We start from the raw sequence: 72,089 nt of genomic DNA on the forward strand, positions 1-72,089 counted from the left end.
TACCGTAGTTAATTACATGAAAATTATACTAGTTAACTAGATATAGAGATATAATTATTTATGTTGGATTTCTTTTATCAATTTAAATTTTTTAGAAACCTAGGTTCATAACAAAATATCAAAACTTTTTGTTCAAAAGATCTAAAATTTGATGATTGGTGAATTTTAAAAAAAGAAAAAATAACATAAGACAAATAATAAAAAAAACTATACAAAAATTTAGATAAACCCAAAACCAAATTCTCTTGTTCGAAAAGTCTAAAGTGGCTCTTGTTTGATAAAGAGTATTAAAATACAAAAATATTATTCGTACATCAAAATTAGTTATTAAAATCAGCTATTAATATATTTGTGTATAAATACATATGTTTAATTTATTTTTAACGTGTATTTATATTTTAATATATATTTTATACTAGTGACTAATTTTGATAATTAATTTTGATATATACGTAACATGGTCGATAAAAATATAATCATTTATATTTCTCTCCCCTATATAATGTGCAAATAATATTTTTAAATATTTTTTTATGCAAAAATCAGGAATGAATATCCAACATAAAAAATGTTATGTGGTCATAAAAAATAGTTATTAAATTAGTTATTATATATTTTTATATAAATACAAGAAAAAAATCTATTTCTTTTTCTTGTGAGATGCTAAAATGATACTCATTTTTTTATTTTATAAATGTACATTTTTTTCTTCTAACTTTTAAAAAACTTTCTCTTTAATCCATTTTAAATTTTTTGTATTAACTAATATTAATTTTATCTATTTTTTAAAAAAAATAAATTATTTTTTGAAAAAATATTTATTAGCAAAAAATTTATTTTTTATCATTAAATTTTACTTACCAAAATATCTTTTTAATAAATTATTTTTTATTAATTAAATTATATTTTTATTAAAATACTTTTAAAAAAATAATAATTATTTTCTAAGATACCTATTCTTCAATAATTTTTTAATTATTAAATTATAATTTTATCAAAATTTTTGTTAACAATTATTTTTATATTTTACTATTAATTTTTTGATATCAATATATATTATTTTAACATTAAATAAAAAAATCTTACCACTGTTAATATATATAACAAATAATATATATTGATATTGAAAAATAATCTTACTAAATTTTTTATTTAATATTAAAATAATATATATAGATATCAAAAAATTAATAGTAAAATATAAAAAAATTGTTAACAAAAATTTTGATAAAATTATAATTTAATAATTAAAAAATTATTGAAAGGTATTTTAGAAAAAATATATATAATTATTAATTTTTTAAAAAAATACAATTTAATTAATAAAAAAATAATTTATTAAAGAATATTTTGGTAAGTAAAATTTAATAATAAAAAATAAAATTTTTATTAATAGATATTTTTTAAAAATAATTTATTTTTTTTTAAAAAATGGATAAAGTTAACATTAGTTAACACAAAGTTTAAAATAGATTAAAAAAGAGGTCTTTTAAAAGTTAGAAGGAAGGGAAATGTAAATTTATAAAATAGAGGGGAGAGCAGTGTCATTTTAATATCTCGCAAGAAAGGGGAGTGTAATTTTTTCTAAATATAATTATTATTTAATTTATTTTTAATATATATTTTATATTTTAATATATTTTTTATATAGATAATTAATTTAATGATTTTTTTATACACCTATCGTTCATAACATGCATGCATGGTTGAAAAATATTAATTAAAGTTTTGAGCCTGTCGTTCCACCAATTGAAATATCTATAAATAAAGCCAACGAAGAAAAAATAGTTATCATATATACTCTGATAAATACGAAAAAAACCCGTTACTATTCCTCATCAATCTAGGGGGTCTTTTTGAGCCACCTTTGGTTAACTTTATAACCCTTTTATTAAGTTTTCTTCTCTTGCTATTATTATGCTTATATCATTAGCAATATATATCTCGGTAAACAGCATACAAAACATACAAACTTTTATATAGAATCGTTTAATCATAGTGAGAAATTAGGTCTATTTAAAGTCAACACACATTTTTTTACTTTTTATTAAAAAAAACTCTCATACTGTCATACACAAATAGTTTTGGATAGATCAGAAAAGAAGACCAATATATCAGTTTTAGTTTTGGAGTAGATATTTTTAAAGGGTCAAAATCTCCACATAACATAAAAAAAATTAAAACAAAATATGTTGTTATAAAAAAATTAATAAGATATTTAATAAAAATAATGTTTAAGTACTTTGTTTTAAAACTAATGATAATTATATTAGAGTAAAAATGATCATGTGAATATTTTCATGTGAAATTAATAGTTAGACATCATTAGATGATTAGATAGGTTTAATTAAATTGTTATCTAATAGTTCTTAATTATCAAATTCACATAAATACAATAGAAGTGAATCTTTTTATTTATTTTTTTCAATTGTTTGATAAAGTATGATATTTTACTATTCAATCATTTCTCTCACATTTTTTTTGTCTCACTTTTTTTTTTCAAAGTCATAATTTCATCATTCACGAAATGAAAGAAATATATAGATGTCTGTATATAAGACAAGTAAAAGAAATGGGGGACTAGCAAAGCGCTACTATAGAGGTAACATCATATAATAATCTAATAAGAGAAATAAAAGAAAGTGAAGTGCTCATCAATTAGGAATTAAGGATTTGTTGAAACTTCTTCTACAGCTTTAAACTCGACGTCATTATCTCTTCCACACTAGTTGATATATTATCAAAGATGAACCTGTTCCTAGCCTTCCATAAGGACCAGCTCAAAATCACCATCATCATCCTTTGAGAGGAGCTATTGGGTTGGGTACGCAAGACCCCATTCTCAAGTTCCACTCAACATAGAAATCAGAGTCTTCAGTGCCCCTTCTAGTAGCTGGTAAGCCTATTTTTGATCAAGATTTTTTAATTTCTCACAATGAAAAATGCAATGATTGATTATTTTTATAAATTGTAGGCATTTTTAGCAGGTGGGTTCAATCGATGGAATGCGATCATGAAGCTTGTGTAGCACTCGAAGCTTTTCATGGAAGCCCCTCCAAAGAAAAATCTTAATTTTCGCTGGGATTTTCATCTTTCACAATTCTCGTCACAAATTTCGTTGTCTTATAATCTCTCGGCAAAATTCAATCGAATGATGCGAGAATCCATAAGCTACACGGTACTCAGTACTCACTTCATACAAATCACTTTTATTAAGGGCCCAATAAATTTTATCTTCTCCACCCCCAATTATTGTTGCTAGCACACGCGACTAGTGCTCTCAGAAAAAAAATACTTCTAATTAAAGTCTGATTTCACTGCCCCATTAGAAAGTATTAAATCTTTGATCATCAATAGCGGTTAATTTTGCAGATTGAAAACTTCAGATGAAGGAACAACACAAGGATGTGGAGGAGCAAGCCAAGAATCGCTGAAGATTCGGATAATGGACCCATCACCAACTCGTCAAACCAGCCCCTTTTCAACAACTTTACGCCCTTCCAATATGCTACGCCACCCCCATGAAGGTACCGTTCCGATCTCTGCATTCATTATATACCTGTATCAAAAATATTTATCTTTGAGGAGTCTGGATAGGAGTGATTGTGAATGAGAGACAACTTTCCAACATTGTTTTGCTAGTAGCGCCAAATTCTGAGCCCATAGGTCCTTAAAACCTAGTCCACCTTCTAATTTCGATCTTGTCATAGTATTCCAACTAACCCATGCCATTTTTTGCTCTGTACTTTTTTGACCCCACCAAAATTGGGAGTATGTTGTGAATCTCCCTAATTAAAGTATCAGGAAGGCGAAAACATGATAATGAATAAATTGGAATAGCCTCCCCAATAGTTTTGATTAGAACATGTTTGTCTGCAGAGGAGAGAAGTTTTCTTTTTCACCATTGAACTTGCCTCCTCACCTTGTCTTTGATTTCTTCGAAGGAGGCATTTATTTTTTTTGGACTGTAGATGGAATACCTAAATATTTATCCTGTGCACCAATATAAACAATTTTCAATTTATGAGCCAGTAGTGATCGAGCAGCGGGAGGAGTATTATCACTAAAGAATATAGCTGATTTATCCAAATTAACTTTGTGGCCACTGAACCCCTCGTATGACTGAAGAATACTGAGAATATTTTCACGACTGTTTTATGACGCTTTGCAAAAAAGAATTGAGTGATTCGCAAACAATAAGTGATTAACAGTATGACATCTTCAGTTGATTTGAATACCTTCAATGAGACTTTTGTTCTGCTTTGTTTAGCAAAACGAATAATCCTTCTGTACAGAAAAAAAAGTAGGGAGATAGAGGCTCTATCTCCTTGATGGATACTTATTTTTGGTTTTGAAAAACCAAAAGGTTGACCTTCAACAACGATAGAGTAAGAAACTGTAGTCACCACCTCCTGTATCCAACTAATCTAACTAGATTCAAATCCCAATTTCTTCAAAATGAACCAACAAAAACGCCACTCAACACGATCATAGGCTTTACTCATATCCAATTTAACAGCCATTTCACTCACTAGGCCTCTCTTCTTTATCTTTAAATAGTGCATACATTCATGAGCGATTAGGACATTTTCTAAAATCAATCTACCCTTAATAAAGGTGCTCTGATTAGAGCTTATCAGTGAAGTTACAAATTTCTGTAGCCGATAGACTAGTACTTTAGAAATAATCTTATACACAACTGAGGAAAGGCTGATGGGTCTAACCTGTGTCATATCCTTTGCATCAGGAATCTTAGAAATGAGACAGATTTGTGTATGGTTGAAGCTCTTTACTAGTCTACAACTGACAAAGAAACTGCGAACATACAACCTTAAAAACATCCTCCCCTACTAAACTTTAGTAGAATTGAAAGAATTTAGCCGTAAATCTATCATCACCAGGGGTGCTCTAGGGTGAACATTTCGCCCGTTTTACCTCATCAAAACTGACCGATCTAGTTAATTTTCTGTTCATGGTTGTTGAAGCTTTGGTTTCAAAATTTTTGAATCCATGTGCCGGATTAGCTTGGTTAATCGATGTGAAGATATCCTTGAAGTATGTTTCATCTACTCATGCAATTTTCTCACGGGTGGTAGCATACGTACCATCATTCTTTTCCAGTTTCTAAATTTTATTTCTCCGGATCCTAGATTGGAATGATTGGTAAAAAAAACTTGTATTTCTGTCCCCTTCTTTAAGCCACTTTATGCAAGATTTCTCCCTCTAATAGCTTTTCTTCCTAAAGTAAGCATCCTCAACTTTATTTTCCAAGGCTTCAACCTGTTTTTCTCCTGTAATACCATCCTCTCTGAGAATTTCAAACTGGGATGTGAGTTCACCAATGTCCTTCTTCGAATTAGATTTGTTCTGTTGTTGCTGTCATTGAACAATACAGTGCCTACAATGTTTCAATTTTTGAGACAAAACAAACATATTTTACCAAAACAAAAAAAAATTCACCAATATTTTTTATCTCACTTAATCCGTGTAAGATAAGAAATCATATTTTAGCAAAGGAAAAGTATAGGTAGACAATGAAAATACTAAACAATGTGAACAATAGATATATTGAATGTTTCACTAGGTGTACGAATGATTATTTTAATATTAAGATTTAGATGGTTAATTTGGAGGTATAATGTGTTTTTATTTGATTGGTGGTTGTTCATATTGTTCAAAATTATCATTGTTTACCTAGCACTCCCCTTTAACAAATAACTGAAAAAAATAGAGAATTCATTCTTAAATACAATTATATTTGAATTTTCACTTTATATTAAATTGAAAAGGCACTCTAATGTGGCAAATAAATACATAATAAAGTTTTTTGATTTTCCACAATAACATCTAATTTGACAGGTCAATAATTAATTTATTGCTGATCGAAATTTTATTTAAAAGTTTATTTTTGACTAATGAATTACAACATATATAAAACAAAATTCAAATTTCTAATATTAAACTAATTATTCGACCAACCTAAATTGGTTATATAGTAAAGCTAATTATATGGAGAAAAGAAATCCGTTATGTAGTCCAAAATCCAGGGAAAAAAAAAGAAGAGATAAGAAAATGCTATTTGATTAAGTCGTTATCGCTAATGAGTTAATCTTTTTGGTGTTTCCAAGAGATGTCTCAATACTGAATTTGCAATGCCCAAATCTACTTTGTGTGTGTGTGTGTGTTTTTTTTTTTTAATTGGTTCACCGTAATCTTTTACTATGATCATGATTATGGGATCGTCCTTGATATGCATATCGGGGATAAGATTAATATTTCATGCAGAATCTAACCAGTAGTGACATAAAATGGCTACATTGAAATAATCTCTCAAAGCGATTTTAAGGCGTGTACATAAATCTGAATCTTGGGCAGATTTACATGATGAAGATCCTCAATTCATGAGCATGTAATTTAATATCGAAAATGAAAAATGATGACATATATATGTACCTCTCCTTTCTAAGGCAACAAACGTGCAAGAAACTCTGTTTTGACAACGAGCCTCTTGGAAGGTACGTAGATGTTTCATATTATAGCCTAAGAGTTGAATGTTAGAGGAAACTTGACTCTCTGATATTATTATTTCAGATACAAATAAAATAAAATCATAGATGAGCCTTTCAACATAGCTTTGTAGACTTGAAGTTGATGACATCTTGAATACAAGCATTCCTGAACAAAGTGACATCCAAATTCACCCGAACCAAGCGATAGCCACGGTCCCTAAACGCTTCAGGTGAATCCAGGGCAGTTCCAAACCTCCCTAAAAAGGGACCACCACCTTCTTTCCTTGGTGCACCCAACACCTTCTTCTCCACGCGATCCACCATCTCCATCACCCTCTCATCCTTTGGGTTCCTTAGGCACCCTATGCCGGCGCTAAGGTCCAGCGGTCCAACCATTATCATGTCAACCCCCTCCACCGCCGCAATCTCTTCCGCACACTCCACTGCCTCCGGAGACTCCACCTGTAGGTATCAATAATACAAAAATTTGAGAATATGTTATCCACTTCCGCCCACACCATAAAAAAACAAGTTAGTGGGGCTTTGATTTTCTGTGAACTTGAAATATTTATTGAATGGTGTGCCATACCCATCATGTATGTTTGGATAATTTGTGCCAAAAATAATTTCGCTTCATTATTTGAGTTTCTAAACGTAAAAGCTATGCAACTACAATTTTTAGTCTCTTTATTAAAATGGTCTCTTTTTTGTTTTCGCCATAACAAATAATAAACGAAAAATTCTAAGGAATCAATTAAAAGTCTAACTAGTTAAAAAACTACGTCTATTACAAAAAATAAAAAATTTTACCATCTTAATTTTTCAAATTTTAAAATTAAAAATAAAAAATATTGGCTTATATTATTATTGGATCCTAAAATTATAATTTTTAATATTAAAAATTTTAAAAACTTATATTTTTAATATTTTATTTTTTAACCTATTTAATAAATATCTCTACCCAAACTCATTTTTTTATTATAAATCCAATGATATCCAATCCCTTATAAATTATTTTGTACATAAAACTTTTCAAAATAAATCACACACACTGATCTATATGGCTACGTTTAGTTCTAAGAAGAGAAATAAAACGAGACACTTAAGCTGCGTTTGTTTCCAGAGATAGAACACTGAAATAGAGATACAGAAATATAAAATTATGTTTAACAGAAAAGATATGAACAGAGATAATATGTCCAGAGATATTAAATTAGTTTATTTTGTGTCTATCGTGACAGGAATGACACAGAGAAACTAACAAGAGACACAACTTATTTTTTATTTTTTCTTTCATTATTTTTGTTAATTTTTCATAATTATATTTTTTATTATTATATTTTTCATCTCAAATTTTTTGAATGAAAAAAATGAGAATAAATTGAATTTTCATAATTTGTTCTAGTTTATTACCAAATAAAATATAAGAACACAAAATTTTGTGTCTCTGTCCATCAGTATTTTATCCTGTTCTCAGTGTTTTGTCTTGTCCTATTCTAAAAACAAACACAGCCTTAAAGAACAAGTAGATACAAAGAACGTAGAAATAAAAATTAATATTTTTGTATTTTATTTAGTGATAAATTAAACACACACAAAAATTATTAAAATTTAATTTATTTTTATTTTTTTCCTACAAAAAAATAAAAACTAAAAATATAATAATAAAAATATAACTATAAAAAATTAAATAACTTAAAAAAATAAATTGTTTTTTATTAATTCCTTATCCTTCTTATGAGAAAGAATATAAAATAGTAAAAATTTAGGTGCAGATAATTTTATGTGAATTTTTTAATTAAAAATCGTTAAATAATTTAATAGATTTGACTAAATTATCATCCAACAACTCTTAACTATCAATTTCACATAAAATTAACTATACATAAATTTTTATCTATATACTAATTAAATATAATTTTATCTATTAAATATAATTTTGTATCTTTCTATATCCAAAAGCTTATAAATTCGACTTTATTATGTTTTTTTTTTTAGTTAGAATAGTTGGAATTGTATAATCATTAATTAATTATGACATTGATAATTCGCCAAAAGCAAATTTGATTATAACTCAATTCATGATTATTATAGACTGAAAATTCATACTCTTCAGTGATAAACAATTTGTTAGAAAACACTCAACATAGTTATCACAAAATATACAAATATCAAAATTCGTTTCTTTTGGATATCTGTTTTCAGTTTCGAATCAACAATAGACAAATCTATGTTTTTAACGACTTAAATAAGCTAAAAAAAGAGTCAGATAAATCTAAAGTGAATATGCAATTCGGCTTTTAATAATTTATTTAAAGGACTACGAGGTCTTAAAATTTTTTTTTAATCTTTGATATTTAACTTCGTGAGACTAATTAGTTTATGTGTGAATGATCTCTCTTTAAAATATACTTACGTAACACATTAATTACTAATATATTATTTATTTAATTTTTATAAATAATTTAAAAATTATTAATATTTCTTAGTTTTATTTAACTAATGTATTTAAAAAAATAATAAAAAATAAAAATAAAACTAAACAACCTTAATAATTATCATTAAAAAGTAACAAAACTTCCAACAAAAAAAATTGTTAATCCCAATTGGTTTTTAATAGATAAATCAACCATTTAATATGTCATAAGTTTATTTCGTTAATACTAATAAAAAATAAAAAATAGTAACTGAGAGATCAATTATCACATAAAAATAAAAATAAAAAAGCAAAAAAAATATTTTTCTGTAAAAAACTTCCTTGCCTTTTAAAATAATTGTGTATAAATTTTTCTCATAAATCTATATGACATACACGAACACAACTTCACAAGCAATGCATTTATAAAAAAAAATTAACTAACTAACTAATTTAATACAGAAAACTAACTCTTAACTTATCCTTAAGCAACTAATTCAAGTGAGTAACAGTAAACATACAACATATTGGTACCGACCTGGCATATGATGAGCAGGTCCTTCTGACAGTGGCCGTCGAGTCCAAAGCGGGATGCCCTCGCGGCGGGGCTCACAGGAGAACGGCAAAACGACACCGCTTTGGCGGCAGATTGAGGGTCTTGGATCATAGGGAACACAATTCCCTGGGCGCCGAGGTCGATGGCCTTGCGGGCCCAGAAAGAGGAGCTGCTGTCGGGGACGCGGATGACGGCTGGGGTTTTGGCGGCGGCGAGTGCGTGGAGGCAGGGGAGGGCTTCTGGGAGGCCGCCGTGGCCGTGCTCCATGTCGATGAGGACGAAGTCAAAGTCGGCGAGTGCGGCTATCTCTGCGACGGTTGGGGAGAAGGTGAGGAGGGACATGCCGTAGACGACGTCGCCGTTTTGGATTCGGGACTTGAGAGTCGCCGAGGTGTTTTTTTTGGCGGTGTCCATGGTGTCACGGGTGAGTGAATGTGAGTGAGCCTGCTACTAAATAGATGAATCAAACAGTAAGCATATGTGAGAGTTTATGTGTATATTTTTTTATATTATCAACAAAAATGAAATAAAATATATTGATTTATGCTACGTAAATATTAAAATTAATTATTAATATAAAATATATATTAAAATATAAATATATATTAAAAATAAATTAAATTATATATATATTTATACACAAATATATTAATAATTAATTTTAGTGTGATTTTAATGTATAAATAAATATATATAAAAAAGTAATTTATTGTGGTATTAAGCTCTATTTAATTCGAACCTCCAACTTTTATTTAAACGAATTAGTGGTTTAATTATCAGACCAACCCAACTTGATTTGTTTCTATCATTTTTATCGAGTTAAATAAACAAATTTCATGTAATTCGTATCCTAGTGAGTACGATTGGGCTTTTTGAATTATGATTCATGAGGGCTGATCATATTATTTAAGGATTTCATGCTAAGTTCGTAGCCAATGGCCCAAGCTATCAGCTATTTAGGTCCATGAGACAAGATGCTTTTATGTTTCTGTCTATGAATCAATATTTGTATTTGTTTTGTACACCAAAAAAATATTTGTATTTGTTTTTTCCTATATTTTTAATCAAACCTTTTATTTAATGGGAGTTTGCTAAGCTGAAATCGACCCAGTAGTGTTGGGAACAAGAGTAGGTAATCAAATATTAAAAATTTCTGTTAAGGATGAGATATAAGTGTTTATCATAAGCAAGTAACTAGTATTTAGACTTACCTGTTGATGAATACGTCAATAAAATAAGTTAATTCTTTTAAAATTAATTTTATATAATTGCAGCTCTACATACACTTTTATATCTATTTAACAAAATACTAAGGCTGTGTTTGTTTATAGAGATAGGACACTGAGACAGGAATACAGAAATACAGAATCGTATTTGACAGAGGAGACATAAACAGAGACAATGTGTCTAGAGACACTGAATTAGTATATTTTGTTTTCATCCTGACAGAAAAAATACGAAAATACTAATAAGGGACACAATTTTTTTTTATTTTTTCTTTCATTATTCTTGTTAATTTTTCATAATTATATTTTTTATTATTATATTTTTCATCTCAATTTTTTTGAATGAAAAAAAATAAGAATAAATTAAATTTTTATAATTTGTTCTAATTTATTACCAAATAAAATACAAAAATACAAAAATTTATGTCTTTGTCTTTTAGTATCTTATCTTATCCTATTTTTTATATCTTATACTGTTCTATTTGTACTGTCTTATTTTCGAAAACAAACAAGTCTAAGTGTATGTCAAAATCAATTACTAATACTAAATATATAATAGAATATAAAATATTTATAAAAAAACAAATTAAACAATACATATATATTGTAAATAATTTTAATATTTTTGGTCTATTTGGCCATTTTTCTATTATCGTTAAGTCACGTTAATTTTTTTTTAAATAAAAAGTAAAAGTAACATAAACTAAATGAGTTGCGTTTTGTTAAATTTTTTTATTTTAGATTTTTTATCTTTTTTTTTTAAATGTAAAAAGAGGTACAATTGCATCCTTAAGCATTTATGCTTGGCAAAGTACATGCCTAATAAATAAACTTAATTATCTACCCGTATTCGGGGAAGGATCATTTTCCAATAATTCAGATGACATAAAAGGAGTACATGCAATAAATGCAATTTTGTTAGGTAAACAACAAAAATATAAATAATGTGAATAATGAATTATACTTTAGAATCACTAAACATAACAAATTTAATTATTTATCTTTAGAGGTAAATATCAAATTGGTAATCGAAAGATTCTAATGTTGATAAAATAGTATCTGATTTTTGTTATTGACAAAATAGTTCCTAAAAAATTTTAAAATTTGACAAGCGTCTCTCCGAGCTCGCTGGAGTAAATCTTCGGCAAACACAATGCTGACATGTCCACCGTATTTTGATGACATGGCAAACCACCCCCAAACCCCAAGCCCTCCCTTCCCGACGCAAACTCCTCCTCCATCTCCCTCTCCATCGCAGCCCTCCCCTACCCAACGCAGCTCCCTCTCCTCCCCCTCCATGCGTCCCATCGCAGCCCCCCAACGCACACTCCCCCCTTCCCTTTCTCTCCCATCGCAACTCCCTTCCCTTTCCCTCTCCATCGCAGCCCCTTTCTCTCTCCCTTCCATCGCAGATCATGTAAAGCACTCTTATCAATCCCTTGGTGATGGTAACTCTTGCAAACATAGTAAAAAAATGTTTTGCACCAAATTCACAATGACCAACACACTCACAATAACCGTAAAAAACTGCAGAAACGAGTTATGTGTCTCAATTGCTATGATAAGAAAAATAAAAAAAATCACGAAGATAAAGTTACAGATGAACATAAAAAACGTGACCCAGAGGTAAGTGATGAACAAATGCTGGAAGATTTTGGAGATTGCAGAGATGGTGGAGGAAAAGGAGACAACTTTGTTGGTGTAGAGGGAAGCGACGATAAAGACAGTGGCGGCGGCGGTGGAGAGGAGAGAGAAGGCGAAGAGGAAGAAAAGGTAACAGATTTTTGGGATGTTCAGAAATTGTAGCTCCTCTGGTGCTAGATCCATTATTCCTTCTTCTTCTTCTTCTTCTCAGATTCTCGTTCTGTTTTTTTCTGATCTGAGAGAGAGAATAGAAAGTTTTGGTTTGTAGTTGTTTTGAAATGATGGAATTTTGATATATTAGATTGTTGTTCTTTTTTATTGCAGAGATGAGATGAGATGAGATGATATGAGAGGGAGGGAGAGAGAAGGGGGCTGCGATGGGGAGGAAAACGGAAAAGAAAAGGGGGCTACGATGGGGAGGGAGGGGGAGGAATTAGGGTTTGGGAGGTGGTTTGTCAGGTCACTATGGCCATGTCAGCATTGTGTTTGCAGGAAATTTTTTTCGGCGAGCTCGGAGAGATGCTTATCAAATTTTAAAATCTTTTAGGGACTATTTTGTTAATAACAAAAGTCAGGTACCATTTTGTCAGCGCCAAAATCTTTCGGGTACTGATTTGGTATTTATCTCTTTATCTTTATCTGCTCCAGGTACACAACTTTTTTATTATTCTATTTTCACCATAGTCACTCTATTCTCGCTCTGCTGTCTCGCTGTTAATATCGCCGACAACGCTAGACTTCAGCACTGCAATAAAAAAGAATATTCATGTACAATAAAAAAATATTTATCAAATTTAAAAGAAACGTTTACAAAAATTTATACTGAAAAATATTCATATACAATAAAAAGAAACATCCACCAAAACAAAATAACATTAAAAAAAGTGAAAATTATTCGTAGAGAAAGAACCATTTATTTAAAAAAAATCCAAATCACAACGAAAAATATCCAAATCACAAGAAGAAAAAGAGAACTATAAAAGAAAAAGATCTGCGCGGTGTCTGACTTGTATGCAGTGGTGGTCCATAAGGCTATGTGACATTATTGATGGAGGGTGGATGGTGTACCGTGTTGCGGAAAGAGGTGCCTTTGCGCCGCGATGGATGCAGCACCGGTGGTCCGTGAGGCTGCACGACGCAAATGATGGGGTAGGGTGGATGCCACTGCGCGTCATGGAAGGAGGTGTCTCTGTTCTCGGAGCCACAACGCGATGGAGGATGGAGCGTCAATGATCGGCGTTGTGGTACGTGGCGGTGCCCTCGGGGATCGGGAGACAGCAGCGGCACGGAGATTGTGAGACAGTGGAAGTGGCGTCACGCGAGAATGGACGCGCACCTCACGTTACAATTCCCTCCGGCAGCAACGACAGTCTGAATAGCGGATGGTTGACGCGATGAGAGAAAATGGGACGTGGTACGAGGATGCGATGAGAGGAAACAGAATGTGGTATGAGGATATATTTAGAAAAGGTTACGTTGGTAATCATAATTATTCAAATTTAAAAATCTGATTATTCTTAATTAATTAAAATTTTGTTTTTTAAAATTAATTTAATATTTTTTAATTTATTATTTATGTTATTCAAAATGAATGTTATTGTTCTATTTGAGTTATGCTACGTATATACTAAAATTAGTTATTAAAGTTAGTTATCGGTATAAAATATAGAGAAAAGGATAAATAGGTCCCTGACCTTTTGTCCCGCGAACATTTTTGTCCCTGACTATTGAAAAATATTTTTAAGTCTCTGACCTTCACAAAACTTGGACGGATCAGTTCCTCTGTCTAAATACCTCCGTCATGGACTGATCCGTCCAAATGCCTCTTTCAGGACCGATCCGTCCAAGTTTTGTGAAGGTTAGGAACTTAAAAGTATTTTTTAATGGTTAGGGACAAAAATGTCTGCAGGGCAAAAGGTCAGTAACCTATTTATTTTTTTCTCTAAAATATATACTGAAATATAAATATATATTAAAAATAAATTAAATTACACAAATATATTAGTGATTAATTTTAATGACTAATTTTAATGTATAAATAATATTTTTGGCTATATTTTCTCTAATGCATATCAAAAGAACAATCAAGGTGCAACGCGTCCAGTGTGTTTTATACTAATTATTATTTCTTCTTTTACAATTCCTAATCTGCATATATACCGTTGTTAAAGAATTAAGTTCTCAATGATTAATAGATATAAATGTATTAATTTTCAAATACATGGCTGCTCTTTGCTAATAATGCAGGGATCTAAATTGTGCACATAAACGTGAACCATTTCCACGTGTGATGATTGATGAAGTTGTTTAGCTAAATCAACAAGTTAATGAGTCACGTAAGCAATAACCATATGCTTGGCTGTTTTTAATGACTAAATTATTTAACTCTGGCCGATTCAACATTTTCAAAGTATTAAGAGACTTAGGGGGTGTGTGGTTGGAGGAATATTAGAGCATTTTCAGAAATGTTTAGATGGGAATATCTTATTTCCATGCTTGTTTCAAAATTTTAAAATATATTTTCAGACAAGTTTTATTTTTTGGAATCAAAATCCCACTGATTTAATTTCCATCTCCCCCCTGGTTATCTTTGATTCCAATGAGAAGAGAATGTGTATAACAAAGTAAAAAGACCAAAATACCATTGTTAATTTCACTCCAACCCTTCTTTTCAGATTTTTTCCAATTCATTTCAAACAAAATGAAACCCTAGCAGAGAGCCCCTCCTCCATGAAAACCAATCCCTAACGAGGCTTTTCTTCAAATTCACGGAGGTTCCACCGGCGTCGGCGCCGCCTCGCCGCCGATTTGGATTTGCATGGCCACCACGCTTCTTATTCTAGAAGGAAATCGTTCTCGTTCGTGTTCGTCATCACAGCTCATCTCGGTTCACCGCCACTGCGTTTTCGCCGCCATCATCGCGACTCTGTTCAGATCCTCTGTGTTGTGTGGTTGTGCATGGCCTCTCTCCTCCGTCTGAACTCAGTTGCTCGCGCGTCTCTCGCCTCTGCATCTGCTCGAGTTGTGCTTCGTGTTCGTGTTGTCTCTCTCGCCTCTCTCCCTCCTCGCATCTTTCTGTTCCTGTTCATCTTTTTCAAGAACAGGTTTGTTCTAGGTTTGAAATATTATTAACTTAATTTGTTTGGAATTGGAATGTGATTTCAGTTTCAGTTCTGAGCTCATTGATTATAGTATTTAATAGTGATTAATATCTTGCTTTGATTAGGGCTAATACTTCTTTCTGTCTACTCATTCCTGTTTTTATGATAATGATTCATGTTTGAAAGAATTTTTAGAAAAAAAAACATCAATTCAATTTGTGAATAAGTTATATGATTCTGCTGGCTGTGATATTTTGTTATGTGAAACAAGTTTTTTTTTATAAATATTAGTTATGTTTTTGTCAGGAGTATGTGCATTGAGTTGCATGATGGAGATTTTCTCCAATGTTGTGTTTGAGAGTTTGCTACTATGGTTGTTATTTTTTTGGACCATGCTTGATTGAGTGATTTCTTTGGACTTGTGTTATATGCATTTGATTCCCAGTTGTGAAGCAAAAGAAGATTTTTTACCAGGCAAAAGAATTATTAATCCTACTCTTCATATCATGCTAGCTTCAACAAGTAAACATAATTATGAGTGAAATGAAATGATGAATCATCAATGTAATATAACTATCTCATTAAATTTTGACTTGACTGTCCAATTTGCAATTTGTATCTCTAATAAGTACTCTTTCTTAATTTGAGTCAGAATTTGTATTTTAGTTTAGTTGGTTCCAAGTCATTGTTATTGCATCATCATATAAATGACTCACTACTCAAGTCAAGCCATAGATTTAATATAAACCATAATTCGCACCAATACCATCTTTCACTTCTTTTATTTCGTATTAACATTTCTTTCCTATGAACAGAAGTTTTTTTGTTTTCACAATTCGCACCGATACCATCTTTCAACAAGAAATTATAGCTGTTGCTGCTTCTAATTGAGCATTTTTTCTTTTTGGTATGTTGATGTTTCCTTCTCTTTCTCTCTTTTCAGTTTTGCTTTGATGATTTGATATGTGAGAATTTTAGATTGGTTGGAGTTTTATGTCAAGCTTTTTCTTTCTCTTTTTTAAAGTGAACCAAAGAACAAACAGATTCATAGTTTAAATATGAGGTTCCACTTAAAAGGAAAAGTTCCATTTCAACGGAGAGATTGGTAATAAAATCATTGATTGAATTAGTTTAGATTTTTTTTTTGTTTGGGTTTTGGTTCATAGTTATGTTATAATTTTGAAAAAAATGTTTGTTGGATCAAAATGGTAATGGACATGAATGCTGGTTAAGCAGGGTAAAGCATATTTAATTAAAGATTAATTGTTTTTTTCTTACTTCTTCAATTTATTTCTTCTATTTTACTTATTTGTTGATATATTTTAGACTGTTTTAGGCCAATTCCCATGTATCCAGTGCCTCTCTTCTTTTTACTAAGAAAACTCTAACCTAATTTTACTAATCATATATTTCCTGTGGGGTGTGACAACTAAGAACTGCATACATATCTGTGAAGATGCTCTGTAACATTTGGAAGAAATCAAAGCAGCTTTAAATTTTGATGCTAAACACGTATTTATTTTTTTTCTTGTTACAGAGACTTGATTGCTAATTACCGAAATTCTGTCGAGGAGCTTGTTAAGTCTGAGCCATAGGAGCCTGTCAATTTTCAGGTTGGCTAAAAATCACAACTATTGTATTATTTATCAATCCACTGAAAAATATTTATGTGAAAATATAGGATAAAACTTGTTATTACTAATTTTATGACTAGTTTTTACTATTTACGATGGTTTATAATTACTGTTCTTTTCATATTTGTGTGATTCCTTGCTTCAAGATGATGAAAATGGGATTGTAGTGATTGTGTGATTGGCCTTTAGTTACTGTTCTTTTCATACTTGTGTGATTCCTTGCTTCAAGATGATGAAAAATTGTCTCGTGTTATTTTCTGCTTCTATAGAAAATGGAAGAGAATACTCGACCTAATTCAAAGCAAACTAAGCATCAATGGACGCCACACGAAGATGCAAAATTAGTTGAATGTTTGGTAGAGCTTGCAACTACTTATTGGAAGTGTGACAATGGCACGTTTAAATCCGGTTATGGAAAACATTTGGAAAAAATGCTGCATGAAAAGATCCCTGGATGTGATCTTAAGGTACAGTTTTTTTTACATAATACTTGTTTTCTTTGTTTATAATTTTATATTTGTGTTATAATTGTATAATTTACAAAATATTTATGCTTTTATATTGAGATGCTTTACTACTGTACTCTCATTTATTTTTAAGATGATGATGGGATAGAAATGAAAGAACCAGAAAGAATTTAGTTTGAATAAAGAAATTTTATATTCAACTTACATATAAACTTTACCTTATTTATAATAAGTTGGTTATTCAAAAACTGAATAATTATTACTGCTCCATACATTCACTATATTTAGTTATGCTTGGATGAATTGTGGTGTCATATACAGAGTAGTGATAATTCTAAATTGTTTTGCTATGTTTAGACTAATCCACACATTGAATCAAGGGTGAAATTACTAAAAAGACAATATTTTGCAATATTTGAGATGATGGGCACGACTGAGAGTGGATTTAGTTGGAATGACAAAGATAAAATGATTGTGGTGGAGCGACAAATTTTCGATGAATGGAAGAGTGTAAATTCTAAATAACTTTCTTAATACAAGTTTATTTATCTTAGCTTTTTAATATTAATTGATTATTTATTTTCTTTTAATTTCAGTCCCATCCTAATGCTAATGGCCTCTATAATAAACCAATTCCACATTTTGAAGAGTTGGGAATAGTATTTGGTAGAGATAGGACTCAAGGAGGCAATGCAGAAAATGTAACTCAAGCAGTTGCGACAATGGAGGCTGAGCGCGAAACAACCTTGAGTGATCGACAAGTGAATGAAAACACCCAAATAAATTTGGAAGAGACCGAAATGGAATATGAAGCTGATTCTCAAGTACGTAAGCAATTGACTCTAATTCATGTACATAAATTCACTAATTGTTGATCCTGCTGCTGTGTATTTTCTTGGATTTTGGAATGATTCTTCATTAGTTCATTTACTTGTGCCTGTGACTAGCCTTAACTATTCCCATCATGTTGAGCATTTAGATAGAGGATTTTGGAGTGATTCTTCATTAGTTTATTTACTTGTGCCTGTGACTAGCCTTAACTATTCCCATCATGTTGAGCATTTAGATAGAAATACTGATCTTCATTTCTGTGGAGTATAATAACAAAGAAAAAAAATATATGAATGTAATTATGCAAACAGAATTTGAATAAGGGTAGTTAATATTCTATTAGGTTCTGTTTAGTTAGTTAATGTTGTTAGTCTTGTTGGCCAAGGCAGAGATAATGCTTGTATATACAAGTGTAGAGCATGTATAATCAGTTAGGCTATTTGTTCTTCATTTCTATCAATATTGAATAATCTTCTGGTGTTCCTGCTGGTGTTGCTTTCAATTTTTTAGGAGCCTCCAATTCCTGGTGTTCCTGCTGCTCCCGGTGCTTCTGCTGTTCCTAGTTCTTCTGCTGCTCCTAGTGCTTCATATATAGAAAGGAATAAAAGAAAAAGAGGGAGCAAAAGTGAGGAAGTGATTGACATAGTAGTAGAATCAATGAGAGATATGAAAGGTGCTCATCATGAACATACAGCCGTTTTAGTTGATATAGTTTCTTGTTTTAAGCATGAGAAAGAAGGAGCTGAGTGCAGAATGAAGCTAATGGCACTGTTGAGAGATGTTCCTGGTTTGAGCGGTGATGATAGAATAAAGGCTGGCCTTAGCATTTTAAGGGACAATAGTTTGATCGACATGGTGTTTCAACTTCAACCGGAGGAACTTTTGCCATTTTTGAAGAAATTACTTTAAATATTGCTATTTTAGAATTTTTATTGAATATTATAGTGACTTGATAGGAAGACATTTGTGCCAATTGTTGCTGTTGTTTTGTGAGGAATATAAGCAGCTAAAACCCTAGTTCCTGGTGTCATTATATCAGGTTTTAAGATCCATGAAAACTAGTTAAAGTTCTTCTTGAATTATAATGTGCAGCAACTGGTGATTGCTTGATTCCAAAAAATGTTTGTTGAAAATTGATGGTGGCTTTTGAATTTTTGTTGTTTTGTGCATAATTGATCACGAATTTTAAATTTAGAGTTAATAATAATTTAACTAAAGATATTTGTTATTAGGGATATTTTAGTAAATTTAAAAAAATTTAGAGTCAATAATAATTTTAACTAAATATATATATTTGTTATTAGAGATATTTTAGTAAAAAAAATTAGAGTCAATAATAATTTAACTAAACATATTTGTTATTAGGGATATTTTAGTAAATTTTAAAAAATTAGAATTAATAATAATTTTAACTAAAGATATTTGTTATTAAGGGTATTTTAGTAAATTTAAAAAAATTTAGAGTCAATAATAATTTAACTTGACATATTTGTTATTAGGGGTATTTTAATAAATTTAAAAAAATTAGAATCAATAATAATTTTAACTAAAAATATTTATTATTAGAGGTATTTTAGTAAATTTAAAAAATATTTAACTTTTAATCATTAATATTTTAATTTAAATGATTAAGAGTAATTTTGACATATTACATAATATGACCAAGATATTTAAACTCAACCAAACAAAAATTTAGTTATTCCTAAGATTATTACATAATATTCCAATGTATTAAATTTTACAACCAAATATAAGAATCATATATTTTAAATAATCTTATTCCTAAGAATATAATATCTAAAAATAAAATTACTTGGTAATAAAGTTTAATCTTTGAACCACACACCCCTTTAAAACATTTGGATTAGTCAGCGTATGTATGCTGATTGTAATTATGGATTCACATGACACATGCAAATAGAAAAGAGAGAAAGAACATGCACATATTTTAACACCTAAGTCTTTCTGACATGTACACTTGTACAGTTAAGTTAACACATTCCGGTCCTCTTCGAGTACGAGCACATCTACATTTATTACCATGCACCCTCAATCAAAACTCACCATATCAGACAATTCTAAGTATCTTAACGTGGACCCCACAGGAAGCTTCCCTGATCCACACGATTAGCTGGCCAGCAGTAACGACAGCATTTGTACTGTACACTATAGTGTAAGCACATGAACACATACCATGTGCCTTCTTTCTTAAGCTTTTCGAGTTCATCCGGCTTTTGTTTCTTTGCCTGTTTTCTTGCACAAACATACTTAGTATTACTAAGTACTGATAATAAAGAAACGTCCCACGTTTATTTTGCTAAAGTATTGTCTTACCTGAGCGATCAGCTAAATGACTATTATCATGTTTGTCTAGACCTAATCAATAATAATTTACATTTACATTTATAAATTAATATAATTTACACTCATATTTTTCAAAATTCATATATATTAATTAATAAAATTTATTTGTTAAAAATAATTTAATATCTTAACTGAATAAATAATAATAATAAATACTAAAAATTATTAATCTATTTTTTTATAAATGACTATTATCCAAAGATAATATTCGAAACTTTAGATGGAAATTAAATTAAATATATTAAATTATTCAATAAAATTTATTTATTATTTTCATATAAAAATTAAATAACTTTACATATGAGTGACACCTAAAAACAAAGTACTAAGTAGAAATTAGTTTTATGGAGCGAGAAAAATAAATTATATAGTGCTAAAACATATTTAGAAGATATTAATCAATGTCATTGTGTAATTCAGTAAAAACTGAAAAAATTGTGATAGTAAAGATATATATTGTAAAGAAAAATATCAAAATCATTATTAGGTGAAGTTTTTCGGAATATAAATAAGATTTTGAATTAATTAATGCTTTATCCGTAACATTTCTTTAAATATATAACTTCTAATTATATCCAGAGAACAAAAAGTTACATGTTGTCTGACACTTTTTCGTAATACATTTTAATATTTTAATATTTATTATTAAACAACTTCAGAATCAATTGTTATTTTCTATGATGATACAAATAATATATTATCAAATTGACTTGTACACCGTGTCACAAAACAAAAGCATTTTAAAAGATTACTTAATAGTGCACATATTTATAGAAAATTTATAACTAAAAAAAGTTCTTTATTAAAGCATTAAGTTTTGATATATTATATATAAAATCCATCTAAATCAAACCCAAAAAATATGCCTTCTGTCTCTTAAATTTCTAATTTTTTAAAAAAATATTTTTAATATTTAATTTATTTTAATTTTATTTTTAATTCCTTAAATGATACTTTTTACCTCTTTATTTAAAACATACAAATGTAAAATAACATAGTCTTTCTAATTTAAAAGAATGAAATAATAATTATATATATATATGTATTGTATTATTTTGATTAAATAGATTCAAAAAAAAAAGTTATTGAGCTTTTGATTCACGAATATTTAACTTTTAAAAAATTTGAAAATGTATTTAAATTTCTGACTTTTTTAAAATTTGAATATATCAACCTCTTATATTCACTTGGGTTTGTCCGATTTAACAAAAAAATTCTTTGTTGTACTAACTTAGTTGATATGCATACACATATGATAAAATTTTTAAAATTAGACAAAATAGACTCAAGGATCGATGTGTTTAGATTTTGAAAAGATCAAAAACTTAAACGTATTTTTAAATCATTAAAAACTTCTACAAACCAAAAGATCATAGATCAATTTAACCTTTTCTCATTCAAAAATATGTTATTTTAATCCTTTGAAAAAAATGCATGTATATTACTAGAGAATGCATTTTTTAAAATTTTTTTCAATTATTTTTATTAAGCGTAATCTCTCATAGTATATTTTTTAAGTGAGATAAAAAAAATAAATAAAAAGTATTAAATAATAAAAAAATCATATTTAATAAAACAATTGGGTAAATAAAAAAATTATTTTTTTTTCAACACCATCATGACATCATGGCCTCCAGACGGTACCACACAAACACAAGAATACAAGATTAATTAAGGGCGTATATAAAGTGGGTAGCGACCGCCCGGAAGCATGCAGTTAGCACCGAAGCCACCTTTATATTGTGAGTTATAATGATGATGCCTCCTCTTATCAATATCCTTTCTATTTCTTAGTTTTCACACACTTGCATGAGAGGGTTAAAACGGGTTACATGCATGCATGGTTCTTCTATTCTAACCTTTCTTATTTGCAAACCGACGAGTAATTAGTTAATTACTTTATATTAGCACTTATTTATCAAATGATTTGGAACTGCTGAAATCACAACATTATCAATAAGCTTGTCAGAACCCAGAAGTTCTGGTCCTTCATTTTTGGCCAAGTATGTATGCATGCATGACAAATGCTTTTAGAAAGGACATGAATCTTTTTTCTCTTGGATTATTAGTCAAGATCCACCAGCACTCTTTAATTGTTTTTTCTTAAAAACTAGTTATATATTTTGCTAATTTCAGTTATGATTTTTTTTAACGTGAAAATTAATAATTTAGTTATTCTGAAACTAATTGTTAAATAACGAGTGGTGGTGCAAAATGCTAAATGCTAATAATAAATACATATCCTAATGATTAAAAAGACAGTTTAAATTATCAATAATAAATTAGAAAAAACTAGATATGGAGCTACGAATATAAAATTTTGTTTAAAACTAAAAATTAGAGTAAAAACTAATATTTAAAAAATGAAAAAAAAAATTGCAAATCAAGTGTGATTCTAGGATTTGCACCAAAATCGACCAAATTAAAAATTGAATCAGGCCAAGCGGCCTAGCTTGATTGAAAATTTTAAAGCTTATAACAAATGTTATAACTTTTTAATGTTAAGATGTAAGGATCTGTTAGGCTTGTGAACCTTATTATTAAGGTGTAGTTTATGGTGGCCATAAGTTTTGGTGTTTATAGTGGCTATGGATTTTATAAAATAATATTTTTAACTAAACAAAATAAAAAATTAAAGTACAATTCAGTTCTATTAATAAATAATGACATGTTTATGAGTGTAAATAAAAGAAAAAAAATTAGATTATTTATCATATTTTTTGACAGAAAATAATTTATCATTTTCTCTCGTCCTTGAAAATGGAGTTGTTACCAATGCCCAAAATTTAAAAAATAATAGTATCTAAAAATACTTACATTGCATTAATTTTTTTCTCACGTTAATAAATAATTATTTATATCTTTTATTTTTAATTAAAATAATTATTTTATTCTGCAATAAAAAATTTGAAGTCTAAAGTTACTGTTATTAATTAAATTTTAATATTAGTCAAGTAAAATTTAAAATTATTAATTATAAAAAAGAAAGTATAAGTAGACAATGAAAATATTAAATAATGTGAATAATAGATATATCGGATGTTCAATTTACTAGGTGTGGAGATAATTATTCTAATATTAAAATTTAAGTAGATCATTTTTTTGTCAAGAAATATGATAAATGGTCTAATTTTTTTCTTTTATTTACACTCATAAACATGTCATTATTTATTAATAGAACTGAAACGTGCTTTAATTTTTCATTTTGTTTGGTTGAAATATCATTTTGTAAAGTCCATAGCCACCATAGACACCAAAACTTGTGGCCACCATAGACTACACCTATTATCAAACCGGTCTAGACTTGTTTAAAATTAGCATGCAAGATATATACATATATATACTAAGTTTTGTATAATAATTTTTAAATAAATTTTTTTATAAAATTACTCATCTCAAAAATTTAAATTAATAAAAAAAATAAAATTAATCTTAAACAAGAGCCTATTTTAAAGTTGTTTGAGCATTTCCTTCTTATTTATTTATATCATGCCTTATACTATTTTTTACTTTTGGTGTTAATTCAATTCCCAACGAATAAAATAGGGTGTAGGTAAAATTCTCGTGCGGGCCGGATAAGATATGGGTTTGAGTCTCAACTCTATCCGATCAACTCGTACGTTATATATGTATATGTAGTGGATGTTGAATCAAAGACTTCTCACTAAATACAAAAGATTCTTAGCCACTAAAAAAAATCATTAATTGATAATTTAATACTTTTTTTTTTACATCAAAGTCAGTTATATTTTAAATTATCGTCAAGGTATATAATAATGTTAAATCTTTTTTGTAACCCGCAAGTATGGTTGGATACCCGCGAGTTAAGAACGGGCGAATAGGATTAGTGTTGGAATATTATTAACCAACTGATAGGATAGAGTTAAGTTTATATACAAATTTTAACTAGTAGATAAAGTTAAGGTTGGATCTAAATCCTATTATACCCTAATAATATTGCCACCCTTAAATAAAATCACTCATTCAAAAACTAAAGCTCACAAGTAAAGACAAAACTAAACTAATTATTTAAGAAGACTGTGTCTAATAATTTACTAAAAATATTTTATATTATTATTTTTAATAATAAAATAAAAAAAAACCAAATATATAATCTCAATCAAATATTCATACTAGTAAAAGATATATAATGAATAAAAGATATACTAGTAACTTTAACTTTATTGACATGTATATGTAATATTCAATTATTATACAATTTTTTCTTGCAAAATAATAAAATAATTTTATAAATAAATAATAATACATATCATGAATAAAATAAAATAATAATATATAAAAATTATCATTTACAATTTATTTAGTTAAGCAAGACTAACAAAAAATAAAATTAATTTATTTAAATAAAAAAATAAAACATGATTTATTTATTCTATTATTTATTTATATATAATATTTAAAAATAACAAAGATCTAAGAATTTACTTATTCTATTATTTGAACTCTTTTTTTTTCTTTGAAAACATTATGCACACATCCTTATCCAATCCATTATTCCATTTTGAATTTACCAAATCTTTTCAATAAATATGTAAAAAAATTATGGTGACCACTCGCTTATTTCATCTTTTTTTTTTAAGATGTTTTTATATTGTGTTTTAATTAATTTTTGTGTAATTTATTCGGTATTTTTCATCACATATTATTAAATTTCTCAAAAATTTTTTTTTTCAAAAACAATAAAAAACATTTAATTTGGATTAAAACAAAAAAATAATAGATTAACTATTAAATTTTTTTAAAATTATTTATATAAAAAAATATATCACATTCATCAATATATATATATATATATATATATATATATATATATATATATATCTTAAAATTTTTACAAATAAAAAAATAATTAATTTATATTCGTATATTATATAAAATAATTACTATATTATTATTATATTATAGATTAAAATTTACTAATTTAAATTTTGTTTTCATTTTTTATATAAGCATTAGAAATAAATCATTTTTTTATAATAAGATATAGTGTAATAAAATATATATAATATTAATTAATTTTTAAAATATTCTAAAAAATGGTTTTTATAATAAAGTGTTATTAAAAAATTAACATTATAAAAGGTAATTTCAACCAGTATAATATAATAGGTTATCAAATATAGTTAATACAAAACACATTGAATATAAATTCTTATTTAGTTCAAATTTTAAATCATTTTTATTGAATTTTAAATATTTTTATTTTAAAGAGTTAGAATATTTTAACATTATCTTTTTTGTATCTTTTTAATTGAATTTTTTATTTTTTAAATTATAAACCTTATTTATAATTAAGAGTAATATTTTAACACCACTAATTAGTCACACATATAAAAATATCAGAACAATTCTATTATCATAATTATAATCTAACTTTATAAGCAATATAATATAATGAAACTATATATAAGTAATATAACCAAATTTTATCTACATCTATAGTCACATTTCATAAATAATATAATCAAATTATATTTATGTTTATAATTAAAATATGAATAAAAATACAAAAATTTATCATGATGGTTAATTTTTTTCGTTCATAATTCTTTTATTATTTTTGTTGTGAAAATTTTAATTATTTTTATAATTAATTATTTTTTAGAAAAGATAATTCAATAACACAAAAAAGTCTTATTAAGAGTAATTTATTTATATATAATTAAAAAATAATTGAATAATTATATGCGGTAAAAAATTAATATTATTAAAAAAATAAAATTAAAATTTATTTAAAATTAAAAATAAATTTATTTAAAAATAAAATTAAAAATCATGCTTTTTTTTCTTTTTTCTAAAATTTATCTATGAGTAATTCTATAAATATTTTATGATAAATAAAAATATTAAACTCGTACTAAAATTTATTCTAATAAAATTTATTTTTATTTTACTAAACGTTAAATAAACTATTAAAAAGAATTTTGTTTTCTCTATTAGAAAAGAACACTTCCATACTTTTATTATGTTATGGCAATAATTTGGTCTATTATTTTTTAATAATAATAATAATAATAATAATAATAATAATAATAATAATAATAATAATAATAATAATAATAATAAAAGAGTGTGGATCCGATTTTTTTAAACATATTTACTTCTATCTGATTAGAGTGTGGATCCGATTCGATCCAATCCGATCATCTTACAAATCAAATTATATCCACAAATTACAGATCAGATACGGATAAATACTGTGGATTTATGAATATTATTTAATCTATAAACACCCCTAACTACTACTATAGATTCATTGTTGCAAAAGACTGCTTTTTTATTATAAATCATTATTAGATCTTAATTACCATTAAAATAACTTAATTGTCAACAAAGAGATAATACTTATTGGTCTCTAAAATTATGTTCGTATTTCTATCTAATTTCAAAAATTTCGATTTACTCAATTTATTCTCCCAACTTAATAGTTATGACTCACGTTGGTTCCTGATATTATTTTTGTCACAGTCTCACAAAATCGTTAACAACATGCTGAGATGGACCAACGAAGGCTACATTATACGTTCTAGCGACTATTTGATTTGACAATTGAATTTTTTTTACCTTAATTTTTTTTCAACTAAACACTTAAAACCCTAATATGAGTCACGGATACTTAAGTTAAAAAATCAAACTAAGTAAATTGAAACTTTAAAAACCAGATTAAAGCTCGAATATAACTTCAAAACAGAACTTTAACTTATGTAGTGATTAATTTAAATGAGAATAAAATAAATTAAAATTCAACATAATTTTTATCAATGTTTTCAAATTCAAAATTTCTATACCAAAATTAACTAGAATTTCTCTTTAAATTAAGAATTTAATGAAATAGTGACTTTAATTATCTTAACTAATATCCTAATTAATTACTTTTATGTTTTAAAAAAATTGTATATGAGAAAAAAATAATTAATTTGTCTACTTTAATAAATAATTATTTTACTAAACTGAAAGAAACTTTTTTTTATAATTTTTTAAGAATTAATTAATATTATATATATTTTGTTCACTACATTTAGTTATGAAAATTTTATTTATTTCTAATTTTTATATTAAAAACGAAAAAAAATTAAATTAGTGAATTTTAATCTATAATATAATAATAATATAGTAATTGTTTTATATATTTACAAATATAAATTAATTATTTTTTTATTTATAAAAATTTTAAAAGGCTTGAACTTGTTTTTATATATATATTTTGATGAATGTGATATATTTTTTTTATATAAATAATTAAAAAAATTTAATAGTTAATTTATTATCTTTTTTATTTTAGTCTAACTTAAATGTTTTTTTATTATTATTGAAGAATTTAATAATATATAATGAGAAACACTGAATAAATTATATAAAAACTAATTAAAACACAACATAAAAATATCTTTAGCAAAAAATAAAATAAACGTCTTTATCTAAGTAGTCACCAAAAAGTATTTATTAGTTTTTAAACCCACTTAAAATTTTAACTCAACGTAAAATTTTTATTTACTAATATAGTCGTTAACAAGTTTAGGGTCAAAGTAGACTTTCTAACGGTCCATCCTTGCCAAACCTCATGCCTAATATGTAATAACTACAAATATACAATACAAGATTGATATATTAATAATAAGTAACTTGTTAAAATTGTCTTTCAAAAATTATTTGTTCCTTAAATTGGTTTTAAAAAGATATTTCTAATTCATTTTTTTTTAATTGTAAGTTAGTCATATTTATTTTTTTATTACTTTTATTATTAATAATAATAAAATTTGTTGATCCAACACATTAAATATTAATTGTTAACATAATAAATTTATGTATTTAAATTAAATTAACTCCAAATTAAAAGAGTTTTTAAGACATTAAAATTTTTTAATTTAATATTAATTTAATTTAAATTTATAAATTTATTAATCAATTAAAACGGTTAAATGTTTGTTAAGTATATACTGTAACATCATCTAACATATCATATTAATAAATTTTTATACCATTAACAATAAAAATAACAAAAAAATTAATATAATTAACTTATTAAAAAAAAAAAGAAATTAATTTAAATTTTTTTCAAAAATCAATTTAAAAAATGGGTGATATTTTAGGACAATTTTGACTATTCATTCCGATAACATCAAGTCATCAAGCATGAAGTGGCTTGTTTCTATTTCTACCGATCTATGATGTACGGATACTGATACATATACACAGAATACGACACGATATGGAATACGATATGATACGAAACATGTCGATACACAAATTTTAAAATTTTACGAGGACACGTATAAATATAAAATATAAAGTATTTTTTAGATAAATCGTAATGATATTTTGATATTTTATTGATATTAAAATATAAATTAAATTTTGTAATTATTTTTAATGTCTTATTTTAATTATATCAAGTATTTAAAATATTTTTTATTTTAATAAATAATAATATATACTATATCTAAATTTATTTTAAGAATATATATTAAGAATAAGACTGGACATGTTGATACGTGATAGTATTTAGGTGTGTCTAGAAAAGAATTTTTTATTTTTTATTAAGACACGGTGGAACACAATAGACACGCATGTCGAACGAGTATCGGTAAGTGTCGTATCCAAAATGTGTCGGACACACAGAAACAATCAACACCATGGAAGAAATAGTTTACAAAAAAAGAAGACAGTAATACTAGAGTTAATTCAGCAACTCCAATCCTTAACCATATTCCTACTGATTACCCTTGTCTCAATCTATCAACCTTTTGATCCGCCTGACTAACACCTGCAAAATAATCATAATTTGCTTCAAACTACAATTCTCGGAAAATCGATCCTAACTTACTCATATATTATTTGGACAACCCAGTACACTTACTGATATAACTGTACAGAATATAGAGACTCGTGCACCAAATTTTTAACAGCAAAATATCCGTAATTCATAGCTACCAATCCTTCCAATTTTCCCCAATAGAAAACGGAAAATAAATAAATAAATATATAGAAATAAAAAAATATTCAGTGAAGCTTTGTGAGCACGCATATTAACTACAGTGTCTTCGGGGGAAAAAAAATGTTGGTTGAGCAGAGTATAAATTAGTATGCCAAAGAACAAAACCAATGCGTGGACTCAACGGTCTCTTACTCCTTAAAAAACCGAAACCGTTTTCTCTCTCTGCAATGTAGGTCGCCGAACAATGGCAAACTGTCACCGGAACAACGTCGGATCCCTCGTTCTCGGCCACCACCCTACAAAGTCCTCCGCCGCTACCGTTAGCGGCAACGTCCGCCTGTGGAACTCCCTATCCGCCGCCTCCTTCCGCCGCATTATCTTCGACGCCCTCAGCTGCGGTGGCGCCGCTTACCGCCGGAATAATCACACCGACTCAGCCTCCTCCACCGACGGATCCGATTCCGACTCCGAATGCCCGAAACCTAACCCTAACCCGAAGCGCAATGTGAGGTCCGAGAAGCTCTCGGATCTCCTGAGCATGGCGGATTCGGAGGTGGACGCGGAAACCGAGACGAAGAAGAAGGAGGAGGCTCTTGACGACCTGAAGCGCCTCGTGTCGGAGCTTCAGGCGGAGGATTCGCCTCCGGTAAAGCGAGTAGCCGCAGCTTCCGCCGTGAGGAGGCTGGCGAGGGAGGACGCTGAGGTTAGAGTGACGTTCGCAATGCTCGGAGCGATTCCGCCGCTTGCAGCCATGCTCGATTTAGAAGACCTCGATTCTCAGGTAGCTTCGCTCTACGCGTTGCTTAACCTTGGAATCGGAAACGATGCGTGAGCTGCTGCTTCTTCTTCTTCTTTTAATTGTTTGAATTTATTTTTCTTTTTCTGTGTATCACTGTATTGATTGAGTTGTTATGTGTCATTTTCAATGTCAACGTTCTCTCTCTCTCTCTTTTCTTTTTTCTTGATCAGACATGTTGTGTTGTTCAACGCGATTAACCTATTTTAATTTCGTTATTCTCATCTTTCTTTCATTATTCAGTTTTCATTCTGCGGTCATTTGCGCGCATTGATTGATTCTTCTTCTTTGGCCAGTTAATTGTTCTTGAAATGAGAATCCTATGCTTTTTTGTTTGTTGTGTGTGGTTCTATTAATGCATTCAAACTGAGTAGGGAAGGGAAAATCGTAGCTTTGTGTTTTTTTCTGTTGTTTTATTTTCCAATTACACTTTGCAAGAGCACCTTTTTCTCCCTTCATGTTAGCATGCTTAATCATAAAATTTGATCATTTCCCCCTTTTCTTATTATTTGGCCATTTTTCTCTGTCTTTTTTGCGCATTCATTCATTTAATTTGTGGTGATTAGCTAGTTGGACTGACGAGCCTGTGATTTTTAATATTTTTTATACATTTTTCGTGATTCTCTGCTGCTCTGTTTTCACATTCCACTTTTGCATATACTAATTTTCATGAAAATTTTCGTGGTTAATTTCCAAATTCTGTGATTTATTTAATAAAAAATTTATTTTATTTTTCTTTGCAGAAATAAAGCTGCTATTGTGAAAGTTGGGTCTGTACACAAGATGTTGAAGCTAATTGAATCTCCAGATTCTGTGGAAACATCAGTTTCAGAAGCAATAGTTGCAAACTTTCTCGGATTGAGTGCTTTGGATTCGAACAAACCAATAATTGGATCCTCTGCAGCAGTACCATTCCTAGTTAGAACCCTCCAGAATTTAGATAATAAAACAAGCTCCCAAGCCAAACAAGATGCTCTCAGAGCAATGTACAATCTTTCAATCTTCCCAGGCAATGTTTCATTCATTTTGGAAACCAACTTGGTCCCATTTCTGATAAACTCCGTAGGAGATATGGAAGTAACCAACCGAGCCCTCGCAATCCTAAGCAACTTGGTGTCAACAAGAGAGGGTAGGAAGGCCACTAGTGCCGTCCCGGATGCTTTCCCTATCCTTGTAGATGTGTTGAATTGGACCGACTCACCGGAATGCCAAGAAAAGGCATCTTATGTTTTGATGATAATGGCGCACAAATCTTATGGCGATAGGCAGGCCATGATTGAGGCTGGGATTGCGTCGTCACTCCTTGAGTTGTCCCTTCTTGGTACCACATTGGCACAGAAAAGGGCCTCAAGGATATTGGAATGTTTGAGGGTAGACAAAGGGAAGCAGGTTTCAGGGAGCTTTGGAGGGAATTTAGGCGCAACGGTATCGGCCCCAATCTGCGGATCGTCATCGTCTTGTGCAAAGATGGATGGAGGGGGAAAGGATGGTTCGGACGAGGAGGAGGAGATGATGAGTGAGGAGAAGAAAGCAGTGAAGCAGTTAGTCCAGCAGAGTCTGCAAAACAATATGAGGAAGATTGCTAAAAGGGCCAATTTGCCTCAAGATACTGTTCCTTCAGATCATTTTAAATCACTCACTGCAAGTTCAACTTCGAAGAGCCTGCCATTTTGAAGAGTTAGTCTTCAATTCATAATTGTTTTGATCTTTCATTTTATGTCTATAGCTCGTTATAAGCCTTTGTCAAAATCATATTAGATAGTTGTTAAATTATTTTTAGTTTTAGTTTTTTTCTCTGGTAGCATCCATTCTTTCTGGGTTGCTGTTGTCTGTTGGGTGTGTTTTAAAGGCAGATCCTGTTTCTATGACATGAGCATGAATACGAACCATCCAACACAAAAAACTCACTGTTTAAAATTGAGACCCTTTAAACTATAGAAATGGACAATAACCTGTATGAGTTTTTCCCTTTGTCATTTGTAAACACACTGCAATGATAGTGGGGGTTCCTGCCAATAAGGGGTATGCATGAAAATTGAACAAATCTTAGGGCTTTTTCAGTCAAACAATTGATGTTAGTGTCCCTACATTCCAGGAGTCACTTTCAAACCATAGTACAGTCTTGTCTCCTTAATGGCCCTACTATGTGTTTTATTATATTTAATCTAATTGGAGCCAATTAGGAAAAGGTTGTAGGTCATTATCATCACTCTATATAAACAGAGACTGTTCAATGCAGTTTCTCTATTTGAGAATCTTTCCCCCTGTTGGTTTGTCAATTCCTCGTGGTTTTGTGCTTCGGGAATCTTGGATAATGAGTTGATTGTAGTTTATTATGCTTAATTGCTTATGCATTTTCAATCAGATTAATAAGCCATTAAGTTAAAACCCTTGATATTTATGAGTAATGATATATATATTCTTAAATATTAAAAAGGTTTAACTAATATGTATTCTTAAGACACATAATAAAAGATTTTAATTTTTTTCTTTCAATAAATGTAATTTTAACATATAGTCTTAGGGCATAAGATAGCAAAATTCAATATAAAATATATAAATGTGTTGAAATCTTGGAAAAAAGAGTAATGATATAGCCATCTAGTAATTATTCAAATAGTTTAATGCCATATGAATAAGTTTACTGAAGTGTAGTGTATAATATATATTTCTTTTTCAACTATTCGCAGATCCATATGTGATGGAAGAAAGGGTTACAACTTAGATCTGGTATGAGTGCATGGCTGAGCTGTTGTTGCAAATAAGTATGTATGGCATTTTGTCCCCACTATGTAAATGTTAGGTGATGGTCCTTGTGGGGTTCTCATTTTGTAATGCTATCTTCTCATATTTGCTTTTAATTTTGTTGACTTTTTTATGTAAATATTCTTATGTTAATGTAGTTATTGGTTTCATAAAATTAATTTAATTAGGCCACTCTTCCCATCATGTGCTACACTACACTGCCTCTTGAGGGTTGATTTTCTTTAATTTTTCCGCTATTGCGGTTTCAAAGGTTTGTCTTTTTATATTAGCAATATTTGCATGTTTTTAAAGTATATTTAAAACATTTTTTTTAGCATGCACAATATAACACCTTTTTTCTCCATATTTGTCTCAAACAGTTCAAAAATGATTTAATGTTATTCCATTTTAACTCAATTGAAAATTACTAATAAAGATATTGCCATAAATATTGTATGTGATAAATTCTTATAATATTTTTAACTTTTTACCATGAATAAATTAAAAAATAGCTAAAAATAATAAATTTAAAATAGAAAAATAAAAAAAATTAATTCATGACAGATTTAGCATATCATGATCATGTTTTCCATTCCACGTCATTATTTCAAATTCTTATATCTTTCTATAAGATCCTTTTTTCCCTACTAAATTGAAGAAAATAATTAGTTTAAAAAAATTTACATACATATTCATTAGTACCTTGATAGAATTAAAAGTGAGAATAATATTTAGACTTTTTAAAAACGTTTGAAATACAAATAAAATTAAAAAATATTAACAAGATTGATATTTATTATAATATTTGAGAAAAATATTTTTATATTTCTTTTTAAAAAATACCATCTCTGTCCAATAGCATTTATGCGAGATATTTTTTAATTTTTATATGAAAATATATAGGTATCTTTAATCTAATCAATTGTTTAAGAATGGCTTTTAAGTTTTTTTAAATTGATAAATTAATTTTAGCAGTTTCTTAACCACACACATCTTAAAAGTAATATTGATCCTTTATAATTTTACAGGGTGCCATAGTAATTTCATAAACATATAATGTATGTAAATTCTGGAAAAGCAGGCGTCAATTAGTGGTTGGCACTATAGTCAATTTCCTGATTCGGTGGCAACAAATTTGAGAATTTGCGTTGAAACTTGAGAGAAAATGATGTGAAGATTAGTTCATACAAAAAAGATGTTGTACGTGTGTTTTTATAATAATCAATTGCATATCCTTTTCTGAACAAAGGGTTATTCCAAACAATCATAATGAGTATATAAATAGTAATTAATTACACAAAGTTTTCAACCTAAATTATCTTAAAGTAAACCACAATAATTGCATTTGCAATTAAATTAACATGATGTCACCCATTCAAGCTTCATGCCAAAGCCAATAAATTAGACAAAGGCAATTTTTCTTTGTCAAACTGAACTATATATAACTTCATTCACATGCTGCTCAATGAAAAAATTGCATTATAAAGCAATGTTGTTGGGGGAAAAAAATGAAATGAAAGTTTTAAATAATTCAGTGCTTGTGTATGATGATGTTATACATACATCATACATGTCATATTTAGGGTAAACTGAATATGTGGGGACTTTGATAAATGAGAAATGATCTTATGAAAATCTACACATAAATGTGTGCATCATAAATTGCATAGTACCATGACATTAGCAGTGTATCCCCCCACGAAAATTATTGTGAAGATGGGGCCACCAGTGTGTCTAAGAAAATTTTCTGAAATAAATAAAGGGTTTATCAATCATGTACTTTAAAAATATAGGTTAAAATTATAAATTAAAAAATATTAAAAATATAAAAAAGTTTAAATTTTTATTATATTTATTTTATATTTATTAAATAAAAAAATTTAAATTTTTTTATTAATAATAAATTTATTATCATGTGTCCTTAAGATATATATTAATTAAATCCACCAATAAATAAATAAATAAACAGAGTTTGATTCTCTCTTTAGGTTTATGTATTATCTTTGCAGAGCCTGTCCCAATCACTACTATATATTGACCTAAGTCAATGATTTGTGACACTATTATAATTAATTGTAAAAATGTTGAACTATATTATTAGTTTTAGTTTTTCCTTTAATTTCCCTTTCTCAAACTTCAAAGTAAAATGTTAGTAGTCTATGATATCTGGTCAGTGGTCTCAATAGACACAAATGATTACACTTTCTCTTTTATTCTTTTGGTAAAGTGTGGGGATTTCATTATAAATCACATGATTGCTCTTTGCACATGCAATTGTTATAAAATAAAAAGCATCAACAAAATGAAGCAAACAAAGAGGAAATCAAGGTAAAGACAATTGTTGGACAACTAATTAAATGTTTCTTGTGTCCAGTTAAAAGTAAAAGTAAAAAAGTAAAAACCTGCAAAGGCAAAATATATAATGGGCACGCCTTTAATAGAAAAGGTTACATAATTGTTATATATGGTACCACATTCCATAATTAATAATGTTTTCTTTGCAGATTTTAGAGGCCCTACATCAAGAGGGTATGTAGCATAACTTTGTTAATTCATATATATATATAATGACCCTAAAACAATTGATGTTACTGATATACCCTTGAATCATAGTGTTAAAAACAAAAAATTGTCATAGACAAAAATATACTTAAATTTTGTTATTTACAAACATACCTTTAAATAATTAAAAAAAATATAATAAAAATATCTAAAAGAATATTTTTTTTTTGAAAGTGGTAAACAACTTTGTATTTGACAAACTTCTTATCTATTTGATTTAAAATTTTATAGAAATATTTAGATAACTATTTAAAAAATACACACATACAAATCGGATAAAAATTTGATTTTTATATTTTTTTTTATTTTTTAAAAGTATTATTAGTTGTTGACAGAAAAATCATAAAAAATATATATTTAGCGAAAAATCACCAAATTTTAAAGATAAAAATATCTCATTTTTTTAATCATACTTACAAAAATACATCAAAATCAATTTTTACAATATTTTTTGAAAATATTATTTAATGTTGAGTATTTTATCACATTTTAAAAATATTTGAAAATATTTTTATCAATAAACAAATTTAAATATATTTTTGGTGGTTTACCTAATCGTTTATTTAAAAATTTTGAGCATATTATTAATACTTCCACTCCATGACTCGTTTCTACATTAACAAATTTCTACACCATTCAACAAGAGATATATTAACTATCATTTCATATACATTCTCTTACATCTAGTTAGACACTATTTTGATATTAATAGCTTTAATAATTAATATGTGTTATTTTATTTATTAATTAAAAGAAATTAAAATGTATAATTAATTAAATAACTATTTTATTTCTATACAAATATCAGAAATATTTGGTATATAATAAACAGTGTTATTGTTTTGTGAACATTTAATATGTAGTATATAGAGTTAGAAGGGACTGAGGGAGTAGTTGAAAGTTACATGAGTTGTCGTTGTAGGAGTAGTTTGATGTGCTTGTCCTTCTAAGAACAACACAACGAAATACATGTGGTAAAACAAAAAAGTTGAGGCCAAAATCTGACGAAAATTTTCGAAAGTGGACCATTATTATCATGCATAGATGATACATGAATCTATACTATAAGGACACCGACTATACTATACTATACATATACAACACATTAAATGAGCCGTATTATTTGGTGTTTCGTAATAAATATACAAATCGGATAATTTCCATTTATTCACTAATTACTAAATATATATGTTTACTAGGAATAATGAGGAGTTAGTCGACAAATTTATAGCAAACCTATTTCTACTATTTTATGTATATTAGGCAAAATAATTAGATTTTTTTATCATTAATTTTTAAGTTAATAGTTGGTTGGGAAGATTTGTTGAAAAAAAATCTTACTCTCACTCCTTTGAATATTATTTTTTTTCCTTTTTATAACACTATTTTTTGAGTTTATATATATTTATTAATTATAATACATTTTGGAGCATGGGCATTTGCTAGGTTGGGGATACAATCCACACTCTCAAATTAAATTTTTGTCGTCATTTCAATTTTTAGATATTTCTATAAAAGCTCGCATTTGCAGGTTTTTGTTGTCATTTTCAATTTTACATATTATGTTGTTATAATTAGTATTTAATGTACTAGCTCACAATTTAGCCTTTGATACTACTATTTATCTTAACAAATATATGAGAATTTGAATCCCTAGCCATCAATAATGAAGAATGCTAACCTTAATCATCAACTTGGAATAGTTGGCGCTTCTCTCTGTTAATTAGTCAAGTGACAATGGCTCTGGTAAAATTCTCCGAGACGCGGGATCTTTGCGGGAACTGTTTCGAATGGAGATCTGATTGTGGAGAATTTTTTCTGTAGGGATAGGGATAGGGGACAAAATTTCCTCGAGACAGACGCGGAGACCCAAGTGGAAATTCCTGCCCCATCCCCACTAATCCCCGAAGTTCATAAATTTACTGAATTGTCCTTAATAGTTTATTTCTCATATATGTTTTTTAGTCATTTCACACACACATATATATATATATAGAAACCCAAAACTCCTAATCCTCATTTGCATAACTCTTCTTCAATTCAGAAATCTCTAACGTTGTCCATACTCCATCCAACATCTCTTGCCGCTCTTCCTTCTCATCGCATCGTCACACCTCACCGTGCCATAATCCTCACCGCGTCGTGCTCTCTATTTGCGGCGTTCTTTTCCGTAACTTTGTCGTCGTGTCCATTCTCCTCTCTGTTGCCGCGTCTCCTACCGTGTCCACTTCTCTATCTTTTGGCTCGCCGTTGCATCCTCCCATTGCGTCATTTCAAAAGAAGTCACCATCTTGTTGTTTAGGCTTTTTGTATAAAATCTTGTTATTTTTGTATAGAATGGATACTTACACCTCTATTCATATGGAAATTAATAATTAATTAGAACTATCAGATAGATGGGGAATGGGGTCCTATGAAAAATGGAGATGGGGAGCAATATTCCCCCACGACAGGAACAGGGGCGGGGACAGAGAGTAAATTTGGGGGCAGAGATGAGAAGCAGGGAGGCATCCCCCTCTCCCGCCCCCGTCCTACTCTATTGACATCCCTACTGGCTCTAGCTTTATCGGAAAAAAGGAAAAGAAAAAGAGAATACTCTCCTAGTTAGGGAGAATTATCTCTTTTAAAAGAGAAAATTATTATTTTTTACTACAAAAAATTCAGATGTTAAACAATTGTATTCATGAAAATATACATTATTCAATACTCATGAAAGGTTGAGTAGTTTAATAAAATTACCTAATGCATAAACTATCTGTTTTGTATAATTTTATTGAATTAATCCAATTTTCTTTAATGAATATGAAGTTAATTTATATTTTTAATTATTTAAATTGTCAACATTCAAATATTTGAAGACAGTTATCTTATACTTTACAAGACTTAAGTAAGACCCAAAAAAAAATTTATAAAATGGGAGATTACATTTTACAAGATCAGATGAAATAAAAAAAAAAAAAAAATCATTTTCCATCCTACACTAAACACCAAATTAAAGTGACCATGCAGGATAGGTATAATGGCACAATTTCCCTCATCATAAGAATTGAACAAACTATGCATGCATGCAGGCAGGACTTAAAGAAAAGTCGAGAATGCCCATTTTTGTTTCTTCTTAATAAACCACACTGCCTTATTAGTCATTAGCATCATTTACCATGTTGTGCATGTAAATCCATTGGCTCATAGAAAAACCCTTTTCTTCTCATTTGACTTTCTACTGTAATTTCCTAAGTCTTTTATTCTTGTGGACTTTCAGTAACACACTCTGATCTTTAAACTGAATCAAATCCAATAGGCACACTAAAATTCGTTTTAGAAGAACTTAGGTTCACTAAAATACTTTACTTTTATTTTTTTATTCATTTTTCTTATCAAATCTGGATTGTCTCTTATGGTGAACCAAACTGAAAGAAATATAATTCAAAATTAATGGTTCACTTTATTAACAGAGCTGAATCTGAATTGTCAAGTGATGGAATTAAACTTCCTTTTTCAGTAAAAAAAATCCATTTCTGTCATATTCCCATCTTAGTCCTGCCATAAGAGTTATTAATAAATATTAAATAAAATATACATAAGAAACTGAAGATATTGCAGAAGATCATCCTCAAAAATATGCTCGTGAATATTTTACTCATCTACATCTATAATTAGAATTCAGAGAATGTGCAAACTCCAAATTTTGTGTTACTCTTAAATTAGTACATGGTAGAATGCATTTAAATAAATCAAGTCTCTCTCTTTTTGGTTTCAGTGATTGGAAGGTAAATACCTTCTGCTGCCAACCAAATGTTGTTAGCATTCTTCTCACCAACACCACAAACCTAATCAAATAAAGTAAATCATAATTATGATCATAATCCAATTCCAACACTTTAAAGCTCATTTAAGAGAAATATATATATGTAAGTTGTAAATTTTCTTCTAAAACTATGTTAAATTGGACATCAAAGAAATGACCCATTAACATATTGTGTGTGTGGAAATTCAATCGTAAAAATGTGACTTTCTATCTAAATTGGGGTACCAAATTGAAATTTAGAGGAACACAAAATTGGATCTACACTACTTATAAAACAGAACAAGGAAATTCAAACATTTCTTCAGCACTCACTTCATGATTCATACCATTACTAATGTACTATATATACTGATTTATATTATAACTAACCCTTATACTACTAATTGGATTGTTTTACCTAGCCCTACAATTACTAATTAAGATATTGGGCCTAATTGGGCTTTTGAATCTCATGATCATAACATAACATTTCCTGTTCTTCACAAATCAAAGCTAAACTTTTTTTTTTGGTATAAAAGCTAAACTTAATAAAGAGCAAGCCTTATACCAAACACAAAGAGCACAACATTTTCATGTCCCAAAAACCAAAAAGAGGAGCATAACATTTTATTGTTGAACTAATAAGTCCCAAGAGCTTCACATTTAAATTAACTTTCCATTTAACCAGCATAAGATTGATTTGTTGACAAAGTAGTCCCTGGACAATTTATAATTACACTAGTACTGAAAAGATTAGAGTGTTCATTTTAGTGTTAAGCGAATAACTACTTTGTTAAGTAGAAGCAATACCATAGGATAATTATGAAGGCATGTATGAGTGCACTAATAAGAAATTTTTTTCATAGAAGAAAACATTCTTAATTATTGTTACCTCATGGTGTCCCCCAACAATTCTTGATGAGTATGTCATATCATGACTATGTAGATAGCCTCCAGTTTTCAAATGTTGAAGCCAAATCTTCTGATCTTGTTTCCAATTTTTCCCACTTCCTTCTATTAGAAGCCTAAAGGAAAACAAAGTAAAATACTAATAATTTATGAAGCATCTTAGAGAATGTTGAGATCTAAATATTCTCACAAAGATAAAATTTAATGTCTCACTTCCAATTGTCTCCTTTGTCCGATTCAGAATCGTCTCCATAGCAACTCACCTATATGTGCAGTTCCATTTGAAAAATATTAGAAAATAAATTAAAAGAGACTTGTTCCTTTGCAAATTGCATCAATGATAAAAACTGTTTAGATAATAATCACTCATTCTATTCCATAAATAAGCCATTTTAACTTTTCTGGTATATTTATTTATAACTCAATATATCAAGATATAAATTGTGTCTGAATACATTAATCTATAAAAGCAATAGAAGTATTAATAGACTCCTTATGAAAATACCAAAGGAAGAGAGTAATTAATGAATAACTAACCTCAAGATTGTTTGAAATTGGGGAAGCATGCATATGGCTGTGAAGCCATTTTCTTGTTCCCAAGTGCTGCAATCTAATAATTGTTCCACTTTTAATGGTATCACCTTGTTTGGCAGAACTCCCTTTTTCAGGCCTAACAATCTGCAACAAAATATTAATGCCATGTAACTTTTGAGAACTACAACAACTACTATTCCATCATGTTATTTAGCAATGAAGAATCTTAGCTTAGAAAAAATGTTATTATGACTATTAAGTTTCAATGCATATGTCTACCAACAAAAGAGGCTATTAGGTGTTCAATAGAAAACAAAAAATTGCCATGAAATACCATTCAGAATTTTTCACCTGTATACATCATATAAATACAAACACAATATATTCTAACACAATTATTTATCTCATATTTTGTCCATTAAAAAATAAGAATAGTGAAACACAATTCTTTTATCTTGTCTTTGTTTCATGTTTTTGTATTTTCTTACATGAACAGACCCTCTGTACAGAGTCTTAAAGAATTGGATTAGCCACTATCAGAAAAAAAGTTAAATTAGATAGCATAATTCAATTTTAAATTTTTAATAAATAAAAATAAAAAGGAAAGAAGTTACACTAACCTAGTAGCTATTGGAATCATCGACAGTGGGGATACCAGTAACCGATTGTTGTCCACTGCCAGAACCATATGGAACGTCTTGAGAATGCAAACGGCATTTTGTCTTCTCATGCATCAGCTTCAGAACACTTCCATATGTTACCAGCACCTATATACAATATATGCTAACATCAAATTAATCTTACATTAGATTTTATAAAGTAACAATGAAGGCTTTATAATTATGCTATGTGTATGCTAAATAGAGCATAGCAGCTAACAATATTGAGTGATGTGACACAATAATTTTGTAGTTGCAGTCCCCACAACTCTAATTCACACAACAAGACTGAATTTCGTAACTGCTAATTCAGAACTTTCAAGGAACAAATCCGCAATAAGTTACAACTTACAACAAATAACAAAGGTGGCAATGAATCCAATCCATTTCAAGTTACAATAAATGGCAGGGTAATCAGACACAAACCATCGCACATTATGCAGGGTATGAGAAAAAGTCGCATCCAAAAGTGTATAATATTGGAATTTAAAACCCTAATCACAATTATAGTAATAGCCTTCATAACGCAAAAGTCTCTACACTGGCTGAAGATAAGGATCAATCAAAGCATCACGTATATTATCAGAAGTAACATGTTTTCAGTATCAATTAACTACCTTATAATTAATAAGAAGTAAGATTACGCATTTATAAAGTTTATATATATAAACACCTTATGGAGGATATATAGCAATTATATATAAAGAAAGAAAGAGAAAAATAATGGATTGAATTGAAACCTCGGAGGGACTTTCAGAGGAAGAAGGAGATTTGGCGGAAGAAGAATGAAGGAGAAGAGTGAAGAAGATAAACAAGGCCAAAGCCATGAAATGAATAAGAATAAGAATGAGAAACGCAATATAATTATTTATGAAAAATTCATGTTATTTAGTTCATTGCATGATCTATATAATACAGTTGATCACTTCAGTACAGGAAATTAGGAATTAGGAATATATCCTTAAAAACACTTAAATTCTAATATTAAACCTATGAGATATGTTACACATCCAAACATTATTGTCATCTAAGTTTATTCAAATAGGTTTAATACTAATAAAAACCACTTTTATTAAAAGAGCGTGATTATACGTGCAAACGACTTTTTCTTCCTTTTTGCATTTCTCGTTTCTCCCTTCTTTGTGATCCTTCTTCTTCATATATTTTTTCTTTATTGTCGGATTTTTTTTTTTGCTTGATTTTTTTTCTTCTTTTGGTTTTATATCTCTTAATAGAGTGAAAAAAGAAAAATTATAAAAAAGTGAAATAAAAAAGAGATGAAGAAGAAAATGAAAAAGAAGAAGAATAAATAGAATGTGAGGAGGAAGAGTTTTAAATTCTACAGAATAACGAGACCGAATGAACGTTAATTCACTCAAAAATTAAATGAACCGAAATTTATATTTAAAATGAACTAAAAATTAAATTCAGAATATAAACTCGTTTCAAAACAAGTACAGACCAAGTTGACCTTATTTAAATCCAGAATGAATTGAAATTACTTAATGATTGTGATACACAAACTTAATTTGGAAATAAACACACAAACAAAATTGATTTTTTTTCTTTTCTTCTTTCTCTCCTTGGCGATTTTGCACTATTATGTGTTTCTTTTTTTTTTCTTAATTTTTCTTTTATTTTTTCTTGATTTTATTTCTCTCAATAGAGTGAAATAAGAAGAATTATGACAAAATAAAATAAGAAGAAAAAGATGAAGGTAAAAAAATAAAAAAGAAAAGGAAGAATTAGTAGGTGAGAAGGAAGAATTTTGAATTCTGCAGAACAACGAGACCAAATGAACCTTAATTCACTCAGAAATGAACCGAAATTATATTCAAAATGTACTAAAAATTAAATTCAGAAAGTAAACTCGTTTCAAAACAAGCACAGACGAGGCGCAACTTATTTAATTTAAATCCAGAATGAAGCAAAATTACTTAGTAATTGTGAATTTGCGGCACACAAACTCAGTTTGAAAACAAATACACAAACAAAATTGAATCATGAACAAAAACATATCCAAATTCATCAAGTAATTTTGCAACATTATGTGTTTCTTCTTCTTTGTTTGATTAGATGAACAAGACAAGAAAAAGAAGAGCATGATGAGAAGTTTTGATGAGTTTTATCTTCTTATTTCTTTTTTTTTTGTTTGATTTTTCTTCTCTTTTTCTTGGTTTTATTCATCTCAAAAGAGTGAAACAAAAAGAACTATGACAAAATGAAATAAGAAAAAAGAAGACGAAGAAGAAAAAAATCTAAAAGAATAAGAAGAAGCAGTAGAAGGCAAGGAGGAAGAGTTTTGAATTCCATAGAACAACGAGACCAAATAAACCTTAATTCACCCAGAAATGAACTAAAATTATATTCAGAATGAACGAAAAATTAAATTCAGAATGTAAACTCGTTTCAAAATAAGCACAGATCACACGCACCTTATTTAAATCCAGAATGAACCGGAATTACTTAGTGATTGTGACACACAAACTCAGTTTGAAAACAAATACACAAACAAAATTGAATCAAGAACAAAAATACATCTAAATTCATCAAGTAATTTTGCAATTTATGTATTTCTTCTTCTTTATTTGATTAGATGAACAAGAAGACAAGAAAAAGAAGAACATTACGAGAAGTTTTGAGGAGTTTTTTCTTTTCATTTCTCTTTTTTTGGTTTGATTTTTCTTTTTTTTCTTGGTTTTATTCCTATGAAGAAAGTGAAAAAAGAAGAATTATGACAAAATGAAATAAGAAGAAGAAGATGAAGAAGAAAAAAATGAAAAATAAGAAGAAGAAGCAGTAAAAGATAAGGAGGAAGAGTTTTGAATTTTGTAGAATAACGAGACCAAATGAATCTTAATTCACTCAGAAATGAACCGAAAATTATATTCAAAATGAATCAAAAATTAAATTCAGAAATCAGAACGATAACATAACGACGATACGCATTAGAAGAAGATGACAATGACAATAACGATGATGATGGTGATGATGATGATGATGATGATGATTCCGGGATACAATCCTGAATTTGTATAATTCAAAGAAAAAAAAAAGAAATGGTTGGTATGTTGCTGTTTTTTTTGAAACGATTTAAGATCCCTTAAGTAATGTCTAAACCTAATGATTCAAGGAAAAGCTAAAAGATCCTGGACCAAGTAAATACCAATTCAAAATTGTCGCAATAATTCTAAACTAATACTACACTAACTAATACTAATCTAATACTAAACTAATACTAATAGAATACTAATAGAATAGAAATAGAACCGTCTTTTCTGTATATTCTCCCCGGTTCCGTTGCTACCGCGCGCTTTACGCAATCGATCGGATCGTGTAGATATCCCTTCAACACAACGTAGGTTATCGAAAGGGTCTCGAAGACTCACCAAAGCACGAAAGCCGGGATCTATGATAATGAAAAAGAAGGAAAAGGAAAAAGAAGAGGCGGTGGTGGTGGTGTTGGTGATGACGATAACAAAAATGAAAAATAAAGAGAAGCGCCAGACAAAAAAACGAAAAAAAATGCATGAGTCTAAAATATTTGAATAAACTTAAATACTAAAAATCGTTTGAATGTATGTAGAGAAAAATTAGCCTATTTGTAGAACATTTTTTTCCCTCCAACAATTCAATTAGAATTGCAAATGGGAGAATATAATCCTTTAACCAAACTACTCCCAACTTCTCATTTAACTCGATTATTTTTATTTTTATTTTTATTTTGTTAATTATAATTAAGTATGTTTTTTATTTTAAAAAATCATTAATTAATTTTTATTCTTTTATTTTTTACTATTAAATAAAAAAATTACTAAAAGAATTTGATAAAATTAACGAAAAATACTAGAAATACGTTTTCTTTATTAAAAGTTTATTATCCATTATCAATAGTTAAAATTTAAAAAGGCTGTACAGGAAAAAAATATATGTTTTCATGTAAATATAATAATTATGTTACATGCCCCAAATATTATTATTTTGGATTAATAATTAACAATAATTTATACTTATATTTATAAGAGTTACATATAAAAAATATATAATTTATATAATTATATCTATATTTATTAAAATTTGTACATACATATGAATTAATATAACTTATATTCATATTTATCAAAACTTACACATTTAAACTAGTAAAAATTATTTGTTAAAGATAAATTAATATTTGTATCGATTAAATACAAATCAAAATTATTAAGGATCAGTTTGGATTGGCTTCTGAAAATAATATTTATTCTTTTATCTTATTTTAAAATTTTTTTTTACAAACAAAAATTATTTTACATTTTTTAATATAAATACTTTTTTAAAAAGATGCATCTAAATATGTTTAAAATTAAATAAAAATATTTTATTTAAAAAATTATTTTTTTAACTAAAAAAATCAATCCAAACTAACACTAAAAGCGGTTGGCAAAGCTGTTGGCCAAATACTAGGGTTTCTAAAATATAAAGACTAATGTGCTTCTAAAACATAAAATCACGTTTATAAGAAGCAATAATTTTTAACTTCTCTGTTGCACTAATGTGCTTTTAGCCAATACCTTTAATATTAATTTTTCTTTTACCAACTTTATTCTTTATACATATTATTGCATTATTTATAGAATTCTTATCATTCCTCTCTATATGAACTTTTTTTTATTATTTATATTTTTTATTAATTTTTTTATTTGACATTATATATTTTTATAGTTATAATTTTTGTGTATTGTATTTATTATTATCTTTTTATAATAGAATTTATTGATCCTATTAGATAAAATAAATTAAATAAAAAAATTAATCATAAATAATAATAGTTAAAAATTATAATGTATTAAAAAAGAGTACTAAGAGTATTAAAAATATACTATATTAAAAAACATATAAAAAAAAGTATAAAAAAATTAAACATGTATAAAAAAATAATATTATAATTTAATGTCATGTCCTTTTAAGTAGTTATCTATCTAAAAGTGATTTTAACTAATATTATCCAAACACTATTTATTTTATCAAAATCAATTTTGGTAAAGAGTTGCCAAACATAAATCATGTTGATACAAACTTACTTCTATCCAAAATCAATTCTATAAAATCACTTTTATTCAAACTCCAGTTTAACCAACCACAATCCAAATACACACTTAGTTTGATAATACTTTTACTTTTAAAAAGTAGTTTATAAAAACTGTCTTTTAAAAACCAGCTTTTTAAAAGCTCCAGTATCCACGTTTGGTAAAATCAAACTAAAAAAATTACTTTTGATCAGCATAAGCATCATAATTATTTGGTAAAATAACTTTTAAAAGTAAAAAAGACCATAATATATATATATAATAAAAAATAATTAATAAAGATAATTTTAGATATTTATTATTATATAAAATTATATTAAACATTTTGATTTTGATAAACACAAGCAAATTTTAAAAAGTTTTCGTACTTTTAAAAACAGCAAGCGTAACCACATGGCTTTTAATTTACTAAATATAAAACGAGGTACTTTTTTGTTTGAAAGCACAAAAATTTTTTCGAAATCAAATCTAACTATGTATTCAGTTAACTTGAACAACTTTTTAAAAAATTTAAAAATATCTAATTTTAAAATATTCAAAATTTAAATATTTGTTCAAAAAATATCTTTTCATAAGAAAAAAATGCAACGTGATTCTTCTCCTCTTTTGATGCAACATTGCTTCTTCTCTCTCCCTGTTGTGATCTGCCTCTTTTCGCAAAGTCGCAATCTGTGCACTTCCTGATATCTAGCACGTGACGTCACCGACCCAAACCATCGTCGCACACATTGTCTTGCGTTGCCGTGGTGCTGCGATGGCAACGGGTCTCCATAGGGGCATGTCCCCCGCCCCACCCTCCGCCTCCAAAAATTCTCCCGGTTCCCGTGACAGATATTGGGGATCCCGTACACGCTGGATATCCACGGGTTTGGAAGAAACGAATAAGAAAAAAAAGGAATAAAAATTCAGTGAACAATGACTTCTCAATAAATTCAGTATTATAATTCAATGTTTCAATTTTACAGTAAGAATCCAAACCCTAAATTTAGTTTCACAGCAACAAAATTTAACTCTACTCCCAAATTTATCAATTAACAAAATCCAAACCCTAAACCTAAATCCAATTTCACGTCAATAGAATTCAAAACTTAATATCAATTTCATAGCAATTTCATCACATAAGAATCAAAACATATATATCTCAATTAATAAAAAGTCAGAAACATCCAACTTATTGCAAGATGGCCAGGTACGGAGCATAGTCGTCGTCGACTTTGCTGAGTAGAGGTGACGCAGAGTCCTTGTGGAGCAGAAGCATCGTGGAGCAGAGGCGTTGCTGAAGTAGAGTTACCGTCAAGGACAATGCAGATCTAAGGCTTCGTTGCAAAGCAGAGGCAGAGGCGTCACGAAGCAGAGGAAGAGGCAGCGCGAAGCTATGAGCAACAAGGAGTGAGTGACACAGTAAGAAAAAGAAAGTGAACAGTGGCTCCGATGGAGGAAGGTCAGGGATGATGACATGAGGGACTCAGAGGGAGGAGGCCGGCAACGAAGTGAGAAGGAAGATTGGAAGAAGGACTAAAGGAGGAGGTGGCAAAGTGTTGGAGAAGATTGAGTGAGGGAGAGGCTCGGATAGAGAAGGAAGTGAAAAGAGCGATGCAAAAACTGTGATTTGGGGTTGGGGGTAGGGTTTCAACATATATAAGGGTATTTTTGTAATTTTAAATTTACGGGTATTAAACAGGTACTCATGGGGCATGTACCTCTCTCTCCAGCCCCACCCCGTTTATTACACGGGTACCGTACTCGCCCCACGGAAAAAAAATACTCCCCAAACCTGCTCCGCGATGAATAAATCCCTGTGGATACCCGTTCCGCGGAGAAAATTGTCATCCCTACACGAGAGTCTAACTACCGCAACAATGATGCAGAACGCAACGGCATGGCCACTCTTCCATCTTTGCCGCAAACGAACACAAGCACGCGCATTTTTTGTTGTCGATTGTAGATGGATATCTAGATAAACGTGAGATGTTTTTTGTGTTAAAATTATGATTTTTTTTTGTTCAACTACAATTTAGGATGCAACAAAAAAAGTTCAATAACACAAAAAATCATCCCACACTGTTATCCAAATTTAACCCTAGTTTCACTTTTCATTTTCACACACAAAAATTTAAAAAACAATCACATACCCACTTTCCTTCTCTTTTACTCCACTCACACTGCCGCTCTAATTCATGCAGTTGTGCCGCCGCCTCTCAACCAGTGTCGATGAATCTTTGATTTTAAACGTATATAATTTTTTTCAAAAATATTCTCATGTTTAATTTCAATAAATTTCATTTGTAAAATTTTAGAAAATTTTTATGTCTCTTTGATATTTTTTATTTTTTATCTTTTGAGATTTTTTTTATAATTGAAAACGATTAATACTTGTGTATTTGAGAAAAAAGAAAAAATTATAAAACGAGACTTTTTAAATATTTTTTATAAATTGCAAAAAATTATATCATAAATAATTATTGGTTAAGTTATTAAAATTTATATTATTAGATGAAGAGTTAAATTTAATTATAATAAACTAATTTATTTTTACCAATAATAATATGACATATGATAAGTGATATCTTATTCTTTAAAATTAAGAGAATTGAATAAAATTTATTATAAAAATAAAATATTAACTTAAAATATATATTAACTAATATTAATAAAAAATATTATCTTATAATTTTTTTTAATCTCAGTTGATAATAAGATAAAGAGCCAATTCAAATTCTTTTGTAAAATATGAACAACCCTCAATTCAAAAAATTTTTTATTATTAAGATGTTGTTTAATTTGTGTATGTTATAAGGTATTCGACCAACCGCATATATAGTTTCGGAGAGTACCACTTTAGAGTTACCATTAAAAAAATTATTTTTAGTAATTATTTAATTTGTATTTGGTGATGATAAAAAAATAATCACAAATATATTTATTGAGAAATAAACATTAATTATCTTATGATGATTTATTACTAAAAAGCTTTAGCAACAACTATATAATTGTTAGATATTTTTAATAGCTGCAAAAGTTTTATAATTATCATTATAATATATAATAATAATAATAAAAATATATAATTATTAAAAAAAATAAGTCAATGGTGATAGATTTTGTATTGAAGTGTTTAGATTGTTATTACAAATAAGAAAGGTTAACACTTATACATATCAAAGTAAAATTCTTCGTAATGATCATGCAACCCGATAGCTATGAAAAAGTTATATACGTAACTGGCCATATTTAGAGCTATCTGAATCCAAAGAATGCTTAAGCCACTAAACCACGATTTCCTTCCGGGCCGGGTATCCACATAAAAAGAAAGAATACTAAAACACCACAGCTAAATGGAAAGGAAATAATGAATCCCTTACCGGTGGGCGCTATCAATCCAATAGACCCGACATAACTTAAGGCAAGAAACATCACCGGCGCGCCAAGAAAGACGCCGATGATCCCATCTGGCATTACAATAATGATTGTTGTAATTGCAAAGTAAAGGGTCGCAGTGTTTATCATTGATATAAGAATGAACTCAGAGGGTTTGATGCTTGCTTTCCCGGCTATCCTTGGCACAGTAGCGGTGTTTGTAGAATTGAGAGAGAATGATGATGAAGTAGTAGAGTTGAGATTATTGTCAGGCTGATAGAGTCCACCTGGTGGATTCAATGCTGTCTGATAGACTGTGGTTATAATAAGAGCAGCAACTACCATGTATGCCTCACGTTGTTGTGAAGACATGCTATTTCTAATGCGACGAATAGGCCATATCTTTCTCCGAAAAACTAGTACTGCTTTCCTTAACTTGGGATGACCGCCATGATTAGTTGCTGCGCCACGTTTTGCTTTAGCTCCCTCTAGTATTCTTTCAATCTCTGGATAAGAATGAGCTATAGCTAGGTCTAATGCTGTTTGGTTCGAAGAATTCTTGGCATTTTTGTCCATCTTTTTACTTCCAATCAATAACATAACACCCTGGGTATTAGAGGTCCAATAAACAACACAGTTATTTCACTATTTAAATACTTTCAATTCAATACTTTATTGCTATATATATACCTGTGTATTACCGCAGAGTGTTGCAAGGTGCAAAATGTTGTTGCCGTCTACAGTCCTGTTCAGGATGGAGCGTTCTAAATCGTCTGCACCATTATAGAAGGTGTTTTCTTTGAGCCAGTCAACCATTTTTTCAAGGGCACTCAGGTTTCCACACCTCAGGGCAATGTGAAGTGCAGTTTCCTTTCTTACATTCACATCCTTGATAGAATCCGGGCATATATCGAGGAAATGAATTAGAAGCCTGATGTTTCTTCTGTCGGAACCAGATTGGCACAGAAGATGCAAAGGAGTGAGGCGTTCCTTCCCTTTGACTCTCACAAGGTCTTTATTAATTTCTACAAGGCGATACACCAGATCGTGACGATTCCGGAGCAAAGCAACGTGGATGGGGCTCATTCCTTTCGAATTCAGTTTGAAACCAAATGAAGGTTTCAATCCCATAATCTCGATCGCAAACTCGATGTGCCCGGCAGAAGCAGCAGTATGCAAGGGAGTGTTCACAAATGGAATTGCATCCACTTCCTCCAGAATGGTTGGATTCTGTTGAATTGCTCGGTAGAGCATGTCTATATTTCCAAAAGTTGCAGCACGTACCAACATTGCATTGACTACTTGCAAAACGTTTGGACTGTGTTGAATTGTCCGGTAGAACATGTTTATATCTTTACAAGTTGCAGCTTGTTCCAGCATTGCATTGACTTCTTCCAGAATGCTTGGATTCTGCTGAATTGTTCGGTAGAGCATGTTCATATTTGTTGAAGTTACAGTTTGTTTCAACATTACATTGACTTCCTCCTGAATGCTTCGATCCTGTTGAATTGCTCGGGAGAGCATGCTTATATTTCCAGAAGTTACAATTTGTTCCCTCATTGCATTAACTACCTCCAGAATGTTTGGATTCTGTTGAATTGCTTGGTAGAACATTTTTGTATTTTCAGAAGTTGTAGCTTGTTTCCACATTGCATTGACTACATGCAAAATGCCTGGATTCTGTTGAGTTGCTTGGTAGAGCAAGTTTATGTCTCTAGAAGTTGCAACTTGTTCCAGCATTGTGTTGACTTCCTCCAGAATGCTTGGATTCTGTTCAATTGCTCGGTAGAGCATGTTCATACTTCTTGAAGTTGTATCTTGTTCCAGCAGCATTGCATTGATTTTCTCCAAAATGTTTGGATTCTGTTGAATTGCTAGGTAGAGCATGTTTATCTTTCTAAAAGTTGCAGCTTGTTCCAGCATTGCATTGATTTCCTCCAGAATGCTTGAATTATGTTTAATTGCTGGGTGGAGCTTATTTCCAGAAATTGCAGCTTGTTCCAGCATTGCATCGATTTCTTTCAGAATGCTTGAATCTTGTTGAATTGCTTGGTAGAGTGTGTTTATATTTCTAGAAGTTGAGGCTTGTCCCAAAGTGCCTACATTTGCCATGTTAGGACACTTTTTTTTTGTTCTTTGAATGAAAGACACTAAAATGATAACTTTGAAAGTGATGATATGATTAGCAAGTGTATGTTGTAACTTGCAATTGCAGAACACAATTCTTCACTTAAATATGTGTAAGCAGGTATGGTTAGTAAAAGAACAATAAATTTCCATTTACGTGTTGTTTGGTTCCATGAAAATTAGAGGAAGGATCCGGAGAGAGGTGGGACATAATGAAGTTAATTGGTTGACTTCGATTTTCCGACCCATTGATGCATGCGAGCCTTCAAAGTCTGTTTTGGGTGCTAACAACATTTACTGATGATAGCAAATTTCTTCTTGTTACAGGCTTTGGTAGGGAATGCTATGAATACACAGATTAATTGCTTTGGTTGAAAAGTTTGCAATATATCATAGACGCCTTTGCTATAACATCTTTGTGTCTTAATGATTCATTTCTACGTACATTAACAAAATTTGGTCAGTCAACTCGCAAATATTAACTACCATCATTATAATTGGAAAGGAGTTGTTGAAAGTTACATGACATGTCGTTTTAGGGGCATTTGATGTTTTTGTCCTTCTCTGAAAACACACTAAATGACCATGTTCGAAAGTTTCCAAAACGCGTGACAATGCATATGCATGGGAATCTATGCTGTAATTGAGCCGACTTATTTGGTGTGTGGAGGCAAATTATCCTAGTTTATACCGTTAATAAAAGTGTACAATATGAGTTTGCTAGCTGGTATTCTAAGAGTATAAATTAAATATACCATAAAAATTTTTTTATAAAAATTATTGTAAAAATTATTTTTTTTATATTTTAATGTATTGAATATATCAAAATTACTGAAAAAATTTTATTATTAGATTTTTAAAATGTATTCTTAAAACACAGGTTAGTTAAATACTAAAATTATCTATTCGTATAAAATATATATTAAAGTATATTTTTTGTCCCTAAAATTTGACAAAAGTTTAAAAAATATCTCTAAGTTTTATTTTGTTTTAATTTTGTCCCAAAAGTTTTCGATTTGCATCAAATATACCTTGATGGCTAATTTTTCAAAAAAATTAAGATCGATTCAACAACAATTTCATAAGAATAACTCCTCAACACAAGCAAATCAAGCATAATTTTCATGCATTATTGTTACATTGGTCTTAAATTTTTTAAATATTTAGCTTCTCAGGATATATTTGATGCAAATCGAAAATTTGTGAGACAAAATTGAAGCAAAATAGAACTTACGAGTATTTTTAAATTTTTTACCAAATTTCGAGGAGAAAAAATATATTTTATTCAAAAATAAATTAAATTATATGTATTATTTATATATAAATATATTGTATCTGATTTTAGTGTACAGACAGTATTTTTATTTATAAAAATAATTGTACAAGTTATAAAAGATAAATGAGTCTTCAGTTTCAATAATTTAAAAATTAGTATTAAACCCGTGTGATGTATGGACTTAAATTTTAATTTGACATGGTAAATCGAAAATAATATTTTATAATTATAAATTTTTTAAGTTTAGTATAACATTATTATTCTCATTATATAATAAACATACTTAATATGTTGTTTTATCTTTATTCAAAATAAAATACAAATGGAACAGTTTGAAGTGTATAATATTCTTGAGGCATAAAGAAAGAGACCTGAAAAAATAAGAATATATATATAACTGTAATAGTAGTATGTCAATTTTATACTTAATTTTATATTATAAGGCTAATGAAAATTTATCGACAACCTAGTATTTTACTAACTTCATTAGAAAAGCAATTAGCATATGATGTTGTGCTCCATGTTACACATTTTATTTCAAGTATGAAAGTATAGTTAATAAATTAGTTATATCTACGACAAATATTTGTACAAAAGTGTAAATCATAACATATTACTAAAATGAAAATACTATTTTCTTATCTAAATATTATTAAAAATTTCGTTGAATATGACATTTGTTGTTGATGAGTTTGGATTGTTGTCTTCATCTAGAATTAGAATGTTCACGCCATTGCGACTCTTAACTCTTGACAAAGCAACGTAAAATTGCCCATTGGTGAGTACTGATTTTGGCAAGTAAAGTCCTATATGTGATAATGATTTACCACATGATGAAATACCTTAGTTTTTCAATGTTTTTCTCTTCATATATAGTATCCCGTCAGCCAATAATGTTTAAGTTTCATTCCAAATACAATTTGGTTTGTTAACACAATAACACTATTAGATATCAATAACATCACAAACAGTTTTCTTAATTGATGACCAAACCTCATTAATAGCTGCAATAAATTTTCTATCGTCACACAATAGTTTCATAAAATAGAAAGCATCTTAGAAGTTAGGATATGTAATCTCAGTAACTGTCCTAATAGACTCATATGTTGTGCAACCTTTTTAAATAATTAACAAAATTCTCATATAGTAGATATCACATGTATCCGGTGGAACATAGTTTAACTTCCCGATAGAATACTCTCTCTTGCGCGGATTTCATTCCCTTTCTTCTCTATCATAAACAAATTGATTTGAAAACTCAGCATACGTTAAAATTTGACCTGCTTCAAATTTTTTGTTGGCCTCCATCAATACTAAGAACATTGTACCTTTTCATTTCTCTTGATCCATGATTTTTTTAAGATTGTTATTATCTTTAAAGATGATATTTTGCTTTCCAGGTAAATAAAAAGTTAATCTCATCACTAAAAGCCATCTCCGATGAATATCATAAGTCAAAGTTCTTTACACACCCTCCCGTGTAGACAAATACTAACAATCATAAAATTATTTGATCTAATAATACATTTTTTTAAGTATGCTTTATCTTTTATATTTTTAATACTAATATACCAATAATAACATTTTAAATAAAAAGACAAAAAAATATTTATTCACCGAAAATAATTTTTTTCTCAACAAATTAAAATCCTTCAAGCACAAAAAAGTTTAATATTACAAAAATATTTATAACAAAATAAAGATAAAATAACAATCTAAATAGAAAATACTAAAATAAATAAATCTAAATTTATTGAATAAAATCTTAAACAAATTTAAATAAATAAATTTGCATTGAAGTCAATATTAAAATTCCTAGATTTCGTTTTATTCATCTAATATGTGTAAGTGTTTATATTAAAAAAATAAATTATAACTTAAAAAATAACAATAAAAAGAATTATACCAAACTATATATATATATATATATATATATATATATATATATATATATTATATTTTAAAATTTAAAAATTGATAAATTCATAAAATTTTAAACACAATTTATAAATTATTTTTTATTAAAAAAATAGTTACAATTTAAAAATTAATAATTAATTGATTAATTATTTTAATTTTATAAAGATCAAACGACGTAAAGTATTTTTTTAAAGTATGTTTATTTTTTATATTTTTAATATTAACATATCCATAATAATATTTTAAATGAAAAGATAGAAAAATATTTATTTTCATCAAAAATAAATTTTTTTAACAAATTGAAATCCTTCCAATACAAAAAAAAACATAATATTATAAATTTTTTTGTAACAAAATAAAGTTAAAATAACAATTTAAATACAAAATACTAAAACAAATAAATTCGAATATATTTCGGAGAGGTCGGGTAAGTAGTGAAGTTAATCCTTTGGATTGGGCCTTCTTGTCTAACTTGGGCCTGAGTCATAGTGTTGGGCCAGAGTATGAACAAGGATTATATTAGACTTTTTAATTTTGATAAGCACAAGCCAATTTTAAAAAATTTTGTACTTTTAAAAATTGCAAGCATAAGCACATAAGCTTTTAATTTACCAAATACAAAATGAAGTGCTTTTGTTTTTGAAAAGTACAAGTTTTTCTTTGAAAAATTTTACCAAATCAGGTCTAACTATGTGTCTAGTCAAATTGAACAACTTTTTAAAAATTTAAAAGAAATCTAATTTTAAAATTTTCAACATTTAAATATGCGTTCAAAAAATCTCTTTTCATAAGAAAAAAACGTCATTCTTCTCCTCTTCTAATGCGACATTGCTTCTCCTATCCCCCTATGTGTTTCACCTCTTCATTCCTTATCGCGCCACCATTCTCAACGGAATCCTCTCATACCGCATTGCTTACGCGTATCGACGTCTAAGCTCTTCTCGCAAAATGGCAATCTGTGCACTCCTTGATATCCAACATGTGGCGTCACCGACCCGGACCACCGTCGCACACATCGTCTTACGTTGTCGTGGTGCCGCCCACAAGAGTCTGACTACTGCAACAATGACGTAGAACGCAACAGCGTGGCCACTCTTCCATCTTCTCCGCAAACGAATGCACGCACGCACATATTTTGTTGCCGATTGCAGACGGATATCTAGATAAACATGGAATGTTTCTTTTGTTAAAATTCGGATGTTTCTTTTTGTTTAACTACAATGTAGGGTGCAATAAAAATGTCCAATAACACAAAAAATCATCCCACACACTTAATCAAATCTAACCCTAGTTTCATTTTTTATTTTCACACAGTAAAATTCAAAAAACACCGCACACGCACTCTCCTTCCTCTTTCACTCCCACTCACATTGCCACTCTGATTCATACGATTGCGCCGCCGTCTCCCAATCGATATCGATGAATATTTTATTTTAAACGTATATAATTTTTTTAAAAGTATCCTAACGTTTAATTTCAATCAATTTTATTTGTAAATTTTGGAAATTTTAGTATTTTTTATTTATTTTTATCTATTGAAATTTTTTATAATTGGAAACGATTAATACTGTGGTTTGAGAAAAAAGTAAAAATTATAAAATGAAACTTTTTTAGTGTTTTTTATAAATTACAAAAATTATATCATAAATAATTATTGGTTAAATTATCAAAATTTATATTAGATGAAGAGTTAAATTTAATCGTAATAAATTAATTTATTTTCACTAATAATAATATGACACATAAAAATGGTATCTTATTCTTTAAAATTAAGAGAATTGAATAGAATTTATTATAAAAATAAAATAGACTTAAAATATATATTAACTGATATTAATAAAAACTTATTATCTTTTAATTTTTTTAAATCTCGGTTAATAATAAGATGGAGGGCCAATTCAAAGCCTTCGGTTCCTCTTTACTATTATTAAGATCTTGTTTGATTTGTGTAGGTTATAAGGTATTCGACCAACCGCAGATATAGTTTCTGAAAGTACCACCTTTTAGTGGTTGTTTAATTTGTATTTAGTGATAATAAAAAATAGTCATAAATATATTTATTAACAATTAAATATTAATTATCTTGTGATTTATCATTAAAATTTTTTAGTAATAACTATATAATTGTTAGATATTTTTAATAATTATAAAAATTACATAATTATAATTATAAATATAATAATAATGATAAATATATAATTATTAAAAAAATAAGCCAAATAAAATATATAATGATGGTTATATTATATTGACACTAAAATTTGATAAATAAATGTGATAGATTTTTTTTTATCAAAGATAGAGAGATTCGAACCCACAACTTCTAAGTAAGTATAAAGAGATTATATCAGTTGAGCTAATAAACTATATTTTAAATGGCATAATTTTTTCATACTCATCTAAGAAATTGTGGATTAGAGTCTTTTTATCTTTGATAAAAAAAAAAATGTGATAGATTTTTTGTTGAAGTGAGTTTAGATTGTTATTACAAATAAGAAAGGTTAACACTTATACATATGAAAGTAAAATTCTTCGTAATGATTCATGCAACCCATAGCTAGTGATGATGAAAAAGTTACATATACGTAACTCGCTACATTTACACATTGTTTGGATATGTGATGGAAAATAAGAGGAAAAAAAAATTATTTTTTGTATTATTTAGATAAAGAAAAAATGAATAGAATTTTTTTATTTAGATGAAAAAAAATATAATAAATAAAATTACATTAATATTTTTATTTATGTTATATATAAATTATAATTTATTAATATATTTAAATTATTTTTTTAAAAAAATAATCATCTAAATTAATTTTTAAAATTTTAATATATTATCTTTATTAACAAAAAATATTTTTTTAAAAACTAAAAAATAGGAGAGATGTATGTGTTTTTAGATTTCAAAATAGAATAAATTTAAAATTTTCACTATATTAAATAAAAAGCAAAGTTATAATTTTGGCATTTATTGACATATTTTTCATCCATTTTTATCTTATGTATGAAGAAAAAATAATTGAATGGCCCCACATTACTTCTTCCTTTTTTTTTCATTTTCTCTCTTAAATCAAACAATAAAAATTTTAATTATTTATTTATTTTTTTATATTTTCTTTTCACTCATATTCTTTCAAATTAAATAATGTGTTAGAGCTAATCCAAATCCAAAGAATGCTTAAGCCACTAAACAACGATTTCCTTCCGGGTGGGGTATCCACATAAAAAGAAAGAATAGTAAAACATAACAGCTAACTCGAAAGGAATTAATGAATCCCTTCCCGGTGGGCGATATCAATCCAATAGACACGACATAACTTAAGGCAAGTGACATCACCGCCGCGCCAAGAAAGTAGCCGATGATCCCATCTGGCATTACAATAAAGATCATTATAGTTGCAAAGTAAAGGATTATAGCGTTGATCACTGATATATCAATGAAATCAGAGGCTCCCATGCTTGCTTTCCCCGCTATCCTTGGCACAGCAGCGGTGTTTGTAGAATTGATAGAGAATGATGAAGTAGTAGAGTTGAGATTATTGTTAGGCTGATAGGGTATACCAGGTGGATTCAATGCTGTCTGATAGACTGTGGTCAGTGATGAATCCAAAAAATTTTAGAAGTGGGGATAAAATAATATAACAAAATATAATAAAAAATATTAATATTAATATATTTAGATATTTAAATTTTAGAGTATATTAGTTAATTAAATTTCTAATAAATAAATATAATTAATACATCTAAAAGTATAGTAATTTAGTTAATTTTTTTTCATTGCAATATTTCAGTAATATTGCATGAGCTACATTTATTATTAATATTTGTGCTTAGTCAAGCATTTAATATCTGTCAAATTACATTTATATTGATTATTTTTTATATGATACAAAAAAAATTATAACTCAATAGCTAAAAAATTTATAAAAAATATAACTCGAATGAACTAAATTAAATTTTGACAATTTTTTATTTTGGTGTCTGAATTTTTTTTTTTAAAATTATGCGAGAAAGACAAAAAATTTGTGAAAAAAATAAAAATTCAAATCAAACAACCACAATTATCTTTATACGTAGGTATAGACAAAATAATATATTTTTCTCTATTAAATAAATATTAAATAATTTTTTGATATTTAATTGAAAAGTTAACATTTTATAATATTATAGTAAACATTTTTTTAACGAAAACAATATTATATGTATGTATAAACAAAATTAAATTAAACAAAATAATAAAAAATAAATAAATAATATATATTATAAAAAAAGTATTAAATACTAATAATCTCATTTATATTTAAAAAATTAAGTTTAACTTTAGGCAATTAAATAATTAGATTTTTATTAGTTATTATTAATATTTATTTTGAATTTATATAATATAATAATTTTTATTATTGTATTAATATCTAATAATATAAATGTTTTTTACACATAATTTTTTTAAAAGTGTGGGGACAAATAAATTATTATAATGAGGGCAATTCTCTAAGCACATATATAATTGTTATTAGTTTTTAAAAAATTTAATGGGGGCAATTACCCTCACACTGCAACACATAGATCCGTTCCTCACTGTGGTTATAATAAGGCTTTGTTTGGTAAAGCTTTTCGAAGAGGTGCTTGTGCTTTTTAAAAGCTCAAGCTCCTCATTTTGTCTTTGGTAAATAAAAAAGATCATGTGCTTGTGTTTGCAGCTTTTAAAAGATCGGGATATTTTTGAAAGCACCTAAGATAGAGCTTTTTAAAGTTGGCTTGTGCTTTTCAAAATTTAAAAGTCTAATATAACCTCATATGTTAATTAATTTTCAAATTTAATACTTGCATTTATGTCTATTATAGTATTTTTAAATTTTAAATGCTATTTTACCAAATGCAATTGTTGTTGTTTGTGATTATTAAAAGCATTTTTTAATTTGATTTACCAAACATAAATGCTACAACTTTTAAAAAGCCATCTTTTAAAAGTTAACTTTTATAAACTACTTTTGAAAAGTAAAAATTTTACCAAACTAAGTCTAAGAGCAGCAACTACCAATGGCTAGAACCAAAACCATCAATTCGAGGCCATTTTCGGCTCTTCTAGAGGAAGGTACTTCATAGGCTAAAGTGACAAAAGGAAAGAGACCAATGACTGATGAAGAACCACTAACCTCTCCTCTTTTTCGTTCAACGTCTCGTCCTCCAGGATGCTCAGCCCCTCTTCTTGTCATTCAAAAGGTACCAAAAAAGATCTTTCATTAACTTTGTGAAGGAACCTATTTACCCTGATTCTGTTGCCTTCAAATCTCATTTTGGTAAATGCTCTCATTCTTACTATGATCTTCTACATATATACGATTTTCTTTTAGTATGAATTTTGAGTTTCACAAACATATTATTTTCAAACAACTCCTGTACTCTACTTTTATTCCTGACCTAAAATTTTTGGCTGAAAAAGTAATCAATTTTATTAAAAATTTTAGATTCTTGGATTGGAAAAGGCTTTTTGAAATTCGAAAATCTGTTCACCCTGATTTGGTCAGAAACTTCTATGCTAACATGCACTATAGTGAGACTTGTGTTCACTCATATATTAAGGGCTGCCAATTCTATTTGCACTAAGAAAATATTGGTGAATCCCTTACTTATTTTGATGTAGGAGTAAATGCCTATATTTCTGAAAAATGGGATAATAATTTTAGAATTTCACACAAAGATATTTTGGCCAACATATATGAGAACATATCCCTCATGGATGTTGTCACACCAAACCATAGAGCCTTTGGTCCTTCCAAAGCACAGCTTCACTATCTAATTACTCACATTCTACTGTCCCAAAATGGTTCATATCAAAGGGTTACTCTCTGTGATACCTTGGTCCTCTATGCTATACTCAACAAAATAGAAATTTCTTTTACTTACTTAATGATGCGCCATATGTTTGACTGTATCAAAAGTGATAAATATGTCTCCCTTTTATATGGAATATTTTCAACTTATATCTTTGAATATTTTGCTGTTGATCTGAGCAATGAGATCATAGAAGAAAAAATTTCATATTTCAATGGTGGTGGTGCAGTAAAACAAACTAAGGGTAAAAACGCAAAGACTACCAAGGACACTGGACACAGTTCTTGAAGAAGATGAGGAAGAAAGTCTTCCTCCTCCATCAACTATCGGGACATCTTCTTCTCATAAGTATCATGTGATGAATGGCATTGTTAAGGATGTTTTACATGAGTTTATCAACCTCACCAAACAGATGATCAACTCGAGCCAATAAACTAGGAAACTAGCTCTCCAAAATGAGAACTCATTTCAAAAATCTCAAAACTGGGTTGAAGTGTTACTCAAATATATAGACTCTTTGGATGATGAACAAGCCATGTTCGATCGAGAAAAAGATCAGTTTGAAACCGAAAATGAGTGATCTGATATCTAGCCTTATCTTATGTTGCTACCATTTGAAATACTGTCTCTAAAATACTGTTTTATTGCTTTTCTGGTTCTTTAGATTTGAATATTGTTTATTATGAATGACTATAATAGTCATAGAGACTTAAACTTTAATATTGACACTCTTTTATGTTTTACACCTGTCTTTTGCATATTGATCTTTTTCTGCAGATTCATCTCTTCTTGATGACAAAAGAGGGAGTAAGTGGGTTAAAAATGAATTGAAATTTGTTGAAAACTGTTATGAAAAAGGGAGAGTAAAGTGTTTCGAAACTGTTATAAATTAAAGGCTGGTTGTAGTTTAAAATTCTTTATTTTTTAAATTTATCAGTTACAGTTCTATTTATGCATATTACTCTGATCAGGCATACTGTTTTGCTATTGAATAATTGTTGATCTTAGCTCTTAATTATTGGTATCTGAATTCTTAGCTATAAGCTTTGATTATTGTTTTGGTCATGCTTTGAATTAGGATATGAAATTTTTAAAAATATTAGCTCTGATTTATAATCATCTCAAAGTTGGTTATTGATTGTTTAGATAAAAAATTTTGATTTTAATTGTGATCAAACAGATTTTTTGAGACATAAAACTGTTTGAATATATTTTAAATGTTGGCATTATTTCTATGTAAGGATTATTCAAATCAGGTTGAGATAAACTAATATTAGGAGGACATTGTGATCAAAAGAAAGGGGAGTCTCAAATCATAGAAAATATCAAAGAAAAATTTCTAAAACTCCTCTCATTTTTTTCAATTCATTTTATAATATTTGTCATCAAGATAGAAATTGTTAAGTTTAAAAAACTAAAATATTGTTAAGATAATGATTAAATATTATTGGGTGATTTGTTTTGTTTAGTAGGTAGGAAATAATTTGATCACACTAGGCCCAAGAAGCATCAACTCAAGCCCAATATCAAGTTCAAATTAAACAAAGCATCATTCAAACACTTTTGATCTAAAGATTGAGTGGCTGAACTATAAGAAAGAAAGGAATAAAATAGATAGGCCCATATTCAAACACAAGCCCAAACGGTGGTCCACATCCAAATTCATTCACTCTATTTAGTTTTTAACTAAGTGATTCAGTTTTCATTTCATTTGAACCATTTCACTTTATATCACCAAAATCAAATTCTTTCTTCTTTCTCTTCTCTTTTCTTTAACATCACATCACGTGAACACTCTGAAACAAAAAGAAAGAAAAAGGAAACTCTGAAACTAAGGGCACAAATGGAGAATAAAAATAAGCTTTCAATTTCAAGCAAGAAGAGAAGGTCAAAGGGGTTATGGCAAAAAGGCAAAATCAAATCAAAAGGACAAATCACAAAAAAATATTTTCACAATTGTGTTTCATCAAGAAGTGTTGAAAAAATCCTCTGTGTTACAAGCACCGATTTGGAAAATGAAGACAGTGAAGATAAATGGTGCTCTGCTGTGAATCAAAGCTAAGAAAAATGACTTGGAGCCAAAATAAGAATGCACGACTCAGATTCAAGAGGTAAGATGAAAAAGGTTGAAAGAGAATATTGAAGGTATGGTTGCATGTTTGAGTTGGTCACTGCTTCTACACTCTCTCTCTCCTCTGTCACGCTGTTGTTGTGTCTGATTTTTGGAAGAAGAAGACCAACAAGTGCTGAAGCAAGGTTTCAAGCACTGGAAACTTCACTCCTCTATTAAAGGGGTGAATGGCTAAAGATTGGAGAAAGGAGTGAGAGCACAACGTTTGGGTTTTCATAGCTCACTAAGCTGTTTATTCTTCTCCTTCATGGTTTTCATTGAAAATATTATTTTTTCAATCTAGTCTTTCTGTTTTCAATGGTAAAAGACAAAATAGTGAAGTTTGTAAGTAAAAGTCATTTAGTGAAAAAAGGCAGAGAGTTAGATTTGGAAAAAAAGTCTAAGTTTATTTCAAAAAGTTTTTATAAGTGTTTCTGTTTTGTGTCATGATCCTGAGAGGATTCTCTTACAAGTTAGGTTAGCACTTCGTTGTGTAAAAGTTAGGATGAGTTCCTAGTCAAGTCTAGTTTGGATTAGAAACTGAATTTGTCCCAGCTAGGAGATTAGTTAGAATTCTAGTTAGGGAGGATTGATATATGTAATTCTATCGAAAGATAGTGAAATTTTGTCAATGTTGTGATGGAGACTGGATATAGACTACATTGCACTGTGTAGTTGAATCAGAATACATTTGTGTGTCATTATCTTTTCTCTTCTCTGTTTCTGATTTTGCATTATAAGAGACAAAACTAAAGTATCTCCTAATTCTATTATCCGGCAACACTTCTGTATAACACACCTTTTACATAACTCTGTTTTATCTTCTACCACATCAAAAGACAAAATCATAATTTTATTATTTTTTACTCAAAGTATTTCAACAAAACTCAAGATTGAAAGCAAAATACAAAAGAAGTCAAGATTCAACTCTCTTTTCTTTGTTAGTGATAAGTATGGATACCCCTATCATACTAAGAAAGTACAGTAAAAACAGGAAGATAAATAAAAAGGGACTAGTGAATTCCGTGGGCAATATCAATCCAATAGACTCGACATAACTTAAGACAAGAAACATCAACAGGATGCCAAGAAATTTGCCGATGATGCCATCTGGCATTACAATAAAGATCATTATATTTGCAAAGTGAAGGATCCCAGTGTTGATTACTGGTATAAAAATGAAATGAAAGTCTTCCATTCTTACTTCCCCGGCATTCCTTGGCACAGTAGCGGTGTTTGTAGAATTGAGAGAAAATGATGAAGTAGTAGAGTTGAGATTATTGTCAGGCTGACCACCTGGTGGACTCAGTGCTGTCTGATAGACGCTGGTTATAATAAGAGCAGTAACTACCAGGTATGCCTCACGTTGTTGTGAAGACACGTTATTTCTAATGCGACGAATAACTACTAGTCCTGGATTCCTTAACTTGGGATGACGGCCATGATTAGTTGCTGCCCCACGTTTTGCTTTAGCTCCCTCTAGTATTCTTTCAATCTCTGGATAAGAATGAGCTAGGTCTAATGCTGTTTGGTTCCAAGAATTCTTGGCATTTTTCTCCATCCTTTTAGTTCCAATCAATAACATAACAGCCTGGGTATTAGAGGTCCAATAAACAACACACTTATTTCACTATTTAAATACTTTTAATTCAATATTTTATTGCTATATATATACACCATGCATGCACAGCTAATTCTGAAAGATTTATTAGCGCCTCTAAACTCTAAAGACCAGGTATAGGAAAATTATACTTGTCAATAAAGTTTTTAGTAACGTAAATACACAGTTGTGCGTATATAATTATAAAGGTTAGTTAATAACCCAAAGTTTTTAATTTTTTTTCCTTACAAATTTGCTGTATAGTTATCTATCATTTGACTAAAAAGTGAATTAAGAGTATTAGTAAAGGAAGTAAATTAAACAAAGAAAATTTTAGTTTTTTCAATACATTAAATACATAAAAGCTTACAAAATCAATATTTACTTTGTATTTATACTATTTTATTAGTATTCTTAATTAGTGTTATTAAGATACCTAGCTATTAATCATGTATGAATCAATTTGTAATTATAGATAAAAACGAACAAACAATGCCAGATAATTAATAAAATTTATTATTTTTAACTAACGTTTTAAACCTAAATATTAAATTTTAAATTAACTATAAATCCCAGTAGCATAAAATTAAAACATTGACTATAAAATATGTTGGTCCTCGTACAGTCGTACATCTCAAAATAATTTTTTTATAAACACAGTAGTCGATTCAAGACATTATTGTTTAGCATAGGTGGTATATATGTATAAAAATGGAAGTTATTTAAATAAAGATGTCATAAAGATGTTTTTGTATAAAAGTGTGATTTATTTATTTGACCACATTTTAAATAAAAATAACACTTATAACATATTAAAATTTAACTCTTTAATTCATCATCTAAAGATCAAAACAAAAATTTTCACATAAATACAATTATAAAACTTTCATTGGGGTATTCATAAAAAATATTGCAAGCATATATACCTGTGTATTACCGCAGATTGTTGCAAGGTGCAAAATGTTGTTGCCGTCTACAGTCGTCCTGTTCAGGATGGAGCGTTCTAAATCGTCTGCACCTTTGAAGGTGTTTTGTTTGAGCCAGTCAACTATTTCTTGAAGGGCACTCACGTTTCCACACCTTACGGCAATGTGGAGTGCAGTTTCCTTTCTTACATTCACATCCTTGATAGAATCCGGGCATATATCGAGGAAATCAGTTAGAAGCCTGATGCTTCCCTCAGAACCAGATTGGCACAGAAGATGCAAAGGAGTGAGGCGTTCCTTCCCTTCGACTCTGACAAGGTCTTTATTAATTTCTACAAGGCGATCAACCAGACTGTAATGATTGTTATGCAAAGCAACGTGAATGGGGCTCAATCCTTGCGGATTCAGCTTGAAACCAAATGAAGGTTTCATTCCCATAATCTCGATGGCAAACTCCATGTGCCCGGCAGAAGCAGCAATATGCAAGGGAGTGTTCACAAATGGAATTGCATCCACTTCCTCCAGAATGTTTGGATTCTGTTGAATTGCTCGGTAGAACATGTTTATATTTCCGAAACTTGCAGCTCGTACCAGCATTGCATTGACTACTTGCAGAATGCTTGGATTCTGTTGAATTGTTCGGTAGAACATGTTTATATCTTTACAAGTTGCAGCTTGTTCCAGCATTGCATTGACTTCCTCCAGAATGCTTGGATTCTGCTGAATTGCTCGGTAGAGCATGTTCATATTTGTTGAAGTTACAGCTTTTTTCAACATTACATTGACTTCCTCCTGAATGCTTGGATTCTGTTCAATTGCTCGGGAGAGCACGCTTATATTTCCAAAAGTTACAATCTCCCTCATTGCATTGACTACCTCCAGAATGTTTGGATTCTGTTGAATTGCTTGGTAAAACATATTTATGTTTTCAGAAGTTGTAGCCAGTTCATACATTGCATCGACTACATGCAAAATGCTTGGATCCTGTTGAATTGCTTGGTAGAGCAAGTTTATGTTTCTATAAGTTGCAACATGTTCCAGCATTGTGTTGACTTGCTCCAGAATGCTTGAATTCTGTTGAATTGCTGGGTAGAGCATGTTTATATTTCTTGAAGTTGTATCTTGTTGCAGCATTGCATTGATTTTCTCCAAAATGTTTGGATTCTGTTGAATTGCTAGGTAGAGCATGTTTATATTTTTAAAAGTTGCAGCTTGTTCTAGCATTGCATTGATTTCCCCCAGAATGCTTGGATTATGCTTAATTGCTGGGTGGAGTTTATTTCCAGAAATTGCAGCTTGTTCCAACATTGCATCAATTCCTTCCAAAATGCTTGAATCTTGTTGAATTGCTTGGTAGAGCGTGGTTATATTTCTAGAAGTTGAGGCTTGTTCCAAAGGGCCTACATTTGCCATTTTAGGACCCCTTTTTTTGCTCTCTGAATAAAAGACACTAAAATGATAACTTTGAAAGTGATGATATGGTCTAACTTGCAATTGCAGAACAAATTCTCCACTTAAATACTTTTAAAAAGGTACAGTAAGTAAAAGAACAATAAATTTCCATTTACGTGTTGTTTGGTTCCATGAAAATTAGAAAAAGGATCCGGAGAGAGGTGGGACATAATGAAGGAAATTGGATGGAAGAAACGTTAATCGCTTGACTTCGATTTTCCAACCCATTGACGCGTAATTCATGCATGCGAGCCTTTAAATTTTAAGTTAAAGTTTCTTTTGGTGGATCCAATTAAAAAAAGAAATGGTTTCGGCCATGTAAAAGAAAAAAAAATTAAAGAGAGAGGGTGTGTCCCTGCTTTTTAAAAGAAAGAAACGAAACAGTAAAGAAGAGGAGAGTTTCCGGCATCGAAAGGAAGAAGTTGTCGGAGAAAAGAGTAGTGCTATTTTCATCACATTAAATTGATGAACTTATTTTATTTTTTATGAAATTTTATTATGTTATTTTTTGTGTAGAGATGATCATTAAAATATAATTTGTTAGTTATATTATCTTTTTTGTCTTAATTTAAGATATTTATTTTGCGGAGAATTTAGATTAATTCTATCAGTTTTGATCATATATTTTGTTAATTGTTGAGATGTTTTAGTGCTATTAGGAATACTGATTATGCACCCATTATTTTGATCGTAAAAGATTTTAGTAAACTAGGTCTCGTAAATTTTTTGTCCTTTTTTTTAGAGTTTTTTCACGATAAAATTTTAGTGTTTAATTTTTATCAATATATTTGCTATTTAGAATATCTTTAGTATTATTTATATTATTTAATCCCACATGTTGTGGAAAAAATATTTTTGGTGTTTCTGCTATTAGAGAGATTCTTATTGAACCTCAATTTTTTCAACAAAGTGGTATCAGAACATGGTTGTTTATTTTTGTGCTGATTAAATGAAAGAAAATACTCATAGACCAAATATGGTCAAATTGAATTTCCAAAATTATTCGATTTAGAAGACCCTCATGGAAGATATATTGTATAGCAAGGACTTATATGATTATGTGAAGGGGGATAAATCTAAAGGAACCAAATTCGATGCTGAATGGAAGAAGTTGAATCAGAAGGCAGTTGCTTTGATTAGGCAATGTCTTGATTTTAGCGTGTATCCGCATGTTGACACCAAAACAAATGCCGAGAAGATGTGAAAGAAATTGAAAGAATTATATGAGAGGAAGAATGTACAAATTAAACCAAAGCATTCTTAATTAGAAAGCTTGTTAATATGAAGTATATTGAAGGTAAATCAATGTTGGAACTCTTGAGTATTTTTCAGGAGACATTGAGCCAACTGACAAATAATGAAATTATTTTGAATGATGAGTTGCAAGCCTTATCATTGTTGAGCTCTTTGCCTGATAGTTAAAAGGTTTTGGTTGTGACATTAACTAACTCAACTCCAAATGAAAAGTTGACGTTAACAATAGTTAAAGAGAGCATGTTGAATGAAGAAGTCAAAAGAAGAGAGTGAGGTTTGATTAATTAATGTCTCCTCCTAGTCAGAAGCACTTGTTTTAAAGTCACGAGAGAGAAGTCAAATAAAAAAATTTCACAATCTAACAAGTCATAGAGTCGAAACAAGTCAAGAGAAATATAAGTAAAAAAAAAATTTATTTATCACTGTTATAGCAAATCGAGACATATTAAGAGATATTGTAGATTTTAAAAAAGAGAATAATCAAAGAAAAAAATGAAGACAAAAATAAAAATAAAGTGTGTTTATATTTCTAGAAGTTGAGGCTTGTGTCAAAGTGCCTACATTTGCCCTTTTAGGACACCTTTTTTTTGTTCTCTCTGAATGAAAGACACTAAAATGATAACTTTGAAAGTGATGATATGTTCTAACTTGGAATCACAAAACACAATTCTTCACTACTTAAATGCGTTTAAAAAGGTACGGTCAGGCTATGTTTGTTTATAAAGACAAGACACTGAAATAGAAATATAGAGTCATAAAATTGTGTTTGGCAGAAGAGACATTGACAGAGATAATGTGTCCAGAAACACTGAATTAGTGTATTTTGTGTCTATCCTAATAGAAAGAACACAGAGATACTAAAAAGGAATACAACTTATTTTTTATTTTTTTATTATTTTTATTAATTTTTTATAATTATATTTTTTATTATTATATTTTTCATTTCAAATTTTTTGAATAAAAAAAAAATATGAATAAATTAAATTTTTATAATTTGTTCTAATTTATAACCAAACAGAATATAAAAATATAAAATTTTATGTCTTTATCTATTAATATCTTATCCTATCCTATTTTTAGTATCTATCCTGTTCTCAAAAACAAAGAACCCTTAAAAAAACAATAATTTCCTTTTACGTGTTGGGACATAATGAAGGAAGATGGATGGAAGAAACATTAATCGGTTGACTACTTGACCAAAAAAACAATAATTTCCATTTACGTGTTGGGACATAACGAAGGAAATTGGATGGAAGAAACATTAATTGGTTGACTACTTGACTTCGATTTTCCGACCCATTGACGCACGCAAATCGATGCATGCGAGCCTTCAAAGTCTCTTTTGGATGTTAATTGTTGGGAATAAGTAGTATGATCACAATTCAATCAATCACGTGTCAAATAATTTGTTATTGTCATTATATTAAAATGTTAATATAATAAGGTCTTTGATTAAATTTAGAGATTTATCATTGTGATAGTGATCATAATATTGAGAGATAAATCTTTTATAATTTAATCAAAATTGTTCTTGATCATAGGATTATTAAAAAGGACATTAATAATCCGGAAAGATCAATATATATATATAATGGTCTTCATTGGATGAAGATTAATAGATCTCATTTATTAAATTATATATATAGATGGTGCATATAGAGATATGACCATTGAACTGACTCACTTTGAGAATTCCTAATGGTTATAATTACCGTATATTTGTCAATAGGATATTCTCAAGATGAACATAGTAATAGAGTTTCCTTTGACCTGCGACTGTCATAGTAATTAACAATGTATTTATTATACTTTGATTCCGGACACCTAATACCTTAGGGTGCTAGTTGAATGGATATTGGGTATAATTTAAATACTTGTAGAATTAATGATTAGTCAATAGGGAATCTATCAACTCTCGATAAAGAGTTTGAGCTCTATGATTATAATGACTGAGATGAATAAAACCTTGGCCAAGGAGATTGAATGAATGAAGAAATGAGTTTCTTAGGTCATTCACAGTTCATTATAATAATGGTAACAAGTTAGAGTTTGACAATTAAACCATACTCTAAGGGTTAACCAAGAGCTGGAAAGATGGAAGGAATTATACTTTGTTCTTCTAAGGTTCTTAGTAAAAATATATTACTTCATATTATCGGGTCGTTGAGGAGTGTTGCTAGACGCCAACCTTGATTAGTAAATTTAGTATGACTAATTTACTACCCGCTTAGTATTGAACCTATGGGGTCACACACTAACGAGTGTTCTAATATTTGCTATAAAATTATTTAATTATTATTTTGATTTGATCAAATAAATAATTATATTAATTCAAATAGAATATTATTATATTTTTTGCTAGCACCAAAAATATAATAATAGTATGATAATTGAGAATATTAAATGAGATTTGAGAATAATTAGTTATTCTATTTCTAAATTTGAATTATAAAGTTGGATGAGATCCTAACTGATTTTGTTTCAAATTGAGTTATAATATGATTCATAAATTTGAAAGATTCAAATTAAAATAGTAAGATATGATTCAAATTTGAATTGAGATTCAAATTTAAAATCAACAACAAATCTCATACTATATATAGGTATGCCAAGAGTAGAGGAATATATGAGAAAGACAGAGAGAATAACAAGGGTTGTTATTCCTTTACCTCTATGCACATAAATGTATGTGAGACTAATTCTTAGAGAAGAATTTTATGGTGTGCAAAGAGTTGCAAGAAGTTTCTCAATTTAGATCAGATATCCATTGGTCAAGGGGTTAACAGCAAATGTTGGTCTCGGTGTGGATACGCATAGTGCCTTCGTACCATCGAAGGAGAAAAAGATTTTTTACTAGCGTACTCAGGTATTTAAATCTGATCTACTATTATAGGAATAAAGTTTACGCACAAAATAGATCTTTAAGGATTATTTTCTTTTCTTCCGCTGCGTGTTATGAACACATGGTAATCCTTCAGTGGTATCAGAGCTTTGACTTTTTGTGTTTAAATTTTTATTCCTATTTTTTTAAAGTTTGTGAATTAATAGGATTAATTCATATTGTTTGTTAAGCATGTGATGTATTTATTTCCATTGAGATAGTTTTTTAATAAATTAATAGTTAATTTATTTTAATTATTTAATTGTGATTAAATGATCATTCTTTTAATATAAAAGTTATATTTATAATAAAATATTTTGTTCAATTTTATTTATTAAATTTTAGTGTGATTTTGATCACAATAAAAGGAATAAGATGCAAAATATCTTTTGTTTGTTTCTTATATATATAAGTGTATATATAAATGTCAAATTTGATTTGATAATTTTTTAAGGCTAAACGTTAGTACATGAAAAATCAAATTTTGATTTGATTGATGTGTTTTGAACACTATAATTTTAGAAATTAGTTTTTTCTAATATTCTTGATTATAAAGAGCGGCTTGACAACCAGGAGTTTTATTTTCAAG

General features: G+C 28.8%; 5 protein-coding genes and 1 pseudogene across 5 annotated transcripts; 2 read left to right on the forward strand and 4 right to left on the reverse strand.

Moving 5' to 3' along the window:
* Positions 1–6,388: 6,388 nt before the first annotated feature.
* On the reverse strand, positions 6,389–9,897 carry LOC130936722 (uncharacterized). The gene is made up of 2 exons (XM_057866863.1): positions 9,464–9,897; positions 6,389–6,971 (listed from the first exon to the last, which is right to left on the reverse strand). Exons 1-2 carry the CDS (start codon positions 9,893–9,895, stop codon positions 6,624–6,626), a joined length of 780 nt encoding a protein of 259 aa, XP_057722846.1. The 5' UTR covers positions 9,896–9,897; the 3' UTR covers positions 6,389–6,623.
* Positions 9,898–17,358: 7,461 nt separating this feature from the next.
* On the forward strand, positions 17,359–19,293 carry LOC130934830 (uncharacterized). The gene is made up of 4 exons (XM_057864359.1): positions 17,359–17,553; positions 17,911–18,063; positions 18,150–18,377; positions 18,895–19,293. The coding sequence occupies exons 1-4, from the start codon at positions 17,359–17,361 to the stop codon at positions 19,291–19,293; spliced, it is 975 nt and encodes a 324-aa protein (XP_057720342.1).
* A 10,593-nt stretch (positions 19,294–29,886) lies between these two features.
* LOC130933238 (U-box domain-containing protein 7) lies at positions 29,887–33,448 on the forward strand. Its single transcript, XM_057862792.1, has 3 exons — positions 29,887–30,532; positions 31,244–32,177; positions 33,191–33,448. The coding sequence occupies exons 1-2, from the start codon at positions 29,949–29,951 to the stop codon at positions 32,172–32,174; spliced, it is 1,515 nt and encodes a 504-aa protein (XP_057718775.1). The 5' UTR covers positions 29,887–29,948; the 3' UTR covers positions 32,175–32,177; positions 33,191–33,448.
* A 6,090-nt stretch (positions 33,449–39,538) lies between these two features.
* Positions 39,539–41,789, reverse strand: LOC130934831 (stromal cell-derived factor 2-like protein; annotated as a pseudogene).
* Positions 41,790–49,861: 8,072 nt separating this feature from the next.
* LOC130936684 (ankyrin repeat-containing protein BDA1-like) lies at positions 49,862–52,309 on the reverse strand. Its single transcript, XM_057866816.1, has 2 exons — positions 50,810–52,309; positions 49,862–50,725 (listed from the first exon to the last, which is right to left on the reverse strand). Exons 1-2 carry the CDS (start codon positions 52,229–52,231, stop codon positions 50,021–50,023), a joined length of 2,127 nt encoding a protein of 708 aa, XP_057722799.1. The 5' UTR covers positions 52,232–52,309; the 3' UTR covers positions 49,862–50,020.
* Positions 52,310–64,303: 11,994 nt separating this feature from the next.
* LOC130934832 (ankyrin repeat-containing protein BDA1-like) lies at positions 64,304–67,386 on the reverse strand. The gene is made up of 2 exons (XM_057864360.1): positions 65,914–67,386; positions 64,304–64,978 (listed from the first exon to the last, which is right to left on the reverse strand). Exons 1-2 carry the CDS (start codon positions 67,324–67,326, stop codon positions 64,304–64,306), a joined length of 2,088 nt encoding a protein of 695 aa, XP_057720343.1. The 5' UTR covers positions 67,327–67,386.
* Positions 67,387–72,089: the final 4,703 nt, after the last annotated feature.

The sequence above is a fragment of the Arachis stenosperma genome, chromosome 6, assembly GCF_014773155.1.
Source record: "Arachis stenosperma cultivar V10309 chromosome 6, arast.V10309.gnm1.PFL2, whole genome shotgun sequence".
In the NCBI taxonomy this organism is placed as follows: Eukaryota; Viridiplantae; Streptophyta; class Magnoliopsida; order Fabales; family Fabaceae; genus Arachis; species Arachis stenosperma.

Bases quoted from the DNA above. Each gene is read 5' to 3' on its own strand.
- LOC130936722 (XM_057866863.1), bottom strand. From the start codon at position 9,895: ATGGACACCGCCAAAAAAAACACCTCGGCGACTCTCAAGTCCCGAATC. The intron at 6,972-9,463 runs GTCGGTACCAAT...TGATACCTACAG, and splicing joins ACCTGCTCATCATATGCCAG to GTGGAGTCTCCGGAGGCAGT.
- LOC130936684 (XM_057866816.1), bottom strand. From the start codon at position 52,231: ATGGCAAATGTAGGCACTTTGGGACAAGCCTCAACTTCTAGAAATATA. The intron at 50,726-50,809 runs GTATATATATAG...TCTAATACCCAG, and splicing joins CACTCTGCGGTAATACACAG to GGTGTTATGTTATTGATTGG.
- LOC130934832 (XM_057864360.1), bottom strand. From the start codon at position 67,326: ATGGCAAATGTAGGCCCTTTGGAACAAGCCTCAACTTCTAGAAATATA. The intron at 64,979-65,913 runs GTATATATGCTT...TCTAATACCCAG, and splicing joins CAATCTGCGGTAATACACAG to GCTGTTATGTTATTGATTGG.
- LOC130934830 (XM_057864359.1), top strand. From the start codon at position 17,359: ATGGAAGAGAATACTCGACCTAATTCAAAGCAAACTAAGCATCAATGG. The intron at 17,554-17,910 runs GTACAGTTTTTT...TGCTATGTTTAG, and splicing joins TCCCTGGATGTGATCTTAAG to ACTAATCCACACATTGAATC. The intron at 18,064-18,149 runs GTAAATTCTAAA...TTTTAATTTCAG, and splicing joins TTTTCGATGAATGGAAGAGT to TCCCATCCTAATGCTAATGG.
- LOC130933238 (XM_057862792.1), top strand. From the start codon at position 29,949: ATGGCAAACTGTCACCGGAACAACGTCGGATCCCTCGTTCTCGGCCAC. The intron at 30,533-31,243 runs GTGAGCTGCTGC...TTTTCTTTGCAG, and splicing joins CTTGGAATCGGAAACGATGC to AAATAAAGCTGCTATTGTGA.